This window comes from Salvelinus alpinus, chromosome 9, assembly GCF_045679555.1.
Source record: "Salvelinus alpinus chromosome 9, SLU_Salpinus.1, whole genome shotgun sequence".
Taxonomy (NCBI): Eukaryota; Metazoa; Chordata; class Actinopteri; order Salmoniformes; family Salmonidae; genus Salvelinus; species Salvelinus alpinus.
Genome location: NC_092094.1, coordinates 8,794,761 through 8,866,849, shown reverse-complemented (window position 1 = coordinate 8,866,849; position 72,089 = coordinate 8,794,761). Strand labels below are relative to the sequence as shown.

The window sequence follows — 72,089 nt, the reverse complement described above, 5'->3', positions numbered from 1 at the left end:
ACACATGGTTAGCAGATGTTAATGCGAGTGTAGCGAAATGCTTGTGCTTCTAGTTCCGACAATGCAGTAATAAAAAACAAAATACTGCATAGTTTCCTAGGAACGCGAAGCGAGGCGGCCATCTCTGTTGGCGCCGGAAGTTGTGTATAGGGTTTATCGGTTTTACATAGGGTGCATATAGACTTTATAGGGTTCATAAATGGATTATAGGGTTCATAGGGTTAAAAAGGGTTTATTGGGTTTCTATAGGGTTCATAGGGTTTAAAATGGTTTATAGGGTTTATATAGGGTTTATATAGGGTTGCTATAGGGTTGCAATTGGGTTTAAATAGGGTTTATAGGGTTGCTATAGGGTTTAAATAGGGGTTAAAAGGGTTTATATAGGGTTTATATAGGGTTTATATAAGGTTTATATAAGGTTTATATAGGGTTATATAAGGTTTATATAGGGTTATATAGGGTTTATATAGGGTTTATATAAGGTTTATATAGGGTTTATATAGGGTTTATATAAGGTTTATATAGGGTTTATATAAGGTTTATATAGGGTTATATAAGGTTTATATAGGGTTTATATAAGGTTTATATAGGGTTATATAAGGTTTATATAGGGTTATATAAGGTTTATATAGGGTTTATATAAGGTTTATATAGGGTTTATATAAGGTTTATATAGGGTTATATAAGGTTTATATAGGGTTTATATAGGGTTTATATAGGGTTTATATAGGGTTTATATAAGGTTTATATAGGGTTTATATAAGGTTTATATGGTTTATATAGGTTTATATAGGGTTTATATAGGGTTTATATAGGGTTTATATAAGGTTTATATAGGGTTATATAAGGTTTATATAGGGTTATATAAGGTTTATATGGTTTATATAGAGTTATATAAGGTTTATATAGGGTTATATAGGGTTTATATAGGTTTATATAAGGTTTATATAAGGTTTATATAAGGTTTATATGGTTTATATAGGGTTATATAGGGTTTATATAAGGTTTATATGGTTTATATAAGGTTTATATAGGTTTATATAGGGTTTATATAGGTTTATATAAGGTTTATATGGTTTATATAGGGTTATATAGGGTTTATATAAGGTTTATATGGTTTATATAAGGTTTATATAGGTTTATATAGGGTTTATATAGGTTTATATAAGGTTTATATAAGGTTTATATGGTTTATATAGGGTTATATAAGGTTTATATAAGGTTTATATAGGGTTTATATAGGGTTATATAGGGTTTATATAAGGTTTATATGGTTTATATAAGGTTTATATAGGTTTATATAAGGTTTATATAAGGTTTATATGGTTTATATAGGGTTATATAGGGTTTATATAAGGTTTATATGGTTTATATAAGGTTTATATAGGTTTATATAGGGTTTATATAGGTTTATATAGGGTTATATAAGGTTTATATAGGGTTATATAAGGTTTATATAAGGTTTATATAAGGTTTATATAGGGTTTATATAAGGTTTATATAAGGTTTATATAGGGTTATATAAGGTTTATATAGGGGTTATATAAGGGTTATATAAAGTTTATATAAGGTTTATATAGGGTTTATATAAGGTTTATATGGTTTATATAGGTTTATATAAGGTTTATATAAGGTTTATATGGTTTATATAGGTTTATATAGGGTTATATAAGGTTTATATAGGGGTTATATAGGGGTTAAGTAGGGGTATATAGGAGTTATAACATAATGGACAGCAGAGACTAGTCCTGAAACATTGATAAACGGGAAAATATTGGACAGCAGAGACGAGTCCTGAAACTTTAATAAACAGGTGAACAAATTGGACAGCAGAGACTAGTCCTGAAACTTTAATAAACAGGTGAACAAATTGGACAGCAGAGAAGAGTCCTGAAACATTGATAAACAGGGGAACATATGAACAACTCTGTTTGCCTGCAATGCTGAAATGTGAAGGACACAGAGAGCTCAGCAGAATGTAGATTTGCCTCCAATGGGTACAGCTGCTACAGCATGTCCCCTTTCCCCGCTGGGAATGTGTGTGTGTGTGTGTGTGTGTGTGTGTGTGTGTGTGTGTGTGTGTGTGTGTGTGTGTGTGTGTGTGTGTGTGTGTGTGTGTGTGTGTGTGTGTGTGTGTGTGTGTGTGTGTGTGTGTGTGTGTGTGTGTGTGTGTGTGTGTGTGTGTGTGTGTGTGTGTGTGTGTGTGTGTGTGTGTGTGTGAGAGAGAGAGAAAGACAGTGCGTGTTTGCCTTTATATACAGTACCAGTCAAAAGTTTGGACACACCTACTCAATCCAGGGTTCTTCTTTATTTGTACTACTTTCTACATTGTAGAATAATAGCGAAGACATCAAAACTACAAAATAACACATACGGAATCACGTAGTTACCAAAAAAGTTTTAAACAAATCAAAATATATTTTATTTCCCTTGATGACAGCTTTGCACACTCTTGGCATTCTCTCAACCAGCTTCATGAGGTAGTCACCTGGAATGCATTTCAATTAACAGGTGTGCCTTGTTAACAGTTATTTTGTGGAATTTCTTTCCTATTTAATGTGTTTTAGCCAGTCAGTTGTGTTGTGACAAATTAGGGGTGGTATACAGAAGTCAGCCCTATTTGGTAAAAGAACAAGTCCATATTATGGCAAGAACAGCTCAAATAAGTAAAGAGAAACGACAGTCCATCGTTACTTTAAGACATGAAGGTCAGTCAATGTGGAACATTTCAAGTACTTTTAAAGTTTCTTCAAGTGCAGTCGCAAAAACCATCAAGCGCTATGATGAAACTGGCTCTCATGAGGACCGCCACAGGAATGGAAAACCGAGAGTTATCTCTGCTGCAGAGGATAAGTTCATTAGAGTTACCAGCCTCAGAAATTGCAGCCAAATAAATGCTTCACGGAGTTCAAGTAACAGACACATCTCAACATCAACTGTTCAGAGGGGACTGTGTGAATTAGGCATTTATGGTCAAATTGCTGCAAAGAAACCACCACTAAAGGACACCAATAATAACTACTTTGAACAATCTCAAATATAAAATATATTTAGATTTGTTTAACACTTTTTTGGTTACTACATGATTCCATATGTGTTATTTCATAGTTGTGATGTCTTCACTATTATTCTACAATGTAGAACTGTCGTGGCCAATGCTGGAAGAAGGTGACCAAGGTGCAGCGTGGTGAGCGTACATATTCCTTTTTATTTTGGATGAAGCCGACAAAAACAATAATCAAGACAAAAAAGACTGTGAAGCTTAAGGGCTATAGTGCCACAAACAAAGAAAACTTCCCACACTAAAAGGAGGGAAAAGGGCTACCTAAGTATAGTTCCCAATCAGAGACAACGATAGACAGCTGTACCTGATTGAGAACCATACCCGGCCAAAACATAGAAATTCAAAATCATAGAAAACAAAAACATAGAATGCCCACCCCAAATCACACCCTGACCAAACCAAATAGAGACATAAAAAGGCTCTCTAAGGTCAGGGCGTGACAAGAACATAGTAAAAAACCCTTGAATGAGTAGCTGTGTCCAAACTTTTGACTGGTACTGTATATATTTGCGGCTGTGTGTGTGTGTAAAACTGATTGTTTTATCAGCGAGTGACAGTGTCTGCTGTGTGTGAGAGGATCAGTGTTCTCCAGCCTCTCTTAGTGCTGACTGGTGTCTGGTTACATACAAACACACACACACACACACACACACCGTCTCTCTCTCGCTCTCTCACACACACACACACCGCACACTCCCCTCTGAACGAATGGAGGGACAGGGAGTTGCTGCCTGGCTGTCTGTTGCTGCCTGGAACAGAAGAGACAGCCTGCCAACAGACTTCTGTATGTGTAATGTTTACTGTTAATTTTTATTGTTTATTTCACTTTTGTATATTATCTACCTCACTTGCTTTGGCTATGTTAACACATGTTTCCCATGCCAATAAAGCCCCTTGAATTGACAAAAAAAAGAGAGAGAGAGAGAGAGAGAGAGAGAGAGAGAGAGAGAGAGAGAGAGAGAGAGAGAGAGAGAGAGAGAGAGAGAGAGAGAGAGAGAGAGAGAGAGAGAGAGAGAGAGAGAGAGAGAGAGAGAGAGAGAGAGAGAGAGAGAGAGAGAGAGAGAGAGAGAGAGAGGAGCTGCTGCAGCCATGTTGAATTCCCTTCATGCCTCTCTCTGTCCCCTTCCTCCCCTGGTACACTTTAGCCAATACATGCACACTCATTTTCCCTCTGGCGTATGTGAATTCTCAGAGCACAGAGCTGGAATGATCAGAGTAAACAATACATTACAGACAATTGATATTACTTTCAAGAATGGAACAGACATTAAACATCTTAGCCTACCAGAATACCACCTGACCATCTGGTGATTGTAAATGTGTTTTTACAATCTGTCCGTGGCGACGAAGGGAATACAAAACACATCAAAGCACATTCAACTTGTTTTTTAGCTAAAAAAAGCAATCTCAGAGCACAGCTGAAATGGGTAAACACTCAGCCTTTCAGCTCTCTAAAGAGGTGCAGTGTAACCGTTTAGAGAAAGAGCCCAAATGAATGCAGGTGAGAGAGAGAGAGAGAGAGAGAGAGAGAGAGAGAGAGAGAGAGAGAGAGAGAGAGAGAGAGAGAGAGAGAGAGAGAGAGAAAGAGAGAGAGAGAGAGAGAGAGAGAGAGAGAGAGAGAGAGAGAGAGAGAGAGAGAGAGAGAACGAGAGAGAGAACGAGAGAGAGAGACTGAGAGAGAGAACGAGAGAGAGAGAGAAGCTGTCTACTGTACGCCAAATCAGTTTATTTCCAACTTATATCAAGGGTTGATTGAAACTCTGGTTCAGGACCTAAAAGGAAAAAACGGGAAACGAATCTAAAGGAAGAAATTGAGGAGAACCATTGTGAAAATGTTCCTACCTCCTCCTACAACCTAAGACATAAACTACTGCAATTTAAGACAGTTTATAGGAATTACTATACTCCTGCCAGAATGGATGTAATGCACAGGGAAGTATCACATCTCTGTTGGAGATGCACAAAGTATCAAATCAAATGTATTTATAAAGTCCTTCTTACATCAGCTGTTAACTCAAAGTGCTGTACAGAAACCCAGCCTAAAACCCCAAGCAATATCTCTGTAACCCTATTACATCCTGGCTGCGTCACATCCAGCAGTGGTTGGGAGTCCGTCAGGGGCGGCGCACAATTGGTCCAGTGTCGTACGGGTTTGGCCGGGGTAGGCCGTCATTGTAAATAAAAAATGTGTTCTTAACTAGTTAAATAAAGGTTTAATTGATTTGTATTTTTAAATACATATGCTGTGGTCCTGTGACGCCATGTCGGCGTACTGTATGTGCTGTCCTTTCATTGTGTCTAGGAATTTATATCCATCTATCGCCACCAGTATCTACGTCTGTTGGGAAACGTAAATATAGGTCAACAATGTCAGAGAAAGTTTAGTATTCTAATTGCTGCAAAATATTTGTATTGTCATCAATTGGAAAGCCTCATATTCACCCTCTATTACAAAATGGAGGACTGAAAAATGTAGTTACATCCCACGAAATTATATAGACTATAAAGTCAAATAAAAACCAGATTTATTTGACAGAAACAGGGAACCGTTTGTGGACCATCTCAAAGAATGTACAGTGGGGAGAACAAGTATTTGATACACTGCCGATTTTGCAGGTTTTCCTACTTACAAAGCATGTAGAGGTCTGCAATTTTTATCATAGGTACACTTCAACTGTGAGAGACGCAATCTAAAACAAAAATCCAGAAAATCACATTGTTTGATTTTTAAGTAATTAATTTGCATTTTATTGCATGACATAAGTATTTGATCACCTACCAACCAGTAAGAATTCCGGCTCTCACAGACCTGTTCGTTTTTCTTTAAGAAACCCTCCTGTTCTCCACTCAATACCTGTATTAACTGCACCTGTTTGAACTCATTAGCTGTATAAAAGACACCTGTCCACACACTCAATCAAACAGACTCCAACCTCTCCACAATGGCCAAGATCAGAGAGCTGTGTAAGGACATCAGGGATAAAATTGCAGACCTGCACAAGGCTGGGATGGGCTACAGGACAATAGGCAAGCAGCTTGGTGAGAAGGCAACAACTGTTGGCGCAATTATTAGAAAATGGAAGAAGTTCAAGATGACGGTCAATCACCCTTGGTCTGGGGCTCCATGCAAGATCTCACCTCGTGGGGCATCAATGATCATGAGGAAGGTGAGGGATCAGCCCAGAACTACACGGCAGGACCTGGTCAATGACCTGAAGAGAGCTGGGACCACAGTCTCAAAGAAAACCATTAGTAACACACTACGCCATCATGGATTAAAATCCTGCAGCGCACGCAAGGTCCCCCTGCTCAAGCCAGCGCATGTCCAGGCCCATCTGAAGTTTGCCAATGACCATCTGGATGATCCAGAGGAGGAATGGGAGAAGGTCATGTGGTCTGATGAGACAAAAATAGAGCTTTTTGGTCTAAACTCCACTCGCCGTGTTTGGAGGAAGAAGAAGGATGAGTACAACCCCAAGAACACCATCCCAACCGTGAAGCATGGAGGTGGAAACATCATTCTTTGGGGATGCTTTTCTGCAAAGGGGACAGGACAACTGCACCGTATTGAGGGGAGGATGGATGGGGCCATGTATCGCGAGATCTTGGCCAACAACCTCCTTCCCTCAGTAAGAGCATTGAAGATGGGTCGTGGCTGGGTCTTCCAGCATGACAACGACCCGAAACACACAGCCAGGGCAACTAAGGAGTGGCTCCGTAAGAAGCATCTCAAGGTCCTGGAGTGGCCTAGCCAGTCTCCAGACCTGAACCCAATAGAAAATCTTTGGAGGGAGCTGAAAGTCCGTATTGCCCAGCGACAGCCCCGAAACTTGAAGGATCTGGAGAAGGTCTGTATGGAGGAGTGGGCCAAAATCCCTGCTGCAGTGTGTGCAAACCTGGTCAAGAACTACAGGAAACGTATGATGTCTGTAATTGCAAACAAAGGTTTCTGTACCAAATATTAAGTTGTGCTTTCCTGATGTATCAAATACTTATGTCATGCAATAAAATGCAAATTAATTACTTAAAAATCATACAATATGATTTTCTGGATTTTTGTTTTAGATTCCGTCTCTCACAGTTGAAGTGTACCTATGATAAAAATTACAGACCTCTACATGCTTTGTAAGTAGGAAAACCTGCAAAATCGGCAGTGTATCAAATACTTGTTCTCCCCACTGTATATGATTGTGAACAAGTTCTATAGTATATCTTTGTGAATGTCACTTTATTTTGGATTCATTTTTTAATAATATAATAATAATAATAATAATAATAATAAAAACAAAGACATCTACAAAAAAATACAACCTCTCTCTCTCTCTCTCTCTCTCTCTCTCTCTCTCTCTCTCTCTCTCTCTCTCTCTCTCTCTCTCTCTCTCTCTCTCTCTCTCTCTCTCTCTCTCTCTCTCTCTCTCTCTCTCTCTCTCTCTCTCTCTCTCTCTCTCTCTCTCTCTCTCTCTCTCTCTCTCTCTCCAGCACTTTGAGTTAACAGCTGATGTAAGAAGGGCTTTATAAATACATTTGATTTGATACTTTGTGCATCTCCAACAGAGATGTGATACTTCCCTGTGCATTACATCCATTCTGGCAGGAGTATAGTAATTCCTATAAACTGTCTTAAATTGCAGTAGTTTATGTCTTAGGTTGTAGGAGGAGGTAGGAACATTTTCACAATGGTTCTCCTCAATTTCTTCCTTTAGATTAGTTTCCCGTTTTTTCCTTTTAGGTCCTGAACCAGAGTTTCAATCAACCCTTGATATAAGTTGGAAATAAACTGATTTGGCGTACAGTAGACAGCTTCTTTCACGATTGCTTCTATGCTAAATGCCTTTGGTTCATCCAGATTCTGTTTAAAGAGATTGAATAAGATGTCTGAGTTGTAAGAATTTAAAGAAATCAGATTATCCAACTCTTTCTCATAAATTGTATTGGATGATAGTAAAGAGCCACCTTAGTACACATGCTCAACAGGACTTAAAGGTGCTCTCATTAAACTCTGAAGTTAAGGTGGGGGAAAGTATTTCAATTTGTGATGGTAACTTTCTTTTTCACTTGACAATGAGGATTAGGATGGAGAGCTTATTTTTTTGAGATAAATATTCATATTCATATTCATCATTATCCAGTCTAAAGTTAGACTATACCATCCTCTTCTGGACAATTTACAAAATGTTTTTGCAACATGTCTCCAGTGTACAGTATATAGTATAGAGATAGGCCTAATGCATAATGTCATGTACACAGTACATTCAGAATGTATTTTTCCACATTTTGTTGCGTTATAGCCTGAATTTATGGATGGATGAAATTGAGATTTTGTGTCACTGGTCTACACACAATACCCCATAATGTCAACGGGGAATTGTGTTTTTAGAAATGTTTACATCTTAATTGAAAATGAAAAGCAGAATTGTTTTCAGTCTATAAGTATTCAATCCCTTTGTTATTGCAAGCCTAAAGAAGTTCAGGGGTAAACATGTGCTTAACAAGTCACAATAAGTTGCAAGAACTCAATAGCGTTTAACATGCTTTTTGAATGAATACCTCGTCTCTGTACTCCACTCATACAATTATCTGTAAGGTCCCTCGGTCGAGCAGTGAATGTCAAGCACAGATTCAACCACAAAGACCAGGGAGGTTTTCCAATGACTCGCAAAGAAGGGCACTTATTGGGAGAATGGTAAAAAAAAAGCATGATGAAGTTATTCATTTCACTTTGGATGGTGTATCAATACACCTTGTCACTACAAAGATACAGGTGTCCTTCCTAACTCAGTTGCCGGAGAGGAAGGAAACCCCTCAGGGATTTCACCATGAAGACAATGGTGACTTTGAAACAGTTACAGAGTTTAATGGATGTGATAGGAGATAACTGAGGATGGATCAACAACATTATATTTACTCCACAATACTAACATAAATGACAGAGTTAACATAAGGAACCCTGTACAGAATAAAAAATATTCCAAAACATTTATCCTGTTTGCAATAAGGCACTAAAGTAATACTGCATAAACTGTGGAAAACAAATACACTTTTTGTCCTGAAAACAAAATGTTATGTTTGAGGCAAATCCAAGTCTTTATATTTTCAAGCATTGTGGTGGCTGCATTATGTTATGGGTATGCTTGCCATCGACAAGGACTAGGGATTTTTTTTTAAATAAAAATAAACAGAATAGAGGTAAGCACAGGCAAAATCCTTGGTTCAGTCTGCTTTTTAACAGACATTGGGAGACAAATTCACCTTTCAGCTGGACAATAACCTAAAACACAAGGCCAAATATACACTGAAGTTGTTTACCAAGACGACATTGAATGTTCCTGAGAGTCGTAGTTACAGTTTTGACTTAAATACTTGAAAATGGCTGTCTAGCAATGATCAACAACCAACATGACAGAGCTTGTAAACATGTTTAAAGAATAATTGGCAAATATTTTACAAAGCTTTTAGTGATGTGCAAAGCTTTTAGAGAGTATTAAAATCTCACATTGGTCATCTCTGCCAAAAGTGATTCTAACACTTATTGACTCAGAGGGTTGAATACTAATCTAATCAAGATATATTATGGTTTTATTTTCCATTCAGAAACATTTCTTAACATTTTTTCTTCCACTTTGAAATTACAAAGTATTTTGTGTGGATCGTTGACAAAAAAAATGCATTTAAATCCATTTTAATCCCACTTTGTAACACAATAAAATGTGAAAAAAGTCAAGGGGTGTGAATACTTTCTGAAGGCACTGTACAATTATCATGAACAAATTGATACGGAAGGTAGGAGAAGCAATACATTAAAGTAGTTCTACATACTCAAAATACTTTCATTGACCCAGTAATTGGTGATCCCCCAAAATAGTTGAGATTAGAGGTCGACCGATTATGATTTTTCAACACCGAAACCGATACCGATTATTGGAGGACCAATAAAAGCCGATACCGTTAATCGGCCAATTTTTATATACATATATTTGTAATAATGACAATTACAACAATACTGAATGAACACGTATTTTAACTTAATATAATACATCAATAAAATCAATTTAGTCTCAAATTAATAATGAAACTGTCAGAGTCGTGTGTATAGGTGGCAGGGAAGTCAGGCGCAGGAGAGTTAAACGGAGTTTAAATGGAGACTTTTAATAAATGTCCACTTAACATGCTCCAAACACGAAAATGTACATACATAAAATAAACATGGGTACGAGGACCCGTTGCGCACCTATACACCAAGAAACAACACTTGACATAAAACAATCTCTGACAAAGACATGAGGGGAAACAGAGGGTTAAATACACAAGAGGTAATGGATGGGATTGAAAACAGGTGTGTGGGAAGACAAGACAAAACCAATGGAATATGAAAAATGGATCGATGATGGCTAGAAGACCGGTGACGTCGACCGCCGAACACCGCCCGAACAAGGAGAGGCAACGACTTCGGCAGAAGTCGTGACAGAAACAGGTTCAATTTGGTTTAAATAACGCAAAAACAAAGTGTTGGAGAAGAAAGTAAAAGTGCAATATGTGCCATGTAAGAAAGATAACGTTTAAGTTCCTTGCTCTGAACATGAGAACATATGAAAGCTGGTGGTTCCTTTTAACATGAATCTTCAAAATTCCCAGGTAAGAAGTTTTAGGTTGTAGTCATTATAGGACTATTTCTCTCTATACCATTTGTATTTCATATACCTTTGACTATTGGATGTTCTAATAGGTACTTTAGTATTGCCAGCCTAATCTTGGGAGTTGATAGGCTTGAAGTCATAAACAGCGCAATGCTTGAAGCACAGCGAAGAGCTGCTGGCAAATGCAGGAAAGTGCTGTTTGAATGAATGCTTACGAGCCTGCTGCTGCCTACCACCGCTCAGTCAGACTGCGCTATCAAATCATAGACTTAATTATAATATAATAACACACAGAAATACGAGCCTTAGGTCATTAATATGGTAGAATCCGGAAACGATCATTTCGAAAACAAGACGTTTATTCTTTCAGTGAAATACGAAACCGTTCCGTATTTTATCTAAAGGGTTGCATCCTTAAGTCTAAATATTGCTGTTACATTGCACAACCTTCAATATTATGTCATAACTATGTACAATTCTGGCAAATTAATTACGGTCTTTGTTAGGAAGAAATGGTCTTCACACTGTTCGCAACGAGCCAGGCGGCCCAAACTGCTGCATATACCGTGACTCTGCTTGCACAGAACGCAAGAGAAGTGACACAATTTCCCTAGTTAAAATAAATTAATGTTAGCAGGCAATATTAACTAAATATGCAGGTTTAAAAATATATACTTGTGTGTTGATTTTAAGAAAGGCAATGATGTTTATGGTTAGGTACACATTGGTGCAACGACAATCCTTTTTCGCTAATGCGCTTGTTAAATCACCTGTTTGGCGAAGTAGGGTGTGATTCAATGATAAATTAACAGGCACCGCATCGATTATATGCAATGCAGGACACGCTACATAAACTAGTAATATCATCAACCATGTGTAGTTAACTAGTGATTATGTTAAGATTTAATGTTTTTTATAAGATAAGTTTAAGGCTAGCTAGCACCTTACCTTGGCTCCTTGCTGCACTCGCATAACAGGTAGTCAGCCTGCCACGCAGTCTCCTCGTGAAGTGCAAGGTAATCGGCCATGATCGGTGTCCAAAAATGCAGATTACCGATTGTTATGAAAACTAATTAATCGGCCATTCCGATTAATCGGTCGACCTCTAGTTGAGATGTTACGTATCTCAAGGTTTAGTTTGAGCCAAAACATCAGCAGCTTTATTTGCAGCGAAATGGTTAATATCTCTCTAATATGGAATATTAGAGAGGCCTAGATCCTAAGTCCACAGTCTAAATGGCAATGCCTTAATACTATGAACCTTATTTATGTGTTACCTTCAACACAACGACAGGGGTTTACTTTCAGCTTAATACCGCATGGTGATGGCTTTATTTATGGGCATCTTGTTCAAGTTGCTCTCAGGTGACGTCAGGGCTTAAGAGGCTGGGCATGAACAGCTGTTGTGCAGGGCGGGGTAGTGGGGGTGGGGGGGGGGGGGGGTGTTCAGAGGAGGGGGTGGGGGTATGTTCCGTCCTGGTCTAGTTCTAATCTACCATATTTGTCGGGTAAGATTCCAACTCTATTTCTGCTTGTTTGGGTGTGTCGACGTGGTTCCCATGTACAGTATAGAAAGCAAGATAACGTACTGTTGATTTGACAAATGATCTTTAGGTGGTCAACTGTGGCGAAGTTAGAAAATAACTTGAGATATAAATAGCATTTGGCTGCACTGTATTTGTAAACGCGTGTTAACAGTATGCCACTCGCGCTGTAGAGCAGTAGGAATAGTTATAGACTATTTCTGGTGTCTCTAATGTTTTACCAAAAGCAACGTTTCGGTATTCATTGTTATGATATCTCCACAGTGCCCACACTGTTACGTAGCTAAATAACCGGTAAAGAGTTTCTCTACTGGTCAGATCAGGGAAATTCACTCAATTGATTCGATTTTTAAAGGAATTTGTAAATGTTTGCATTGTTTGCATTTGGTTCCAATTCCATTCATATTTTCAACATGGACTCAGTGATAGGAAATAACACGAAACAAAAACAAAAGTATACTATATTCAGGTAACACGTGTATAATCAATATGTTATCCCTCTGTAATAACTTGTAATCATCACGCCACTGTTACCTAGTATAGATTAATAAGAAGTGAATAGTCAGTGTATTGTTGGTCTATCGTCCCTCGCAGTCTTTTTCTGTCAGAACCATATGACACAAACACAGATTCAGGAGACTTGTGATGTTTTGTACATAATAACAAAAAAAATGTAGCTCAGTTTTGCCTGCTGGATATTGAATTGTGCATTTTATGTATGTATTTACAGTGTTGTTGTTTCTCCACAGTGGACTCCCAGCATAAGATGACTCTCCAGTGGACTGTGGTGGCTATCTTCCTTTATGTGGAGATAGCTGTCATTCTGATCCTTTGTCTGCCTTTTATATCTGCCAAGAGGTACTGTGGGGAATCATATCCTAGCATTTAACCAGGTTGAAGCGTTAAGCCTTCTTTTGTGACATTTGGCCAAAACTGTAACGTTTACAGTCCAATCCCAAACTATTGGCACCCTTGATAAAGATAAGCAAGACAAAATGTCTGTGTCTAATAAATAATACAAATACTGAGCTCTATTGTATGCTAAAAAAACATGGGACATTTATATTATTTTATACTAATACAGTTGAAGATGGAAGTTTACATACACTTAGGTTGGAGTCATTAAAACTCGTTTTTCAACCACTCCACAAATGTCTAGTTAACAAACTATATTTTTGGCAAGTCAGTTAGGACATCTATTTTGTGCATGACACAAGTCATTTTTCCAACAATTGTTTACAGACAGATTATTTCACTTGTATCACAATTCCAGTGGGTCAGAAGTTTACATACACTTAGTTGGCTGTGCCTTTAAACAACTTGGAAAATTCAGGAAAACGATGACATGGCTTTAGAAGCTTCTGATAGGCTAATTGACATCATTTGAGTCAATTGAAGGTGTACCTGTGGATGTATTTCAAGGCCTACCTTCAAACTCAGTGCCTCTTTGCTTGACATTATGGGAAAATCAAAAGAAATCAGCCAAGAACTCAGAAAAAATGTGTAGACCTCCAAGTCTGGTTCATTCTTGGGAGCAATTTCCAAACGGCTGAAGGTACCACGTTCATCTGTACAAACAATAGTATGCAAGTATAAACACCATGGGACCACGCAGCCGTCATACCGCTCAGGAAAGAGACGCATTCTGTCTTCTAGAGATGAACGTACTTTGGTGCGAAAAGTGCAAATCAATCCCAGAACAGCAGCAAAGGATCTTGTGAAGATGCTGGAGGAAACAGGTACAAAAGTATCTATATCCACAGTAAAACGAGTCCTATATCGACATAACCTGAATGGCCGCTCAGCAAGGAAGAAGCCACTGCTCCAAAACAGCCATAAAAAAGCCAGACTACGGTTTGCAACTGCACATGGGGACAAAGATCGTACTTTTTGGAGAAAAGTCCTCTGGTCTGATGAAACAAAAATAGAATTGTTTGGCCATAATCACCATCATTATGTTTGTAGGAAAAAGGGGGAGGCTTGCAAGCCGAAGAACACCATCCCAACCGGGAAGCGCAGGGGTGGCAGCATCATGTTCTGGGGGTGCTTTGCTGCAGGAGTGACTGCTGCACTTCACAAAATAGATGGCATCATGAGAGAGGAAAATTATGTGGATATATTGAAGCAAAATCTCAAGACATCAGTCAGGAAGTTAAAGCTTGGTCGCAAAGGGGTCTTCCAACTGGACAATGACTCCAAGCATACTTCCAAAGTTGTGGCAAAATGGCTTAAGGACAACAAAGTCAAGCTTTTGGAGTGGCCATCACAAAGCCCTGACCTCAATTCTTTAGAACACTTGTGGGCAGAACTGAAAAAGTGTGTGCGAACAAGGAGGCCTACAAACCTGACTCAGTTACACCAGCTCTGTCAGGAGGAATGGACCAAAACTCACCCAACTAATTGTGGGAAGCTTGTGGAAGGCTACCCGAAACGTTTGACCCAAGTTAAACAATTTAAAGGCAATGCTACCAAATACTAATTGAGTGTATGTAAACTTCTGACCCACAGGGAATGTGATGTTAGAAATAAAAGCTGAAATAAATCATTCTCTCTACTATTATTCTGACATTTCACATTCTTAAAATAAAGTGGTGATCCTAACTGACCTAAAACAACACATTTTTACTAGGATTAAATGTCAGGAATTGTGAAAAACTGAGTTTTGGCTAAGGTGTATGTAAACTTCCGACTTCAACTGTATATACAATTCAAATACTGAGCTATAATGTAGCAAACAAATTGGGTAATTATATAATTTTTTGTCTCAAAAAGTTAGGGGTCAAAATTATTGATACCCCTAAAAATTATTATAAATAATGTAGTCAAAAGTTTAGTATTTGGTCCCATATTTCCTAGCACGCAATGACCACATCAAGCTTGTGACTTTACAAACTTGTTGGATGCATTTGCAGTTTGTTTTGGTTGTGTTTCAGATTATTTCGCGCCCAATAGAAATTAATGGTAAATAATGTATTGTTTCATTTTGACGTCACTTTTATTGCGAATAGAATATGTTTCTAAACACTTCTATATTAATGTTACCATGACTACGGATAATCCTGAATGCTGAATGTTGATGAGTGAGAAAGTTACAGAGCATCAAAGATCATCCCCCCAAGACATGCTAACCTCTCACCAGGTTAGCATTTCATGGGGAGTATGATCTTTGACCCCTCTGTAACTTATTTACACAGACATATACAAGGAACCAAGTCACTTTGGTTAATCCCTTGTTGTCTGTAACTAGTCATTCTCTAAGTTTCTAACTCTTACTTTTTGCAGATGGCGATCACTGTTCAACCTGAGTGTATGGAACTGGTTTGCTCCGTATTGGAACAGGGGATTCTTTACCATGATACTCATCCTCATCATTCTCTTCTGTGGTTAGTCATCATACTTGCAGTATATTGGATGGGTCTTTGGTATGGCAACACTGAGTCTATTGTAGATAGATAGTCAGAAAGTTTCCCATAATGACACCTTTTATAGGATTTGTGGGTTAATCTCCTTGTTCTATAGTTTCATCTCATAGTCTAGTGACATATTATACACATTACAAGACATACAAAGGCATATACATGCTTATATCAACAAGTTATAAAGCATTATACCTGGCTTTACACAGTGTTACAATCAGTCCTGTAGTCCAGCGATCCCCAACTGGGGACCAGCTGGGGATTTTATTTGGCCCCAAAAGTGTTAGTTTTTATTGTTGGACATAAACTACTGTGATTATTATTATTTGACCATGCTGGTCATTTATGAACATTTGAACATCTTGGCCATGTTCTGTTATAATCTCCACCCGGCACAGCCAGAAGAGGACTGGCCACCCCTCATAGCCTGGTTCCTCTCTAGGTTTCTTCCTAGGTTTTGGCCTTTCTAGGGAGTTTTTCCTAGCCACCGTGCTTCTACACCTGCATTGCTTGCTGTTTGGGGTTTTAGGCTGGGTTTCTGTACAGCACTTTGAGATATCAGCTGATGTACGAAGGGCTATAAAAATACATTTGATTTGATTTGATAAAAGACCAGGAAACCAGCTCCAAGGGATTTTCATGTTGGAAATGTGTTCCAAAGTGTTCCCAAGCATTAAAGGGAGATATAGAGTACGTGATCTATACAAATGTAAGCAAGGTCTTAAATTATTATGTTTTAGTCTAATATTATATCTGTTTGGGCTTCATGCAGTCAATTTGCACTCTACAAATTGTTTGGAATTATTTTGCGGCCCCCTGACCATCGGCGCGCAGCTGAATCTAGTGATGATCCCTGCTGTAATGCGCTACAGTTGGTACATGTCACTGTTACACGTGTTCCCTGTTTCCACCCTAAGATGCTCTGAGAGAGGTGAGGCAGTACTCCAGTGCAGAGCCCGTGGGAAAACGGCAAACTTATTGACTCTAGCCTGTTGTTATACTAGTAATCAGTCCTCTACGCTCCATACCCTGTCTCCATGTGAGAACCCTTTAAATAACCTTTTTTTTAAGAGCGTAGCTATAGACACTAATACAACTGTTCCCTGTGTCTCCCTCCTAAGATGCTCTGAGAGAGGTGAGGAAGTACTCCAATGCAGAGCCCATGGGAGAAGCCAAGCTGAACCCCAACCTGTTTGACCACCTCCACATGAAGCTGTTCAGAGCCCAGAGGAACCTCTACATCTCTGGCTTCTCCCTCTTCCTCTGGCTGTGAGTCCTACTTTATATTATCACTCAGGAAAAGTCAGGTTGGTTTATCATAGATGACATGCAACAACTTCCTGGGGTTAGGGTTGTGGTTGAAGCTAGTTAGGGTTGAACTGGGATGTGACCATTACGTTAGTGTTGTGGATAGGGTTGTGGTTAGGGTTGTGGTTAGGGTTATGGATAGGGTTATGGATAGGGTTGTGGTTAGGGTTATGGTTAGGGCATAGGCGGAAATCCCAGGGGGGACGGGGGGGACACGACCCCCCCATCCTGGGAAAAATATGATTTGTCCCCCCCAATCTATCACTGTAAACATAACTATGTAATTTCAATAATATTAATAATACGCAATGAAAGCAGTTGTGCTGATTATAGACACTTAATAGCGCCTTTTTAAGTTTCAAAAGATTGTGACCACCCCGCCCTTTGCCTCACAATGGTTTGATCCACTGCCAGTTCTTTAGCTGGCAAGGTAATAGAGGGTTCGTATCTACTGTCCGAAAGGCACTCAATGTACGTAACTGACGTGAGGTTAATCCAGTCAATCGCGCCATAGCAATGTTTACATTTTTATGTTGGCAGGGTTCACACACTAGCTGAATTTGCAGAGCTAGCGCGCAAACTAAAGCAAACATTAACTAGCAAGCTAGCTAGTACCTATTCCATTAATGTGGCGTCGTCAAAGATGGAATCTTTGCTATCGTCAGTTTATTCCAAGATCAGCATGCAGCTGTAGTGCTTCAAAGTCCCTGTGATAAGGTTAGCGATAAACTGAAGTCCAGAACTACACTCTCTTATACCATTGTCTTAAATATATTTAATGGTCTCGTTGCAAAAGCTAAGTTGTCGCTAGTGAACTTTTTTAAATTTATTTTATTTCACCTTTTTTTTTTTAAGATTATAGCAAACACCACAGAAACGGAATTGGTGCTCGCTAGCTTTACAAATTCAGCTATTGTTGGAAGCCAGCCAATATGAAACAAACTATATTAAAATTAGAAAAGGTTGTAGCATATGTTGTGTAAATGTGTGTGTGTGCAGCTAGACCGGCCAGCCAGGTAGAAAAATGGCAGAAAAAAGTAAAAAGACGGACATCAGAGTATTTTTCAGTACACCAAAACGCAAAGTAAGAACTCTAGTAGCCTAATATCTCAAAGACGAGTTGATAAAATGTTCATAAGAAAGAAGTGAAATGCTAATGGAAATGTTTCACAATGATGTCATTAGGCAGAGCAGGCAACAGATGGCACACAGACAGCAGAGCTGGGGACAGATAGGCAGGGACAGACTGGCAGAGACAGGGAGTCTCAGGTAAGTTTGTTGAGTCTTTGTTTGGCAACATTATGAAAGGTTCTCAATTTTTTTTACTTGTAAAATAGGGACATAATTGGAAAATGCCATGGATACCCCCGCTCTCAACTTAAACTGATGACTAAACTAAGATTTGTTTATGGCAATGGTATTGCTGTTGTGATTAATTGTGTAGTTTTGGGTACCGGTAGTTAGGAGTACAGCAAACACCTTATTTCTTTTCTAGGAGACAGACTGAGTCTGTGAGGGTGGTGAAAGGGAAAGAGCCAGGGAGAGAGACTTCAGAGAACAATGTCACAGCCACGGCAGGACCAGGTGTCACCCTTGTTGCCAACAGCACCAGTATAGGGGACAGTGGCACAGCATTGTCCAGTTACCTCAGTGATGGCACAAAACCATATCAGCCACACCCACAATTTTTGAACCGCAAACTCTTGCCAACAGAGTGTTGACGTTTCAAGAGGCCGCAAAGCACAGAATGAAATTCTGAACATCATGGCCAATACAATCATTCGAGGCATTGCAGCTGAGATTAGGTCTCTTCCGATTGTACAATTTTCATTAATTGTTGATGGTACTCAAGATGTCTCTGGTGCTGAACAGGAGAGTGTCTTTTTGCATTATGTTGACCATGACCTTGTCCCTCACGACGAGTTTATTGGGCTATACAGGGTGTCGGAGACAACAGGCGAGGGCATTGCGAAAGTGGCAACTGAAGTGTTGTTGAGGCTCAATTTGCCCATGTCTGGCTTACGTGGGCAGAGTTACGATGGTGCCTCAAACATGGCAGGAAAATACACAGGTGCACAGGCAATTGTGAGAAGGCAGCAGCCATTAGCCCTCTATGTCCATTGTGGAGCACACTGTGTAAATCTGATTACACAGGCTGGCTGCTCAGCCTCCCCACTGATCCGGGATTCCCTTTCTTGGGTCCATCAGTTAGGTGTCCTCTATGGCCAGTCAGGAAAGTTTAAGAGCATGTTTGAATCAATTGCCACGTCCAAAGAAACACATCTGCCCACCCGGAAACCCCTATGTCCAACAAGGTGGACTGTGCGGAATACTGCTATTAGAGCTGTGCTAGGGCAGTATGAGCGGGTACTAAGCAGCCTAGAGGAGAGTAGTTTTTAGTACATGACAGTACACTTACAAATTATTTATTTCATGTTATTTTATTTAAAATTGCATACTTTGTGCGACATACTTGTCCATAGCTGCTGTTTGAAGAGTTGAGACACTGACTGAAGGATATTTTGTTTGATTTATTTGGGTTTTTCATTGAAGTAGTTATTTTGCTTTTAGAACTGTACTTATTTTAAGCTTTTTGTTCTTGTAAAGATATTGTAGTAGACTCAGGCCAGTGGCACATTTAATGACTATATAAATGTATCAGAAAAAGTAAAATTAAAAGGGCAATTCAAGGGGCCTCCCGGGTGGCGCAGTGGTCTAGAGCACTGCATCGCAGTGCTATGCTGCGCCACCAGAGTCTGTCACAGCCGGCCGCGACCGGGAGGTCCGTGGGGCGACGCACAATTGGCTTAGCGTCGTCCGGGTTAGGGAGGGTTTGGCCGGTAGGGATATCCTTGTCTCATCGCGCTCCAGCGACTCCTGTGGCGGGCCGGGCGCAGTGCGCGCTAACCGAGGGGGGCGGGTGCACAGTGTTTCCTCCGACACATTGGTGCGGCTGGCTTCCGGGTTGGAGGCGCGCTGTGTTAAGAAGCAGTGCGGCTTGGTTGGGTTGTGCTTCGGAGGACGCATGACTTTCGACCTTCGTCTCTCCCGAGCCCGTACTGGAGTTGTAGCGATGAGACAAGATAGTAATTACTAGCGATTGGATACCACAAAAATTGGGGAGAAAAGGGGATAAAAAAAAATAAAGAAAAAAAAAGTCAATTCAATACTTTGTGATGGTTCTCAATGGAGACTCTTTTAGATGAGATCACACCATGTTCATTGTATTTATGAAAACTACACCCATACAGTGTACAGTACCATTGCTACCTACTGGCCTTTCTTGATATTGCTAGTTGTAAGTACGAATACCTGCATACATACTGGACTGGTAAGGAGCACTGCTATAACTTTTATTAGTAGTAGTATTATAATGATTTAAACATTTGAACAAGTTGGTTAAACCCTTCAGTTAACTACTGTACCTATCAATTATTCAGTTGTAGGAATTATGGTTCCTCAATATACATTTAACATATTACAACGTAGGCTATGTGTTACAGCACTACTTTTGGTGTCCCCCTCAGGAATTGCTCTTGAGAAAATGTAATGTAATTGTCCCCTCCAAGGTTGATATCAGATTTTCGCCCCTGGGTTAGGGTTATGGATAGGGTTATGGATAGGGTTATGGATAGGGTTGTGGTTAGGGTTGTGGTTAGGGTTGTGGTTAGGGTTGTGGTTAGGGTTATGGTTAGGGTTATGGATAGGGTTATGGATAGGGTTGTGGTTAGGGTTGTGGTTAGGGTTGTGGTTAGGGTTATGGTTAGGGTTATGGATAGGGTTATGGATAGGGTTGTGGTTAGGGTTGTGGTTAGGGTTATGGTTAGGGTTATGGTTAGGGTTATGGTTAGGGTTATGGTTAGGGTTATGGTTAGGGTTATGGTTAGGGTTATGGTTAGGGTTATGGTTAGGGTTATGGTTAGGGTTGTGGTTAGGGTTATGGTTAGGGTTGTGGTTAGGGTTATGGTTAGGGTTAACGGTTAGGGTTATGGATAGGGTTATGGATAGGGTTGTGGTTAGGGTTGTGGTTAGGGTTGTGGTTAGGGTTGTGGTTAGGGTTATGGTTAGGGTTATGATAGGGTTATGGATAGGGTTGTGGTTAGGGTTGTGGTTAGGGTTGTGGTTAGGGTTGTGGTTAGGGTTATGGTTAGGGTTTAGGGTTGTGGTTATGGATAGGGTTATGGTTAGGGTTGTGGTTAGGGTTGTGGTTAGGGTTGTGGTTAGGGTTATGGTTAGGGTTTAGGGTTGTGGTTATGGATAGGGTTATGGTTAGGGTTGTGGTTAGGGTTATGGTTAGGGTTATGGTTAGGGTTGTGGTTAGGGTTATGGTTAGGGTTGTGGTTAGGGTTGTGGTTAGGGTTGTGGTTAGGGTTATGGTTAGGGTTATGGTTAGGGTTATGGATAGGGTTGTGGTTAGGGTTATGGATAGGGTTGTGGTTAGGGTTAGGGTTAGGGTTGTGGTTAGGGTTGTGGTTAGTGTTATGGTTAGGGTTGTGGTTAGGGTTAGGGTTATGGTTAGGGTTATGGTTAGGGTTGTGGATAGGGTTATGGATAGGGTTGTGGTTAGGGTTATGGATAGGGTTGTGGTTAGGGTTATGGATAGGGTTGTGGTTAGGGTTATGGATAGGGTTGTGGTTAGGGTTATGGATAGGGTTGTGGTTAGGGTTGCAGAAGGTTTTCCACAAACCCAGGTGGAGGATTCCTGAATTTTCTGCTTATTCCTTCCTGATTCCACAAATCTTCAAACAGGGATTTCTGGAAAACTAGGGACTTTTGGGAAAGTTACCAGCTAGGGTTAGGCTAGGGTTAGTCTAGGGTTAGGCTAGGGTTAGTCTAGGGTTTAGGGTAGGGTTAGGCTAGGGTTAGGGTTATGGTTAGGGTTAGGGCTAGGGTTAGTGTGTCACTCATTTATCACTTCTTGCCCCTGTAGTGTGATGCGGCGTGTGGTGACTCTGATAAACCAGGTGGCCATCGCTACGGTAACAGGGACCAGCCTACAAACCCAGGCGGAGAGCGCCAATCAGGCAGCCAAGAAGTACCAAGAGGACAACCTGCTTCTGAAACAGGTGAACACCAGAGTCAGGAAGAGGGCCTGGAGTGGGCATTATCTGACTTTATATCTACAGTAGAGAGTCGATAGTCATCTCTCGTGGAAGACTTAAAACATAGTTACAAATGTTTAACAAACTTAAGCGAGCCAAGGAGTTGTGATGGGTATTTTTGTCAGATGATGTCATTGTTGTGTTTCTTGTTTGTGTGCACTTTATTGCACCAATATGTCACCATGTGATGTACGAAATTGTTTTCCTAACTGACAAATAAACCCTTCATTCTTTCATGAGAACATTTACCTCCCAATAAAAGAACTAATATAAGAAAGTGCTGTCTGCTCAGGCTCTGCTGGATGAGGAGAAAAACACAACTGCAGGCAAACGGCTACTGAGGAAAGAGGCAGAGAAGTTGATGGAGGAGCTGAAGACTGCAGAGGATGGTGGGTAATCAGGAAGTGAATCAAGAATTGAACGGTTTAATGTTTACTTAGCATTTTTTTTTTTATTAACTGAATTTAAATGGAATTGACCTCCAAACCTGTCTTCAAATCAAGTTTTGTTTGTCACATAAACTAACAGCTTCATAAACTGAAGTGCTTACTTACGGTCAGTGGTGGAAAAAGAACCCAATTGTCAGACTTGAGTAAAAGGAAAGATACCTTAATAGAAAATTACTCAAGTAAAAGTGAGTCACCCAGTAAAATATCCTTTGAGTAAAAGTATTTGGTTCTAAATATACTGAACTATCAAAAGTAAATTTAATTGCTAAAATATACTTTAGTATCCAAAGTCAAAGTAATATAAATTCCTTATATTAAGCAAACCAGATGGCGCCAATTTCTTGTTTTTTTAATTTAAGGAAAGCCAGGGGCACACTCCAACACTCAGACATAATTTACAAAAGAAGCATGTCTGTTTAGTGAGTCCGCCTGATCAGAGGCAGTAGGGATGACCAGGGATATTCTCTTGATAAGTGTGGGAATTGGACCCTTTTCCTGTCCTGCTAAGCATTCAAAATGTAACAAGTACTTTTGGGTGTCGGGGAAAATGTATGGAGTAAAAAGTAAATTATTTTCTTGTAGTGAAGTAAAAGTAAATGTTGTCAAAAATATAAATAGTCAAGTAAAGCATAGATACCCCCCAAAAAGTAGTACTTTAAAGTATTTTTACTTCAGTACACCACTGTTTACGGGCCATTCCCAACAATGCAAAGAGAACAATATAGACAAGAGGAATAAATAAACAATGACGATAACTTGGCTATATACACAAGGTACCAGTCCTGAGTTGATGTGCAGGGGTACGAGGTAATTGAGGTAGATATGTACATATAGGTAGGGGTCTAGCATAGGGCTGTTGTGGTGACTGTATTACCACCACACCGGTGATCACGAGACATGAAGTTAAATTCCACGTGACCATTTAGCCACAGTAATTGGGTCTCTCCAAGCTCTGATGCTGCTGATCGTCATTAGTAACCTACCAAACGTGCTAACTGCCTAGTACTCAGCACTCATTTGTCCCTCTAATCACTCTGACATCAATGCAAATGTTTCAGAAATCTAATCAAACACTCAATGAGAGCCCATAAGCTCATGTTGCGCAACATTTCTATAGGCTATGAAATTGCGCGAGAAAACAGAGTGATGGCCTCTATTAAAAAGAGGAGGATCTTATCAGCTTTCTATAGGCTAGTCCTACTACATTTAATTCTCAACTTTCCTAATGCCAAGCACATTCCTTATATTTTCAATGGGAGTATAGCCTACCTGGCTGGCATGAAAATGAACCACGGGAAAAGGGTTCTCCATTCGCTATTTAAGTCCAGAGATGACATGTATTTTTCCCCGCCTCCATTTCAAGACAGGTGCATAATAATAGTCCATTCTAAAATAAAAACAAATTTCACACATTTATTATATGTAAAGACAATATTAAATCAGGAATAGTCTGATGGGTGCCAATATTAGCCTATCACTTGTGAATTATATATTGTCACTTGTGAATGATGCCGCTGACGAAAGAAACAATGCCTTTTTTGTGCAACTTTTTCTAATCATAGTCGTACATCTCATGTAGCCTAGCCTATAAGCCTATATGTTTTGATAAGGTTTGTATCACAACTAAAGTGGCCAAATAACTTAAAATTAAGCACATTAATCCGTGTTACAAAGGGTGTAGAGCCTAACTGGCATACATAAGCAGCGCGTGAGTTTCAAGTTTGGGGAAGATCATTTTTACAATAAAAATATACCTTTATAAGGTCACACGCATAATCACATTGGTGTTTTCCCGCTATTGGAACATTTGCGCTTATAGCTACTGCCGTGAGTGCATTGCTGCACTTATAATGTGAAGAAATAGCCTAATAGTTTATCACATTTTAAGCTAAACGTTCTGATCTGTTGCGTCAGTCTCATTGTGCAAAAATATTTGTTTTATGCTAGTGGTTGTATTAATTTGAGATCTATCGCATCCCACAACTGTCCCAGACTATGTTTAGAATATTTTTTTCTCACACAGAATCAACTTTTGTCCTATGGAGGATAGTAGATTGACATAGGCTAGTGCTTTTGCTGTTCGTTAGGCCTACACATCTTGTTGGCTGACAAAAAGTCAATGTGGACAGTTCTTCCAATATCTTCAATATGCACTTCGGAATTGGACACGGGCAGTTGTGTTCCCGAAGTGTCTGTCTTCACTTGTAGCCTGTGAGATAGACCCGATCAATTGATGGAGAGCCATGTGAGTGAGAGGTGCTTCGGAGCACACAGCACTCAGGGAGAAGGGAACAAACGCCAGGAAATTCAAGGCTTGTCAAATTGTGAATGAGAGACTGATGAAGTGTGTACAGCCTCTGCAAAAAACAAAGCAGAGCTCATGCCTTTCAAGCGACTTTTTTCAAATCATCAACAGAATCGCATTATGCAGCCTTACAATGTATTAAAAATCAAAACATATATCCCAACGTTTATAGAGCGACTACAGTTACATTAATAACTCTAAATTAAGCATATAGGAGTACCAATTTATTTGTTAAACGCTCAACACAGAATAGCCACACGTGCACACTACCTCAAATCGTTTGGAGAAAATATCCTTTCTATTTTATTCAGCTTTGTTCAATTGTATTCTTCAAACTATAAAATAATACCACGGAATTCTAAGCAAGTCTTGTCTGCTAAATGAACTAGTGTTGTCACGCTCTGACCTGAGATATCTCTGTTTTCTTTATATTTTGGTGAGGTCAGGGTGTGACGAGGGTGAGTATGCTAGTTTTTGTCTTGTCTAGGGTTTTTGTATGTCTAGAGGTTTTTGTAGGTCTAGGTATTTTGTATGTCTATGGTGGCCTGATATGGTTTCCCAATCAGAGGCAGCTGTTTATCGTTGTCTCTGATTGGGGATAATATTTAGGTAGCCATTTTCCCTTTTGTGTTCGTGGGTTCTTGTCTATGTGTAGTTGCCTGACAGCACTCATTTGTATAGCTTCACGTGTCGTTTTGTTATTTTGGTTAGTTTGTTCAGTGTTTCATTCTTATTATATTAAAGAATGTACGCATACCACGCTGCGCCTTGGTCCGATTCATACGACGAACGTGACAAGTGTAGCCCACAGCCGTATGGTATAGCCAGATCAGGATGTAACATAAGGACGACTAAGAGTATGCTATTCTGTTCTTCTGAAATACATTTTCTTCATATCATGTATCTTCAGACCTGTCTAAAATAAATAATATATTTATTGTGAAGGTGGAGGTGGAGGCTATATTACATGGATTTATTAGACCTTTTAGATCAGGGGTGTCAAACTCAAATACCCAGTGGGCCAAAATGTAAAACCTGAACAAAGTCGCGGGCCAACATTGAACAAATTAACCTTTTAATATGGACCCAAACAAGTTTTGCTTTAACATTGAATATGGAACAAGCATCGCTTATTACCATACAATATATCATTTAATAGTGGAGACATGCAAAATCGAATTTCAAATGAAAAAACACATCAATGGCATTCATTTATTAAATAAATAAAATGTAAATAAAAATCGTATGCCTCTTTTCTATTTGCAGCCTTCTGATTTAAATACCAAAATAAACTTTTTCCACTGGCTAATAATTTTACAAATAAAATGATAATAAATCAATCAACCATTCAAGCCCATGCCTTGTAGCAAGAAAAAGTGCACAAAGAAAACGTAAATTATTGCACACTGATCTAATCTGATGTGCCCAAGCCAGATACCTGGCATCTCTTCTTGGATGCTAGTTCATCAATGTCTGGGCTCAGGCTCTGAGCTGAAGAAATCCTCAGTATCGAGCGAATGTGTTCATCAGTCAGACGTCTCCTGTGAGTTGTTTTGGTCATCTTCATCGAGGAGAAAAGTTGCTCGCATAGATAAGTGCTGCCGAACATGGAGAGCATCTGAAATCTTTTCCCTTTTCCATCAGCTGGTCATACAGATTGGTGGCAAGATCACATGTGCGATCAGCTACTGTGTTCCTGCTCAGGCTCACGTTTGAAAATGCTTGCTTTTTCTCTGGGCATACGAGGTCACAAACTTTCATCATGCACTTTTTCACGAACTCTCCCTCATTAAAGGGCCGGGCTGATTTTGCGATCTCTGCTGCCACTATATAACTAGCCTTTACAGCAGCCTCACTTTGTGATGTGGCTTTTTTGAACATATTCTGTTGTGAAACCAAACTTCTTTTCATCTCCTCTACTTTCTGGCTCCTTTGAGTCATGTCCAGGTCCTTGTATTTGTCATGGTGTTTCGTTTCATAGTGTCGTCTAATGTTGTACTCCTTACTTACAGCCACGTTGACTCCACAAACAAGACAAACAGGTTTGTCTTTTACATATGTAAACAGATATTCTGCCTCCCACTTGTCAAGAAAGCTCCTGTTTTCTGCCTTTCTTTTCGCCATTTTTGGGAAGGGATAGCGCGCTGACAGTTGTAGCGTCTATGTTGCTATGACTACTGTCACAGAGGAGAGGGCGTTTCTGGGTCCTGTCCTGATTGGCGCGCGAAAACAACAGCAGAGCATTATGGGATTCGTAGTATTAGCGGTGAATGCGCTGTATAATACTGGCGGGCCAGCTCTAGTAGTAATTTGGTATTGTCTCGCGGGCCAAATATAATTACCCCGCGGGCCAAATTTGGCCCGCGGGCCAGAGTTTGACACCCATGTTTTAGATGTTCCAAAGGTCTGCATCAGTGGCTTGTAGGCCACTGATGTGTGGAAGCGAGGAGATGCTAAATGTTTATGTTAATTAACAGTCAATTACCGTGAGACAGACAGTTATTTGCTTGACAATCACTGGCTGACGAACTTTTGTGACCTCCACAGCCCTAGTCTAGCACATCAGAATAATAGCTTAACTTTTGCATAGTAGGCTGTTGTATCCAATTTCAAAGACCGTTGTTATGTATAACATCTACACGTCAGTATACGTGAGTGAAGTGTGTGTTGTCTGTGCAGCTGTGCGTAAGTCTAACGCTGAGGTGGAGGCCATGAAGAGGCAGGCTAACGGTCTGACAAAGGAGTATGACAGACTGTTGACAGAGCACAACGAACTACAGGTAATACACACACACGCGCGCATGCTCACACACAGTCTTATAGAACTAACCTTGTGGGGACACACAATTCAGTCCCATTAAAAACCCTATTTTCCCTTACCCCTAACCGTAACCCGTACCCTTATCCTTAACCTAACCCTAACCTTAACCTTAATCCTAACCCTAGCTCCTATCCCTAACCGTAACCCTAACCTTAACCCCAAAACCTTACCCCTAACCCTAGCTCCTATCCTAAACCTTAAACCTAATTCTAACCTTAAACCTAATTCTAACCTTAAACCTAATTCTAACCTTAAACCTAATTCTAACCTTAAACCTAATTCTAACCTTAAACCTAATTCTAACCTTAAACCTTAATTCTAACCTTAAACCTAATTCTAACCTTAAACCTAATTCTAACCTTAACCCTAACCTTAAACCTAATTCTAACCTTAAACCTAATTCTAACCTTAAACCTAATTCTAACCCTAACACTATTTCTAACCGTAACCCTAGACCTCCTTGTGGGGACCAATAAAATATCCCCAGTTGGGTAAAATGTTTGTTCATTTACCATTCCTGTGGGGACTTCTGGTTCACACAAGTATAGTTAAACATGTCCACACACACACACACACACACACACACACACACACACACACACACACACACACACACACACACACACACACACACACACACACACACACACACACACACACACACACACACACACACACACACACGTCAATGCATCATGGTAAGCATATTTGTGATTGATCCCCCCCCAATAAATTAATCACAAATAACTTTTCACCAACATTGATAGGACTGATTTCACCACTTGACTGTCTATTTTGTTCATTACTATTTTGAAATGCAGAATCTTCAGGGTGGAGCTGGACACATGAAGGAGCAATAAGGACTGGATCCAAATCGTTGATCCAGATGACTAGTGTCAAAGACAGAAGGTAGCCAGCCACAGTGACTTCCCATGGATACCAGCTATTCAGCTGAGCAACTCTTCATTCATCTCTGTCTTATCTATACTGTACTGTGCATGGGGAAAAAGGTACAGTTATTCAACACTTGTTATTCAATGTATCCACGTGCATTTGTATTTTAACTAAGATAGGGAGCTAAAATTGTGTCGTGTTTGAAGAAGGAACAGAGGATTTTGTGTCTGTAAACGTATGGTCTTAAATTCCTTCTCTGGAGCTCATGTAATGTCCTTGGTTAATTGCTTTGCCATTTTAAATCATAGTATAGTATATTAGTACTTTAAAGTGTAATACTTGTATCGTATATACTCAAAGTGCATTATGCTAATATGCAGAGCATTCAGCTTATGAAATGCAAAATCCTGTTTTACATCTGTACCAAGTGGGCAAAACTGGTTGAAATAATGTCACTGTTTACAACCAGAACTGGTTACGTGGAGGGTATACCCTCAGATCAGCTGTGAATATGTTTTTGCTGAGTACCATGAAGTGGCATGATCCTCTTGTGTTCAATGATTAAAAGACAAACATTTGAAGAAATCCAACGTTTGAGGCATTATGTACAGTATAAGGAAAGCACAAACTGAAGAGGTAATTTAGGTGAGATGTGGGAAGACAGGACAGGTAATGTAGAAAGACAGGACATGTATTGTAGATGAGATGTGGGAAGACAGGACAGGTAATGTAGGTGAGATGTGGGAAGACAGGACAGGTAATGTAGGTGAGATGTGGGAAGACAGGACAGGGAATGTAGGTGAGATGTGGGAAGACAGGACAGGTAATGTAGTGGAGATGTGGGAAGACAGGACAGGTATTGTAGTGGAGATGTGGGAAGACAGGACAGGTATTGTAGATGAGATGTGGGAAGACAGGACAGGGGATACTGTTTGTTTTGAAAAATAACTGTATTTTCATTGTTAAAATGATTAAGCACACTGACTTTTTTGTTTTTTTGAAATACCAACTTTTCAAATACTCAAGGTAGTCAAATATAGGCAATTGTTTATAAAAAAAAAACTAAAGGCAATTGTTTATTTTGATATACAAACACAGGTCTCAGAAAACGATTAATACTTGAAAGTATTTGAATATATGAAAGTTATTTGAAAACAAAAAAAAACATTTATTTGATGGCTGACAGATATTTTATGAAGAACCAAAAACTACAACAGTTAGTAGAATTAGATCATTAGCAGATGAATTGGAAAAAAATACATTTAAAGATGCTAAAACATTAACATGTATTGATCTAAATAATGGAACTAATGTAAACCAAATAGATATTTAGCTAGATCTAGGCAATTGTTTATAAGGGACATGGAGTCATCTCAACATTGGAGTAGAAACACTTTTTCATTTTCAAAATAACTTAAAATACATTTTCATAATGAGTGACATTCATTTTCAAAATAACTTAAAATACATTTTCATAATGAGTGACATAAGGTAATGTCTTGACATCAAGTTCTTATAAACATGTAGTAACTGTGTGATTATTACTACAATAGCAACATTGTTGATACATAGGATAGGACTTTAGAAATAATGGGAGTTATTACACAAGTGGAATAAGGAACAGTCACGATTGCTTTCGTGTACAGTAGTTACAAAACCACTCAGCTCATTGCTATGCAATTTAAATGTGATTACCAAAGTATTATGCATTATGCTAATGAAATGTTGCTCTAAAAATAATGACCGTGTTGTTACACAGGCTCAATAACAGTTTAATATGACTGAGAAAGCTCACAACAACTGTTCAACTATGGCTGTTAAGTGTAAGGGGACTAAATATCCCCAAACAGCCTTCTTGAATCAATGACAGACAAATAGCTGGAAAATTATGTTCATTTGTATTCTAAGTAAACTATCCCTTTAAAGATGGTATAGTGTGTGTTTTGAAAACAAGAACCTTGACATGGACATAGAGGTTGTTCAAAGGTGTTTTTTTGCTAAGCATCCAACTCCATCTGTTTGCAATGTTTACAAATGGCTTTTCATTTCTCTGCAGTATTTTCAGGTGTCATAATATGAATTGCAACATTCAACCTTTTCAGTGGTATGTTGAAAGAGCCATGCAGTAATTAATTGTCATAACCTATTCATATTTATCTGTATAAAATATCGTTGGTTGGTTTGACTTCGTTATGTACACCTGGGGTATGCTCAGGAGAATGGACATTTACAGAATGTTCAGATAGAAATGTATTGTGTAGATCAAATATGACTGTCAGATAGATTGGAATGGAATAGGAGATTGTATTTGCTCTATTCGTTCTATTTCTATCTGCAACATGCAGTTCCTGATACAGCCCTGCCTTTAGTTGAAGGCAGCCAATCAAATCGTTTCTGTTCCAGATACAACCCTCCCTTTAGTCGAAGGCAGCCAATCCAAACGTTTCTGTTGCAGATACAACCCTCCCTTTAGTCGAAGACAGCCAATCCAATAGTTTCTGTTCCAGATACAACCCTCCCTTTAGTCAAAGGCAGCCAATCCAATCGTTTCTGTTCCAGATACAACCCTCCCTTTAGTCGAAGGCAGCCAATCCAATAGTTTCTGTTCCAGATACAACCCTCCCTTTAGTCGAAGGCAGCCAATCCAATAGTTTCTGTTCCAGATACAACCCTCCCTTTGGTTGAAGGCAGCCAATCCAATAGTTTCTGTTCCAGATACAACCCTCCCTTTAGTCGAAGGCAGCCAATCCAATAGTTTCTGTTCCAGATACAACCCTCCCTTTAGTCAAAGGCAGCCAATCCAATCGTTTCTGTTCCAGATACAACCCTCCCTTTAGTCGAAGGCAGCCAATCCAATAGTTTCTGTTCCAGATACAACCCTCCCTTTAGTTGAAGGCAGCCAATCAAATCGTTTCTGTTCCAGATACAACCCTCCCTTTGGTTGAAGGCAGCCAATCCAATAATTTATGTTCCAGATACAACCCTCCCTTTGGTTGAAGGCAGCCAATCCAATACTTTTTTGAAAAGTTGTCACTTCCAGAGATCTGAATTCAAATATATTTGTTGAAGTAGTAATTTTGTGGGGATTTGTATTCAAATAGTCACCTCCAAAGTAACAATTTACCCACCCCCCCTAAAAAGAGTTACTTTCCACGAAGCATGTTAAGAACTACAGTTATCCCAGGTCTGCAATCAGGTAGATTAATAATACAGTGAGGTATTGGTGTGCTTTCTTGCCAACTCCTATGATCGTTGTCGCAAACAGATCTGGGGCAGGCTAGAATCAAGTTAAGGTATGGACTTAAAATGTAACTTTTGTGCGTGAGGTCATTGCATTTTATCTGGTCATTGTCCACCTGAAGTGATCAGTCTATGTACGGAACTAGTGTATGGAACTAATGTACGGAACTAATGTACGGAACTAATGTACGGAACTAATGTACGGAACTAATGTACGGAACTAATGTACGGAACTAATGTACGGAACTAATGTACGGAACTAATGTACGGAACTAATGTACGGAACTAATGTACGGAACTAATGTACGGAACTAATATATGGAACTAATGTACGGAACTAATGTACGGAACTAATGTACGGAACTAATGTATGGAACTAATGTACGGAACTAATGTGTGGAACTAATGTACGGAACTAATGTACGGAACTAATGTACGGAACTAATGTACGGAACTAATGTACGGAACTAATGTACGGAACTAATGTACGGAACTAATATATGGAACTAATGTACGGAACTAATGTACGGAACTAATGTATGGAACTAATGTACGGAACTAATGTACGGAACTAATGTACGGAACTAATGTACGGAACTAATGTACGGAACTAATGTACGGAACTAATGTACGGAACTAATGTGTGGAACTAATATATGGAACTAATGTACGGAACTAATGTACGGAACTAATGTATGGAACTAATGTACGGAACTAATGTACGGAACTAATGTACGGAACTAATGTACGGAACTAATGTACGGAACTACGGAACTGGAACTGTTCTCTCCAATTTTTACATTCAATAAATAAAAAATACTAGATAATATTGACACGGTCATGTTGTTCAGATTTTAAACCAAAGCCAAGAAATGAAAAACATGACCAACCTACAACCCATTTCAAATATAAAACATAAAAACAACAAATTCTACATAAACCATTAACAAACAAAAAACGACATTCCTTTCCACAAAACAAAACTGGTTCCATGTAAGTACAGTGGCTTGCGAAAGTATTCACCCCCCTTGGCATTTTTCCTATTTTGTGGCCTTACAAATGGAATTGGAATTAAAATGGATTTTATGGGGTTTGTATCATTTTATTTACACAACATGCCTACCACTTTGAAGATGCAAAATATTTTTTATTGTGAAACAAACAAGAAATAAGACAAAAAAAACTGAAAACTTGAGCGTGCGTAACTATTCACCCCCCTAAAGTCAATACTTTGTAGAGCCACCTTTTGCAGAAGTTACAGCTGCACGTCTCTTGGTGTATGTCTCTATAAGCTTGGCACATCTAGCCACTAGGATTTTTGCCCATTCTTCAAGGTAAAACTGCTCCAGCTCCTTCAAGTTGGATGGGTTCCACTGGTGTACAGCAATCTTTAAGTCATACAACAGATTCTCAATTGAATTGAGGTCTGGTCTTTGACTAGGCCATTCCAAGACATTTAAATGTTTACCCTTAAACCACACGAGTATTGCTTTAGCAGTATGCTTAGGGTCATTGGAAGGTGAACCTTCGTCCCAGTCTCAAATCTCTGGAAGACTGAAACAGGTTTCCCTCAAGAATTTCCCTGTATTTAGCGCCATCTATCATTCCTTCAATTCTGACCAGGTACCTAGTCCCTGCCGATGAAAAACATCCCCACAGCATGATGCTGCCACCACCATGCTTCACTGTGGGGATGGTGTTCTCAGGGTGATGAGAGGTGTTGGGTTTGCACTAGACATAGAATTTTCCTTGATGGCCAAAAAGCTTAATTTTAGTCTCATCTGACCAAAGTACCTTTTTCCATGTGTTTTGGGAGTTTCCCACATGCCTTTTGGCGAATACCAATCATGTTTTCTTATTTTTTTCTTTAAGCAGTGGCTTTTTTTCTGGACACTCTCCCGTAAAGCAAAGCTCTGTGGAGTGTACGGCTTAAAGTGGTCCTATGGACAGATACTCCAATCTCCGCTGTGGAGCTTTGCAGCTCCTTCAGGGTTATCTTTGGTCTCTTTGTTGCCTCTCTGATTAATGGCCTCCTTGCCTGGTCCATGAGTTTTCGTGGGCGGCCCTCTCTTGGCAGGTTTGTTGTGGTGCCATATTCTTTATATTTTTTAATAATGGATTTAATGGTGCTCCGTGGGATGTTCAAAGTTTCTGATATTTTTTTTATAACCCAACCCTGATCTGTACTTCTCCACAACTTTGTCCCTGACCTGTTTGGAGAGCTCCTTGGTCTTCATGGTGCCGCTTGCTTGGTGGTGCCACTTGATTAGTGGTGTTTCAGACTCTGGGGCCTTTCAGAACAGGTGTATATATACTGAGATCATATGACAGATCATGTGACACTTAAATAAAGTTCACCTGTGTGCAATCTAACTAACTGTGTGACTTCTGAAGGTAATTGGTTGCACCAGATCTTATTTGGGGGCTTCATAGGCAAGGGGGTGAATACATATGCACGCACCACTTTTCCATTTTTATTTTATTTTATTTTTGTGTTGAATTTCACTTCACCAATTTGGACTATTTTGTGTATGTCCATTACATGAAATCCAAATAAAAATACATGTAAATTACAGGTTGTAATGTAACAAAATAGGAAAAACTCCAAGGGGGATGAATGCTTTTGCAAGGCACTGTAAAACACATACGTTAACGTTCAAGAAATGTATTTTTGTTCCATACAGTCATGAGTATACACACCACAGGCAGTCTTCTTTTGCTTCCTTAAAATAAAAAATAAAATGGATTAAATCAGATGTTTTCCCGCTATTGATCTACACAACCTACTTCAAATTTACAAGTGAAAGAAATGTTACAAAACATTTTCCAAATTACTAAGAAATATAAATATGAGGATGTATAGATTGTGAAGAATTTTTTATAAGATTCTACCAACCTTGCAAAACTCTTAGGGCAACATATATCCATTGTTGTTGTAAAAATGGCTCAAGCACAGTAAATATTAACACTGAACAAAAATATAAACGCAACATGTAAAGTGTTTGTCCCACGATTCGTGAGCTGAAATAAAAGATCCCAGAAATGTGCCATATGCACAAAAAGCGTATTTCTCTCAAATGTTGAGCAAAAATGTGTTTACATTCCTTGTAGTGAGCATTTCTCCTTTGCCAAGATAGTCCATAAACCTGACAGGTGTGGTATATCAAGAAGCTGATTAAACAGCATGATACACAGATGCTGGGGACAATACAAGGCCACTCTAAAATAAATGTGCAGTTTTGTCACACAACAAGATGCCACAGGTGTCTCAAGTTGAGGGAGCTGCTTTCTGAAGGAATGTCCACCAGAATGTTCATTTTGAGGTGAATGAGGTGAGGTGAATATAAATTTTTCTACCATAAGCCACCTCCAAAGTTGTTTTAGAGAATTTGGCAGTATGTGCAACCAGCCTCACAACCGCAGACCACGTGTATGGCATCGTGTGGACGAGCGGTTTTCTGATGTCAACATTGTGAACAAAGTGCCCATTGGTGGAGGTGGGGTTATGGTACGGGCAGGCATAAACTACGGACAAACAACACAATTGTAGTGGCAACATCCTGAGGCCCATTGTCGTGCCATTTGTCCGCCGCCATCACCTCATGTTTCAGCATGATAATGCACGGTCCCATGTTGCAAGGATCTGTACACAATTCCTGGAAGCTGAAAATGGCCCAGTTCTTCTATGGCCTGTATACTCAGACATGTCACCCATTGAGCATGTTTGGGATGCTCTGGTTCCCGCCAATATCCAGCAACTTCGCACAGCCATTGAAGAGGAGAGGGAATGATCAACTCAATGCGAAGATGATGTGTTGAGCTGCACGAGGCAAATGGTTGTCACACCAGATACTGACTGGTTTTCTGATCCATGCCCCTACTTTTTTTTTTAAAGGTATCTGTAACCAATAGATTAATTTCTGTATTCCCAGTCATGTGAAATCCATAGATTAGGGTCTAATTAATTAATTTCAATTTCCTTATATGAACTTTAACTCAGTATAATCTTTGAAATAACTTTTACTTTTTGAAAATATGGAGTTGAGTAGATCTGAAGGAAAAATATCTAATGTAATCCATTTTTAGATAAAAAATGTAATGTAGCAAAATGTGAATACTCTGCAAGGGGTGTGTATACTTTCACTAGGTACTGTATAAACAAACAAACAAAAAAATATTCACATCATCTACAGGAGTACAGTACAAATCGACTTTATGCTCTTCTCTCCTCGCTAAATCGATTGTATTCAGGGTGGAAAAATACTTGAAAAGGAGATGTCAGGGCATGTATTGGGTCAGTGGAGCAGGTACACAATGGTATGGAGTACCAGCGCAGGGTACTGACACCTTTCACAAAAATATTTGCTGAATATTCACCCCAAAAATAATTAACACTGGTACTGTCAAAATGATTACCGTTGTAGTGAACGGCGACAGTGCAAACATGGGCCTCTCAGACTGTTGGCGAACTTGCTAAACACAGCCTACTCCAACAGGGTTAACCCACTTGGGGGAGATCACAACTAGCTTTATGTAGGCAAAGGTCAATACGCCGACGACACCTGTTTCATTCCGTCTTGGAGTCGATCTATGTTGAGCTATTGAGGTCCATCAAAGTCGTGTCTCCCTGTCAGGGTTACAGTCCAGCGCTCTTACAAACTGGTCACAGTGTAAAGAGCTGTTGCTCTCCTCTTTCCTGAGAGACTCGGCCTCCATCTCTACATTCCCATTGGTCAGTGCCATTTTCTCTTCCTGCTTGACGTGCCTCCTGAGTAGAGCGAAGCCCAGTATACACAGGAAGAAAGAGACAGTCCTCAGGCCCATAGTCAGACCCAGGTATACTACCCTAGAACAGAGCAGAGGAGAGATTAGGGTTAGGGATAAGGTCAGAGTTAGGATTAGGGTTAGGATCAGAGTTAGGATTAGGGATAGGGTCAGAGTTAGGATTAGGGATAGGGTCAGAGTTAGGATTAGGGATAGGGTCAGAGTTAGGATTAGGGTTAGGGTCAGAGTTAGGATTAGGGTTAGGATCAGAGTTAGGGATAGGATCAGAGTTAGGGATAGGGTCAGAGTTAGGGATAGGGAAAGCCAGTATACACAGGAAGCAAGAGATAGCAGATGGCAGGTAGCCTAGCGGTTAAGCGTGTTGGTAACCGAAAAGTCCCTGGTTCGAATCCCTGAGCAGTCAAGATCCCTGGGCAGAAAGATCTGCTGTTCTGCCCTTGAGCAAGGCAGTTAACCAACAAGAACTTCTCCCCGGGCGCTGATGACGTAGTTTAGGCAGCCCCCTGCGCATCTCTCGGAATCAGAGGGGGGAGTTTAACGTGGAAAAAACATGTCGGTTGAATGCATTCAGTTGTACAACTGACTACAGTCGGTATCCCCTTCCCAGGCCTTCGGACCAGAGTCAGACCCAGGTTTACTATCCTAGAACAGACCAGAGGAGAGAGTGAATCGGGGCGGCAGCTAGCGTTGGACTAGTAACCGAAAGGTTGCAAGATTGAATCCCCGAGCTGACAAGGTAAAAATTGGTCGTTCTGTTACCTGAACAAGGCAGTTAACCCACTGTTCCTAGGCCGTCATTGAAAATAAGAATTTGTTCTTAACTGACTTGCCTGGTTAACAAAAAAAAAATCCTTAGAATAAACTAAAATAGGTTACACTTTACATGAAGGCAACACTTGTAAAGTGTTTGAAGTAGACTATTCTAAAGTAACAATTCACAGGAGTGTACATTAATGTTAACTGTTGCCCTAAAATAGAGCAGAGAGCATGAACACTAAAAACATGGCACAGTAAAACAAGAAAATAAGTATTTACTAAAACCAATGTAGGCTACCCCTATCCAAATAGAGATAGCTATGGAGATAGGAGCTGTACTGTAGATGTTCACTAGGGGGGGAATTCCCACCTGAGTTAAGCATCCATATTCTGACATTGACTTAATTCCCTCCTAATTCCATCACCTTTACGTGAGAGGAAACCATGAAAAACAGTCTAGCGAACCTACAGAAATTATATGGCCTTTTAACTTGCAGCGATGGGCATTCTTGAACGTGTTAATTATAGGCTACCCTGACTTTCTCTGTTTCCTGTTTCCTGTCATGTAAAATATTAGTCACTATCAGGATCAACCGTCAGTAAGCCTAATAACCACACATATTCACTAGCCATTTTACTGTTCGTTCCCTTCAGTTGGTATAGCCTACATTATCATTCCATTTAATTCCATTGTTTCATTTACCTTCATTTGGTTCCTCTGTAAATGCAGTCACGGCTGTGTGGTTGTTGCTGACGATCATTACTAAAAGTTGATCATATATATATATATAAAAGAAAGACATGTAGGCTAATTAAATTGTTCTGGAGTGGAGAGCACACCAAGCCGTAGCGGTTTGAACCGACGCATGGCGTAATACTTGGCGCCCGTGGTTAGTGCAGGCAATAGAACAGGGTTTAGCCAACCATTGTACACTAATCTCTCTATTATAACTCTATGTACACTAATCTTCCAACATTACCATGGGCTGAAGAATTGATTGTGGCAATATTCTGAACGGATCAAACCACAGTTTTATTTATTGAATGTGTAAAAGGCTCTCCAAACCTGTTTATGATTCATAAGTACTTTCCTAACAATAAAATATCTACAAAATCAGAGTATTATTTTTTAATTGGTTCTGAAATGGAGAAGAAAATGCATATATTTAGATGGTTTTCTTTCTGAACACGTTCTCTCCATATATTTTATTGAGTCTATGGACAATAACTATAAGGTAGAGCGTATTTAAAGGGATGGCTTAAGATAAATGGACTGAAAACCCTATTGAATGAAAACCGCAAGAGATAATCTGTTGGCCAGCAAGTGGGAGGGTTGTTATCTTTTGATCGCTGGAGAAACATGTAAAACTAGTCATATGGTATCAAACTGAAGCATATCAACATCCCACTGGGCACACACTGGCTGAATCAACGATGTTTCAACGTCATTTCAATTAAATTACGTTGAACCAATGTGGAATAGACATTGAATTGACGTGTGTGCCCAGTGGTATATACATTTCTTTCCAAAGTCAAATTTATGAAATGCTGGCTTTATAACTTGCAAGAATGACATTCGGAGAGCCAAGCTATAGACTTTTGTAGCCACGCGTAAAAGACAGTATAGTGCCAAACCTACTGAGTTGATTTATGATTTTAATTATATGCATAGACTTTTAACTGAGGAGGAAGTCTGGGTATAAGCATTTCTGTGGAACCCAGAACCCGGCATCCCAAAGGCATCCCTTAGTCAGACTAAGAGAGAGTGGGAATCGTCATGTTATCAAACTTCGGGTTATTGCCATAAAGGATTATGCATAGGTTAATAACGCATTACTAACACTTGTCATCTTTTTTTGTTTTCTTGTACTTTTCAAGTCTTTTGCCGTCACTCTCTTAGGAACCTGAGGGAGGAAGAGAAAGTCAAAAGCTCCAACTGAAATGTCATTATCAGTTGTTTAATAGGACGGGTAATGGCAGATAGGAGGGGGGGGGGGGTAGAGTGTTCTTAGTGCGATTATAAATTCAGACCAGGGCCTTATGCCATGGAAGCAGATTACATAATCAGAGCCCATAAGTCTTGGAGGTGTGAACATACAAATTAATTGTGAGAATATTAATCATGTTTTCTTTTCTGTTCATTTATAAGTAATTTCAGTTTAAGTTCCTGATGAGGCAGGACAGTTGCTGCGGAATCAGTAGCATGAGGGGGGGCAGGTACTTAGCCTAGTGGTTAGAGCGTTGTGCCTGTAACCGAAAGGTTGCTAGATTGAATCCACAAGCGGACAAGGTAAAAAATCTGTCGTTCTGCCCTTGAACAAGGCTGTTAACCCACTGTTCCCTGGATGGCTGCCATTGTAAATATGAGTTTGTTCTTAACTGACTTTCCTAGATAAATAAAGGTTAAATAATAAAAAATGTCATGAGAGATGTGGAACTCAAGATAAGGTCAACAGATGAAGAGAGAAGACACTGCTTGGAGGGGGGCCACAGGGGCCCACCATCTGATTATAGTCCTATCCCATATGGACACACTGCTAGGAGGGGGGCTACAGGGGCCCACCCTGCACACCATCTGATTATAGTCCTATTCCATACAGACACACTGCTAGGAGGGGGGCCACAGGGGCCCACCATCTGATTATAGTCCTATCCCATACAGACACACTGCTAGGAGGGGGGCCACAGGGGCCCACCATCTGATTATAGTCCTATCCCATACAGACACACTGCTAGGAGGGGGGGCCACAGGGGCCCACCATCTGATTATAGTCCTATCCCATACAGACACACTGGCACACGGTTCACGACGACTGGATCATACAGAGCAGTTTAAACCTGGAGCCTGGCACACGGTTTACGACGACTGGATCATACCGAGCAGTTTAAACCTGGAGCCTGGCACACGGTTCACAATGACTGGATCATACCGAGCAGTTTAAACCTGGAGCCTGGCACACGGTTCACGACGACTGGATCATACCGAGCAGTTTAAACCTGGAGCCTGGCACACGGTTCACGACGACTAGACTGTTATAACAGTTCCATGATTAATGAGGATGAGCAGGGTAGATTTATAGGACTACTGCTCAACCCTTATTGTACACTTTTGTCAACTTCAAATTTTTCATGGATTAAACAATTCAACACGGCAACCTTCAGGAAGAATCAAACCACTATATTTTTTATTCACCAATATATTTTGTGCGTAAAGGCTCTCCAAACCTGTTTTTTATTTTATTATTTATAAATACTTTTCTAACCCTAAATAATAGACAAGATCAGAGTGTTTTTAAATCTACCAATTGGTGCTGACAAGGAGATTAATATCCATGTATTTACATGGCTTTCTTTAATTGATCTCTAATATTCTGAACTCTTCTCTCCATATGTTCTAGTGAGTCCGTCGAGGAATTTCTAATTAAAAAAGGTACACCAAATTTAAAGGGATGGATTTAGATAAATGTACTAAAAATCATATTGAATGAAAACTTGACGAGAAAAATCGGTTGGCCAGCAAGTGGGAGGGTTTTCAGCTGTCGAATTACATTCATTCAGCGCGTGCAAGATAACCACGCCTGCAAAACCATTACGCACCTGCATAAGGTAAGTCTGAATACCAACTACTGAGAAGTGCATAGTGAAAGGCATAGTTTCCTACGTCTGAATTGACCCCCAGGTGTTTTACCTGTAGGCTGTTGTGTTGTAGATTCTGCACGCTCCTCTTCCCCCGCATTGTGTGATTCCCCACTTTAAACAGGTCGTGTCTATGACGGCTCCGAAGTAGATAGGTGCAGGGAGGCCAGCTAAAATCAATCAATCAATCAATCATTGACTAACTCAATCTATCAGTCAACCGAGGACATAAGTAATACTCACCCAGGGTCCGGGTGGCCAACGTGTGGACTCCAAGAGCAAGGGATTTCAACTCAGGCTTAATGCACCTATAAAAAGATTATTAGGGAGTTAGGGGAAGTCCTTTAAAGGCCAACTAAACTTAATCCTAACTGTTGTGATTAACTTCAACTTGAGTGACATCAAAGCATGATTTTTACAAAACGGTTTCCCCAAGTTGAACATGTTAGGATACAACACATTTTGTGTCATTGAAAGCATTGTTGCATTTCTCCAGTCTATCCACTAGATGGCCTCACTGACCTGATGAGAAGCATGAAGCCTGGCGTTCCCCCCAGAGAGATGATGAAGGAAGTGATGACAGACAAGAATAGGAAGTAGGGGAACATTGTGTCACAGCTGTCTCTGATTGGACAGTGACCCAGGGAGGCAGTCAGGTTGCTGGGCTGAGAACCTGCTCCTGTCACTGCCACACACCTGCAATGGTCAAACACCTGGAGGAGAGGACATGGGGAAGGATCACTGAGTAGTAAAACACTGCAATAATATAGGGTCTAGGGAGTCTGGACTAGCGGTCTGGGGAGTCTGGACTAGCAGTCTGGGGAGTCTGGACTAGCGGTCTAGGGAGTCTGGACTAGCGGTCTGGGGAGACTGGACTAGCGGTCTGGGGAGCCTGGACTAGAAGTCTAGAGAGTCTGGATTAGCGGTCTGGAGTCTGGACTAGCGGTCTAGAGAGTCTGGACTAGCAGTCTAGAGAGTCTGGATTAGCGGTCTGGAGTCTGGACTAGCGGTCTAGAGAGTCTGGACTAGCAGTCTAGAGAGTCTGGAATAGCGGTCTGGGGAGTCTGGACTAGCGGTCTAGAGAGTCTGGACTAGCGGTCTAGAGAGTCTGGACTAGAAGTCTAGAGAGTCTGGACTAGCGGTCTGGAGTCTGGACTAGCGGTCTAGAGAGTCTGGACTAGCAGTCTAGAGAGTCTGGAATAGCGGTCTGGAGTCTGGACTAGCGGTCTAGGGAGTCTGGACTAACGGTCTAGAGAGTCTGAACTAGCGCTCTAGTGAGTCTGGAGAGTCTGGACTAGCGGTCTAGGGAGTCTGGACTAGCGGTCTAGAAAGTCTGGAGAGTTTAGACTAGCGGTCTCGGGAGTCTGGACTAGCGGTCTAGGGAGTCTGGACTAGCGGTCTGGGGAATCTGGACTAGCGGTCTAGAGAGTCTGGTCTAGCAGTCTAGAGAGTCTGGAATAGCGGTCTGGAGTCTGGACTAGCGGTCTAGGGAGTCTGGACTAGCAGTCTAGAGAGTCTGGACTAGCGGTCTAGAGAGTCTGGACTAGCGGTGAGTACTACCTACTATAGTCTACATAAGGCCCCTAGAGGCGGGAGATCGATATATTTGTCTCCACCTCATGACTTCACATACACTGAGTATACCAAACATTAATATTTCCTAATATTCCTAATATTGAGTAGCACCCCCTCCCTTTTTGCCCTCAGAGCAGACTCAATTCATTGGGGCACTGAATCTATAAAGTGTCGAAAGTGTTGCTGTCTCAAGTGTTGCTGGCCCACGTTGACTCCAAAGCTTCCCACAGTTGTGTCAAGTTGGCTGGACGTCCTTTGGGTGGTGGACCATTCTTGATACACACAGGAAACTGTTGAGCGTTGCAAAAACCCTGTAGCGTTGCAGTTCTTGACACAAACCGGTGGTCTTGTCCATTCACTCTCTGAATGGCACACGTACACAATCCATGTCTCAATTGTCTGAAGGCTTAATAGTCCATCTTTAACCCGTCTCCTCCTCTTCATCTACTCTGATTTAAAGTGGATTTAACAAGTGACATCAGTAACAGACAATAGCGTCCCACTGGATTCACCTGGTCAGTCTGTGTCATGGAAACAGCTGTTGTTAATGTTTTGTATAGTCCGTGTATCGGCCCAAGTGGAACGCTAAGATATCATCTCACCGTGTTTCTGCCTGCTCCGGTAGAGGATGTACAGCCAGCCAAACAGGGGGACACATACGTGATCCCGTTCTCTCCACAGACAGGGTCCCAGTCACTCCCGGAGCACAGGCAACCGGAGTTACACTCAGAGAACAGAGATGGCTGCTGGTACGACAACCCCTCCACCCTGGACGAAACACAGAGACGGATGGAGAAACAACTGAAAAGGTACAGTATGTATTAGATTCTAGAAAGATCTGTCAGAACATCACTGTTCACTGTTCACTCATTTACACAGACTGTTTTCTAGGTCAGTTCATAGCGACTCTGTTTTGAGTGACATGTTTTTCTCTATTCTGAGTGACTAAGAATAGCGACTCGTTCCCAATAGAGTTCAGTTGAATACATAAAAGATGATGGGGGGAGGTTTGTATCCATCGTGGAGACTTACCCTGTGTATGACATGGTTATCCCAGCCACCTTGGCGTTGTCACAGCCCATGGCGAAGAAGAAGAGGGACAGGAAGTACCCCAGCAGGGAGGTCCCGAAGGAGAACTTAGCAGCTGCCATGACGCCCAGCTTGAACTTCTTCATGACCACACCCCCTGAGAACATCCCCAGAGCCACTGCGGGGATGTTGACCGTGCCTGGAGAGCAGAACAGACGTCAGCCATGCATGCACGGCGCATAGAGGGAAGTTGAAAGAACCGTTCTAGTCGTAGTACAACTCCCCTGAAGCAGCTCCCCTGAAGCAGCTCCCCTGAAGCAGCTCCCCTGAAGCAGCTCCCCTGAAGCAGCTCCCCTGAAGCAGTTTTGACGGTTAAGTGTCTTTCGAGGGCACAACGTCAGGAAACGGCATCTACGATACTGATACCATTAACCCTCCGGTTGCCAGCTCGTTCCCAAACAGATTTCCCCATGGGATCTCTACAGACGTCATACGAACAACAAGTTTATACTACAGGGAGGGGAAGTGTGGAATTAGGGGTATAGCCAGGCCTGGCCCTTGCCATAAGCGACATAGGAGACGGGGGCCCCCGACCCCAAAAATAAATAAATACTTTTTTAGCAGCAAGGTCAGGGTGTCAACTTCCTGTTGAGAGTTAAAGACAAAAAGACAACAAAAAAAAATCACCTTTATTTAACCTCATTTACAACTGCGACCTGGCCATGATAAAGCAAAACAGTGCGACACAAACAACAACAGAGTTACAGATGGGATAAACAAACATACAGTCAATAACACAATAGAAGAATCTGTATACAGTGTGTGCAAATGAAGTAAGGAGGTAAGGCAATATATAGGCCAATAGTGGCGAAGTAATTACAATTTAGCAATTAACACTGGAGTGGTATATGTGCATCAATGATCCGGGGAATGTGGTCGAAGGCTCCGTGTGGATGTTGTGACGCAATTACGAAGGCACGCGGAGACCAAATCGAGCTCCGTACTGCATCGCCGTGCGCCTCCCAAATGTTGTAACAATGCGTAGGGCTCCGTTTAGCTCTACAACGACATGATTGGTTGACGGTAGAGGGAGGGGCGAGAGGTCCCGAAAAATACACAAACTCACTTCCTTGACAACTTCCTTGACAACAGCTCTGCGCTGCTCCGCGAAGGCGAAAGAAGTATGAATGACCTGACTTCTGCTGAGGCCGTATCACCGTAAAGGCTGCACGGCAGGGCTGAGGCCGTATCACCGTAAACGCTGCACGGCAGGGCTGAGGCCGTATCACCGTAAACGCTGCACGGCAGGGCTGAGGCCGTATCACCGTAAACGCTGCACGGCAGGGCTGAGGCCGTATCACCGTAAACGCTGCACGGCAGGGCTGAGGCCATATCACCGTAAACGCTGCACGGCAGGGCTGAGGCAGTATCACCGTAAACGCTGCACGGCAGGGCTGAGGCCGTATCACCGTAAACGCTGCACGGCAGGGCTGAGGCCGTATCACCGTAAACGCTGCACGGCAGGGCTGAGGCCGTATCACCGTAAACGCTGCACGGCAGGGCTGAGGCCGTATCACCGTAAACGCTGCACGGCAGGGCTGAGGCCGTATCACCGTAAACGCTGCACGGCAGGGCTGAGGCAGTATCACCGTAAACGCTGCACGGCAGGGCTGAGGCCGTATCACCGTAAACGCTGCACGGCAGGGCTGAGGCCGTATCACCGTAAACGCTGCACGGCAGGGCTGAGGCCGTATCACCGTAAACGCTGTACGGCAGGGCTGAGGCAGTATCACCGTAAACGCTGTACGGTAGGGCTGAGGCCGTATCACCGCCTGCCGTGCAGGCCTCAGCCTACACAAGGTGCATCAGCAGTTGTTATCTTATGTCAGTCACTGACAGTCACTGACAGTCACTCAATTAGCCCATGCCAGCTAACATTTTTTAGATTGGTAAGTTCGTCTAGCCAGAGACGGAGTGGGTGTGGTGTGCCTGTGGCTCCACCCTGTGGCTCCACCCTGTGGCTCCACCCCCACTTCTTTCCCTGCCTCCCCGTTCTCTCACCTCTCTCTCTCCTTCCTCTCTCCCACAGACAGACAGACAGGCAGGCAGGCAAACAGACAGACAGATAGGCAGGCAGGCAAACAGACAGACAGATAGGCAGGCAGGCAGGCAAACAGACAGACAGATAGGCAGGCAGGCAAACAGACAGACAGATAGGCAGGCAGGCAAACAGACAGACAGATAGGCAGGCAGGCAAACAGACAGACAGGAAGGCAGGCAGGCAAACAGACAGACAGATAGGCAGGCAGGCAAACAGACAGACAGATAGGCAGGCAGGCAAACAGACAGACAGATAGGCAGGCAGGCAAACAGACAGACAGGAAGGCAGGCAGGCAAACAGACAGACAGATAGGCAGGCAGGCAAACAGACAGACAGATAGGCAGGCAGGCAAACAGACAGACAGGAAGGCAGGCAGGCAAACAGACAGACAGATAGGCAGGCAGGCAAACAGACAGACAGATAGGCAGGCAGGCAAACAGACCGACAGATAGGCAGGCAGGCAAACAGACAGACAGGATAGGCAGGCAGGCAAACAGACAGACAGATAGGCAGGCAGGCAAACAGACAGACAGATAGGCAGGCAGGCAAACAGACAGACAGGAAGGCAGGCAGGCAGGCAAACAGACAGACAGATAGGCAGGCAGGCAAACAGACAGACAGATAGGCAGGCAGGCAAACAGACAGACAGATAGGCAGGCAGGCAAACAGACAGACAGATAGGCAGGCAGGCAAACAGACAGACAGATAGGCAGGCAGGCAAACAGACAGACAGATAGGCAGGCAGGCAGGCAAACAGACAGACAGATAGGCAGGCAGGCAGGCAAACAGACAGACAGATAGGCAGGCAGGCAAACAGACAGACAGATAGGCAGGCAGGCAAACAGACAGACAGGAAGGCAGGCAGGCAAACAGACAGACAGATAGGCAGGCAGGCAAACAGACAGACAGATAGGCAGGCAGGCAAACAGACAGACAGATAGGCAGGCAGGCAAACAGACAGACAGGAAGGCAGGCAGGCAAACAGACAGACAGATAGGCAGGCAGGCAAACAGACAGACAGATAGGCAGGCAGGCAAACAGACAGACAGGAAGGCAGGCAGGCAAACAGACAGACAGGAAGGCAGGCAGGCAAACAGACAGACAGGAAGGCAGGCAGGCAAACAGACAGACAGATAGGCAGGCAGGCAAACAGACAGACAGGAAGGCAGACACATACAGTTTTAAAGTTTAAAGTCAATCTAACTTTTTTTTTTTTTTTTACAATATCCTTTTCAGAATTAATTCAATAATTCATAATAAGGCTCTTAGTTTCTAGAACTGCAAGACCATTGTGTCCAACGGAGGTAAAAAATTATTTTGGGTCTATTGACTTTAAATTTCATATGTCGGGTTCCCTCCTGGGAACACTCTTTAATAATGCTCTCAAGTTTTTACATTAAGAAATGACGTTCTACAGAGGATGGAAGACATTGTTTGTGTGTAACTGCAGGGAGAGAATTAAGGACCATGTTGAGGGTAAATTAAGACCCTTAATTGTCACAGGAAGTTGAACCTCAACACAGGGCATCCCTATAAGGTCACGATTGGTTGTGTGCAAGGACGGTTAACTAGTTCAAACGCAGTCAACGGGAGTGTCATGGTTATGTGAGGACTGTAAAATATGCTTTTCTGTGAAAGAAATGCCTTGTTCTCTGAGAGACCAAGTTTTCACGGTGAAGAGTTCATTTCACATGGTCAGATGTAGGCTTGCGTTCACCGGGGAACGTCTGTGGAACGGTCCCCATGTGTGAATTTTGTTCTGCCGATGTCACTCAAAAGTACATTAAGTCTAGATCAGGTGAGGCCTACCCTTTTTTAAATGTTTTTATGTCACCTTTATTTAACTAGGCAAGTCAGTTAAGAACAAATTCTTATTTACAATGACGGCCTACCCCGGCCTAACCCGGACAACAACGGGCCAATTGTGCGCCGCCTTATGGGACACACAATCACGGTCGGATGTGATACAGCCTGGAATCGAACCAGGGACTGTAGTGATGCCTCTTGCACTGAGATGCAGGGCCTTAGACCGCGGTGCCACTTGGGAGCCATGTAGAGGGGGAGGGGCAAATTAATGGATTGTTAAATTGGATTAAGGCTAGGGTTATGTCTAGGGTTGAGGCACTAACTTCATGTCCACTCAAAGCTCAACCCTAACCATAACCCTGACTCTAACCCTAACCCTAGCTTCATGTCCACTCAAAGTTCAACCCTGCTCAACCCTAAAGCTAACCTCATTCCTAACCCTCGCTTCATCTCAACATCCTGGCTCAACCCAATTGGTTGTCTCTTATCTTTTCCCATTGCCTGCTACTGTGTGTATTGACATAAGCATCAATCTTGTGACACCCATCTTCTCCCATTAAATGTATTGACATACTGTAAACGTCAACACTGTGACATCTTTTCCCATTGACTACAATGTATTGACATACTGTAAACGTCAACACTGTGACATCTTTTCCCATTGACTACAATGTATTGACATACTGTAAACGTCAACACTGTGACATCTTTTCCCATTGACTACAATGTATTGAGAAAAAAATATCAGCTACTGTGACATTTGACCTTTTTTTGCAAAAACGTGCCAGTATGACGTTTCCAGGCTCATAATGGGCTGGGCAAAATGTGTAGAATTGCAGGAAATTAGCTGTAAAAACGGCAACAACAAAAAAATGCCCCTAAAACGGCCCCATGGCAAAATGTGTGGAATTGCTGCAAACTTGTTTAAAAAAACGGCAGCATTTTCTCTATGCCCCATGGCAAAGTGTAGAATTGCAGGAAATTAACTAAAACAAAACCAAAAATCTCTCCACCATCAAGAGGGGGGCCACTAAAATGTTTTGCCAGCATGGTGGTGAGGGGTCCCCCAACTAAATTTTGCTTAGGGCCCCCAAAAGGCTAGATCCGGCCTTGTCTATAGCCATTTTACAGGGAAAGATCAAGCACATTCCTCTCTTCCTAGCTGGGATGGTGATTATGCCTGCAATACAATACTAAAATTCATCATCGATTGGATCATCTCTAACCAATCAGAGTATCAAAGCCAATGACGAACTTTCAAACCGATGCTTTGCCCACATGTGTTCGTTCTGGTTCTGGACCAATCAGACAGCCCCAAAAATGTGTTCGCATTCGTTGAAGGATCGGGGAGGTACTCAGATCCAGACTCATTGCAGACAAGAAACTAACGTCCGTGGAAGTGGTGTAGCATTTGGCAGAAGCAAGGAGTCTGGATAGCCAGGCACGTACAATACAGACATCACAAGACAAAAGGGATCTTTCTCAATTATCATCTTTGTCTCATCGCCTCCTCCTCATAAGGATCTTCTCCTCCAATAGGGTTGAGAAGCGGGCAAGGAGATAGGATGTGATGAATCACAGAAATACGAATTGAGAAAGGGCCCAGGTTCTTACAGAGGGGAAGGGAACTGTATTGGGAATCACTCACTGGGTTTTACAGGGAGGCAGAGATGCGACTGTATCTAGTGCAATCCTTCTTCCCAGAAGAGATCAAAGGAAGGAATAGCCTCATTCATATCAAAGTCGTTCATCCATATTTCATGTGAAGTGGTCATGTGAGATGAAACTGTCTTTGATGGTTGAAAGGACAGGAGGAATGCTGAATGTATTTCTGGCTGAGCCCCCAACCTCCTCTCCTCTCCCTACTAAACCACTCTTCTCTAATTGAGTACAGAATAAAAGCATATTATTATTATTATTATTATTATGTGGTCATCAACAGCACTTTAAATATAATTTAACTTTAATATCATTTTAAATCAAGACTGGCTATTTATTAATGACATTATTCAATATTATTTTCTAGTAATTTCAAGTCTATCTCGCTTCTATCTTGTCCGTCTCCTCATGACAGTGTTTATTACAGAGAAGTCAGAGTCCGTCTCCTCGTGTCAGTGTTTATTACAGAGAAGTCAGAGTCCGTCTCCTCATGTCAGTGTTTAATTACAGAGAAGTCAGAGTCCGTCTCCTCTTGTCAGTGTTTAATTACAGAGAAGTCAGAGTCCGTCTCCTCGTGTCAGTGTTTATTACAGAGAAGTCAGAGTCCGTCTCCTCATGTCAGTGTTTAATTACAGAGAAGTCAGAGTCCGTCTCCTCGTGTCAGTGTTTATTATAGAGAAGTCAGAGTCCGTCTCCTCATGTCAGTGTTTATTACAGAGAAGTCAGAGTCCGTCTCCTCGTGTCAGTGTTTAATTACAGAGAAGTCAGAGCTATCTTTCGAGGAGCTGTCTGTTTTTTTGTATGAAAGAACCATACTGCCATGGAAATGTAACATAAAAAACATAAGAACATGAAACTGTTCAGACAAAACCAGCTACCTGAACTATATGTTTTATTACACCATTACACAATATTAGCAATGTTACTTTTGATGATGTAGGATTTTTAAAGACACATTAAACACATGATCATAAAACGATGGATGCACTCACCCATTAGGAAGTTGGCTTTTGATGCTGACTGTCCGTAATGTTGCTCAATGTATTTGGGCTTGTAGGTTACCATGCCGATGAGAGAGTTGAATTGAATAATGGTCACGCATAGGTAGGTTATATAGACTGGACTTCCCAGTAAGCTCTTCAATGTTGGAACAAATTCTGTGAAAATACAACAACAAACAACAGTGATTATTGTTATATGTTTCTGTACGTTTTAATTTCTTACTTGTCTCTTGGCTCCCGAGTGGCGCAGCGGACTAAGGCACTGCAGCTCAGTGCAAGAGGCGTTACTACAGTCCTTGGTTCGAATCCAGCCTGTATCACATCCGGCCGTGATTGGGAGTCCCATAGGGCGGCGCACAATTGGCCCAGCGTTGTCCGGGTTTGACCGGGGTAGGCCGTCATTGTAAAAACATAATTTGTTCTTAACTGACTTGCCTAGTTAAATAAAGGTTAAAAATATATATAATGTACCATTCACATCCATATAAAACTGCATTGACATACAGATGGAAAGAGAATGAATAATGCTATTGGAGACGACCATATCTACTTCTTCAGAGGGCTCAGACAGTCCAGAGTGTACTCTCTGAGTGTACACTCTTAGAAAAACAATTTTTCTCTAGAACCTAGAAGGTTTCTTCGGACGTCCCCATAGGAGAGCCCTTTGAAGAACCCTTTTTGGATTCCAGGTAGAACCCGTTCCACTTTTGGGTTCTACACGGAACCCAAAAGGGTTCTACCTAGAACATAAAATGGTTCTTCAGAGGGTTCTCCTATGGGGACAGCCAAAGAAACCTTTCGGAACACGTTTTAATGTTTAAGAGTGTAGTAGATATGGTCCTCTCCAATACGTTACTGTATCCCTAACCTAATTTTACCCTGCCTGAAGTATACACTCATCTGATCATTAGGCCTGTACTGTATGTTGTTATGGGTCTTCTCAAAAGCCAGGCCAGGGGATATTAAGGTACCTTTAGCCATTTGATGGAAGTTGGCCGGTTCCTCTGGTCTAAACTTATGTTCCATGGCTGAGGGAGAGTCCTTGATGAACCGGGTCTGTTCTGGGGTGCAGTTGGCATTAAGTTGCTTATCCACGGGCATGGGCAGCGACTTGGGCAGGAACCAGAAGGGTACGGCAGACATGAGGGTGATAGCTCCGGCTATGAGGTACCCTAGCCACCACGCCCCGACCCAGCGGGCATCGCCTGGGGTGATGGTGATAGTCTCTGGAGAAGAAGGACAGGTGTAGCAGGGTCATATAACCAACAGGGTTGGGCTCAAAGCCATTTAGGATTCAGTTAAATCAGTAAGTGAATTGAGAACAACCCAGGGTTTCCCGTTCTCAGTCCTGGGTTGGTTATTTGAATTAGCTGTGTAGTGCTAGGGCAAAAACAAAAACGTGCACCCAGGGGGGGCCCAGGACCGAGTTTGGGAAAACCTGCGATAGAGCATGGTGCTTGCAACACCAAGGGTTGTGGGTTCGATTCCCGCTGGGGCTACCAATATATAAAATGTATAGACGCATGACTGTAAGTTGCTCGGGATAAAAGCGCTATAACAGCACCATGAGTATATAGGAACCGGACTGGATTATGTCATTACGCAACGGCACCACCGTGGCAAGCTGTATGTACGACGCCAGTAATATGGTAGTTGTCGGAATCGACTCACCCATGTTCACGTATCCTACGTCAACGTATATCTTGGCACACAAGGATCCTAGTAAGTAGCCAAAGACAGGACCTATGATTGATATGGTCTGGACACAGCCTGAAACATTCAAACATAGAAAAGATTGGAACTTGATTTAGCTACATGACAGATGACCTATCCTACTTTAAACAAATTATTCTAAAAGTTATAATAAATATTTAAAAAATGGTGAGACAGAAAAAACATGTCTTACTAATGTAAAGGGCTGCATTCTCAGACCTGGCGTAGTCGTCTATATAGGAGATTCCCAGCGGATGTACAGGAGTCTCTCCTATCCCTCTTAACACATTACCCAGGAACACATAGATCCACATAGACACACTGGACTCTTGCTCACAGCCTGTCATTTAGAAGAAAGAAAAAAACATGCTTAAATACAGCATTAGATCCCACAATAGCAGAGTATCATTTAATGGATGAACAACAACCGGTCGCAATTCCCTCCTTACCCCTTCTGTTGGCCTTAACCTATCAATGTTCTAGTATCCTGGACATCAGCCAGTCCGAATTCCCTCCTTTCCCATTGGCCCTAACCCTTCAATGTTTTTTTATTCATTTCACCTTTATTTAACCAGGCAGGCCAGTGGAGAACAAGTTCTCATTTACAACTGCGACCTGGCCAAGATAAAGCAGAGCAGTGCAACACAAACAACAACACAGAGTTACACATGGAATAAACAAACGTACAGTCAATAACACAATAGAAAAGAAATCTATATACAGTGTGTGTAAATGGCGTGAGGATGTAAGGCAATAAATAGGCCATAGTTGCGAAGTAATTACAATTGAGCAAATTCACACTGGAGTGACAGATGTGCAGATGATGATGTGGAAGTAGAAATACTGGAGTGCAAAAGAGCAGAAAAGTTTTTTTTTAACAATATGGGGATGATATAGGTAGATTGGGTGGGCTATTTACAGATGGGCTATGTACAGCTGCAGCGATTGGTTAGCTGCTCAGATAGCTGATGTTTAAAGTTAGTGAGGGAAATATAAGTCTCCAACTTCAGCAATTTTTGCAATTCGTTCCAGTCATTGGCAACAGAGAACTGGAAGGAAAGGAGGCCAAAGGTGGTGTTGGCTTTGGGGATGACCAGTGAGATATACCTGCTGGAGCGCGTGCTGCGGGTGGGTGTTGTTATCGTGACCAGTGAGCTGAGATAAGGCGGAGCTTTACCTAGCAAAGACTTATAGATGACCTGGAGACAGTATTTGTCTGGCAACGAATATGTAGCGAGGGCCAGCCGACGAGAGTATACAAGTCACAGTGGTGGGTGGTATATGGGGCTTTGGTGACAAAACGGATGGCACTGTGATAGACTGCATCCAGTTTGCTGAGTAGAGTGTTGGAGGCTATTTTGTAAATGACTTCGCTGAAGTCGAGGATCGGTAGGATAGACAGTTTTACGAGGGTATGTTTGGCGGCGTGAGTGAAGGATGCTTTGTTGCGAAATAGTAAGCCGATTCTAGATTTAATTTTGGTTTGGAGATGTTTAATATGAGTCTGGAAGGAGAATTTACAGTCTACCCAGACACCTAGGCATTTGTAGTTGTCCACATATTCTAAGTCAGAACCGTCCAGAGTAATGATGCTAGTCAGGCGGGCAGGTGTGGGCAGCAAACGGTTAAAAAGCATGCATTTAGTTTTACTAGCATTTAATAGCAGTTGGAGGCCACAGAAGGAGTGTTGTATGGCTTTGAAGCTCATTTGGAGGTTAGTTAACACAGTGTCCAAAGAAGGGCCAGATGTATACAGAATGGTGTCGTCTGCGTAGAGGTGGATCAGGGAATCACCCGCAGCAAGAGCGACATCATTGATATATACAGAGAAAAGAGTCGGCCCGAGAATTGAACCTGTGGTACCCGCATAGAGACTGACGGAGGTCCGAACAACAGGCCCTCCGATTTTACACACTGAACTCTATCTGAGAAGTAGTTGGTGAACCAGGTGATGCAGTCATTTGAGAAACAAAGGCTGTTGAGTCTGCCGATAAGAATACGGTGATTGACAAAGTCAAAAGCCTTGGCCAGGTCGATGAAGACGGCTGCACAGTACTGTCTTTTATCGATGGCGGTTATGATATCGTTTAGTACCTTGAGCGTGGCTGAGGTGCACCCGTGACCAGCTCGGAAACCGGATTGCACAGCGGAGAAGGTACGGTGGGATTTGAAATGGTCAGTGATCTGTTTATTAACTAGAGTATAAGCAGTGTAGTGTTGGAGCTCCCACTATATTGTTATATTGCTTCCATTACAGATCTACACACATTGAAGAGTTAGGGTCAAGGGGAGATGGTAGGGATTGAATTTGTACTGCATGTCTGTGTTACCATGTCTTACCTACAGATGGCAGTATAAAGGCCTTGTCACCTGCCTGTGTGGACTCAGCTGAGCTTGCTGGACATGGACCGAAGGTAGTGGTTGAATTCATGGACGCTCTAACTGACGATTGGAACTTATAGCTGGGTACAAAATACCAATGTGACTGTTAACAAGTGGAGGGATAAAGCATCCATCAGGGGTCATTAGATTTAAACATGTAATTCACAACAAATTAAAATAATGTAAACATTCATAAAAAAAAGAAAGCAGTATATTGGCCATTCAATTGCTACCCTTGATTTGTTATCCAACCCACGTAATGATAATGTTACTGTCACGTCTACTTACGTCTACTCGACTCCCAGCGTCTACGTTACAGTTACTTTGTCAGTGACAATAAATCTTCATGCAACATGTTAACCAAAACTTAAGATCAAACTACTATCTCACTGTGAAAACACACCTTAATGTGAGCCACCTACAAACACAGGGAGGTCAATACATGTTCTCATGTTCTGACGACAAGTTGTGTTCTCGTCTTACTTACCGTCCTAAAATAAAATGAGGCATGGCGATGAGGAACGTCCCAAACGACATCAGGACACATCCGATCGCTATGATCTTAGGTCGGTGAAGCTTGGCACCAAAATAACTCACAAAGGCTATCACCAATAGGTTACCTACAATACAGGGATGAGGGGAAGGGATGAGGGGAAGGGGTGAGGGGAAGGGAAGGGATGAGGGGAAGGGATGAGGGGAAGGGAAGGGGGAAGGGAAGGGATGAGGGGAAGGGAAGGGGTGAGGGGCAGGGATGAGGGGAAGGGGTGAGGGGCAGGGATGAGGGGAAGGGATGAGGGGAAGGGAAGGGGTGAGGGGAAGGGAAGGGATGAGGGGAAGGGGTGAGGGGGAGGGATGAGGGGAAGGGATGGTGAGGGGAAGGGAAGGGATGAGGCGAAGGGGTGAGGGGAAGGGATGAGGGAAAGGGGTGGGGGGAAGGGAAGGGGTGAGGGGAAGGGGTGAGGGAAAGGGGTGAGGGAAAGGGAAGGGGTGAGGGGAAGGGGTGAGGGAAAGGGGTGAGGGGAAGGGGTGAGGGGAAGGGATGAGGGGAAGGGGTGAGGGGAAGGGATGAGGGGAAGGGATGAGGGGAAGGGGTGAGGGGCAGGGGTGAGGGGAAGGGGTGAGGGGAAGGGATGAGGGGCAGGGGTGAGGGGAAGGGAAGGGGTGAGGGGAAGGGGTGAGGGGCAGGGGTGAGGGTCAGGGAAGGGGTGAGGGGAAGGGATGAGGGGAAGGGGTGAGGGGAAGGGGTGAGGGGAAGGGATGAGGAGCAGAGATGAGGGGCAGAGATGAGGGGCAGGGATGAGGGGAAGGGATGAGGGGAAGGTGTGAGGGGAAGGGGTGAGGGGAAGGGATGAGGAGCAGAGATGAGGGGCAGGGATGAGGGGAAGGTATGAGGGGAAGGTATGAGGGGAAGGTATGAGGGGAAGGTATGAGGGGAAGGTATGAGGGGAAGGTATGAGGGGAAGGGATGAGGGGAAGGTATGAGGGGAAGGTATGAGGGGAAGGTATGAGGGGAAGGGGTGAGGGGAAGGGGTGGGGAAGGAGATATGGTTGGGTACATTTGACAGTTACAGGGGTCACACTTTCAGAACGACAACACTATTGGTCAAGAGATGTTTACATCTGAACCACAAATGTGATTCTGTTTTTATACCAGAGAAAATGTAGCGTCAGGATGTTATTCTGATATGACTTTATTATGGTCAGTTAGCAGACACTTTTATCCAAAAGTGCTTACGGAACTATAAACATGGACAATGGCAAATATAGTGTACCAAAACCCTGAAAGAACACTTGAAAAAGATAAGGAGAGCTTCACACTCTAGGAGCTCAGATGCCATAATTGAATAACCTACAGACAGACAGTCTTCATCAGGTTATAATACAACTCTGATGTTGATCAATCCCCTATATGCTCTAACACAGTGAGCCATAGGATCCAGCATGTGGACATAATATTATGATCTCTGCTTTAACAAGAAGCCCTGCTTTTGATGCAATTGCCTACGGAAACGTACATCGCCATAGAAACCCCAGTGACTGGCGCTACGGACCAGGGTCATATGCTGACAATAAGAGCACTAGTATAGCAGCATTCAACACCACTGATGTCTTATAGAACTACAGGGCTAGAATGAACATAGGATAGGTATTGCACCATTAGCTATTGAGGTTGTATTACACAACCCACCATAACAAAAAGCCACATTCGTTCAAAGGGAAGCTCATGAATTGGCAAATAGTGTGTTGATCCTACGATGACACGCTCGGGAAGACGTAATCTTGGCCCACTCATCCACCTGATGCACCCGTAACATTTTAGCGAAACATACAGTATGAATAGCTAAGTCAGTAGAAGAAAAAGAAGAAGAGGAGGGCGAAGAAGAAGAGGAATAAGAAACACGAACGCATAGCTAGGTAGAGAAGCAAACAAAACATGTACTGTAGGTATGCAGGTACAGTATTTACCTATTTCAAAGCTCCCGTCGATAACACCTATCAAATAACTTGGGATATCAAATCTCCTCTCCAGCTGGGTTATCGTACTTTTCATGTAACTCCCAGACAAGGCTTTAGAGAAGTAGGCAAATGACAGGGCAGCCAGGAACATCTAAAGAGAGGGAGAGAAGAGAGAGAGAAAAAGAGGTCAAGAAAATAAAATAAAATATATTTTACAACAAAATCAGACTAATAAATGCCTGGTCTAAGAATGCTGAGCACCGAGTCCTCGCTCGTTGTTGATCTCCGTAGGCAGTCTTCACAAAAACAGGATTAAAAGAGGTCTTCAATCTCATGAGTCATAATCTCATGACTGACATATTCAGCTGCATGGCAATAACTCTGGACAGTTAATTGGAAACAGGTGAGTATCAGCATCAGTGTCCGGACTACATTGTTAGGGATGAAAATTGATCGGGATGAAAATAGCCCTGCAGTGATCGGGGGGTTGTCATCGGTGAGATCCTTTCTTTGAAAGGCAGAGTTGAACATAAAGACTTCACCTCAGACAGACCAGGACATCTCTATTTCTGTCCATCAGAGAGGAAGCACAAAGACACTCATCTGAGTTATCAGTGGTTTCAGTATGTCATACATCATTCATATTTCTATTCAAATATTTTCAACAGTAGCAACTTGAGCTCAGATGTACTGTGTTTCTCTGAACGCTGACGACATGACTGATACTGGCCTCATGGTGCAGAGATTCTACTTCTTCAGAAATGTTTCCGGCAAAGTCGTAACTGAGACATCACTTAAAATGATTTCCATGTCATTAACATACAGTATGTTGTCATCAACTTATGTTGATTCCTTAGCTTTTTTTTTTTTTACAACAAGACCTTTCTAATTTTGGCCTGAGACGAATTACATTTCAGCAACAGTCTTCCTGGGAACGAGGCCAGTTCATTCATGAATTTATTTATTAAATCATTCACATAGATAATGGAGAAGCTGCTTACAGATCTGAAGGGTCTACATTGGTTAAATTAATGTATTAATTTCAAATCCAACACATACAACCTATCATTTAAAATGTTCCTCACACTAGTCCATCTCAAGTCATAGCCTAAATTATAATGATGCGGGTGGATTTTAGAGTACAGTCGTTACATCACTGAGTAATTCGGCTTGGTGGGTTGTGCAGGAGGGCACTTCAGTAGAATAGAATGGCCCCTTTGTTTCTGTAAAACGTTCAGCACCAAACTAGGTCACAGTTCAGAACAACACGATAGCTCATCGTCGCCTCGCCCCGTTGTTTTCCATTGTGGCTGTGTTTACACAGAAAGCCCAATTCGGATACCCCCCCCCCCCCCCCCGCTAATTGGTCTTTTGACTAATCAGATCAGCTCTGAAAAATATCTGATGCAGCTTTAAGCTGCATACACTTAGGAGCTGCAGCATAGGGTACTGGCTTCTGCTGTCAAGGTATAGGGGTCACCCACATTATGTCCCCAAGGCTGTGTTAACACAGGAAGCCCAATTATTATATTTTTTACCAATAATTGGGTCTTTTGATCGATCCCAGAAATTGTCACCGATCTTTTTCAGAGCTGATCTGATTGGTCAAAATACCAATTAGTGAATAAATTATCAGAATTGGGCAGACTGTAAATGCAGTTTTAGGCCAGAATATAGGCCAGACCTGGATTCAAATATGATTGGAAATCTTGAAAATAATTTTGAGAGTTTGCTTTAGCCTGTCTGGTAGTGCCAGATGGGCAGGATTTTCTCATACATTTATTCTATTAATTCCAGTGCACCAGGCAAGCTCAATCAAGCCTCAATCGAGTATTTGAAATGATTACGAATAGTATTTGAACCAAGGTGTGACAGAGGCCATGGGGAGACTTCCTGAGAAAGATTTGACCGAGTATAAAAAGTCCAGATTCCCCGAATCCCACAAACTGAATTCCTAGGAGCTGTGATTTAGCTCATGTTATATGTCTGTGTCGCAAAGCCTGTGACTGGCTAGAATACTTGCACATGACCCTTGATCTGGGGTCAAAGTAATAAACCTAGGAACACTTAGCTTCCAGAACACAGCAGGCCTCAGCATCATAAATTAACATTTCACTTACATACATCTTGAAATGAATTGTTTGTACTTTTAATAATATACATTAAAAAATAAAATAAAATCCATCATCCTCCGAGAGTTTCTGAATATCTTTTCTACTCCATGAAATCTTGCCATTCTTAATGGAACACCGATTTGACCGGTGTAAGTGTTTAAATGTAAAATACTGAAAATGAGGATAAAAGTACATGCACATTTTCTGCACTTTTATAAAATAAATTAAATGGATACAATATACACTGAGTGGACAAAACATTAGGAACACCTGCTCTTTCCATGACATAGACTGACCAGGTGAATCCAGGTGAAAGCTATGATCCAGGTTAAAGGAGGATTTTTAACACCAATTCTGTTTTCTCCTTAAGTAATATTACCGTTTGTCAAGATAACCAAGCTAGAAGCCTCCAGAAGAAGTTGCCTTACATCCACATTTAACACACATACTGTAATGTAATATGCTGAATCCTCAAACAACGTGTGTTTACTCCCTAAGTCTGTCTGCGTAAAGAAATATCTAGAAACAACAGCAACGGACTGCATTGTGGATTGGAAAACGGCAACGTGAAGAGAAACCGTGACCACGAGTCTACAAGCTCAATCAAAGTACATCCAAAATAAATCCTGTTAGAAACAGTTGTCAAAAAAACAGAAACCAGACTTGATAATCAGCTTCTCCTGATTTACATATTGATAAATACAGTCGTGAAAAAGTAAGTACATCTCCTGGATTTTTATTTTATTTTAATAATTTTATTATTTTAATAACATTCAACGAAATGAGTCCCTTTTTCGTCCCTTTGATATTCTAAGTAGAAATCCAACAATATTGTACTTAAAAGCATGCTATATTAAATGAAGTGCCCTTTAATATATACCACGTGGAAAATTCTATAAATCTGATTTTCTATATGAATTAAGACTTGCTAATGTGCCAAAATTCTACCTTTTAAAATTCTACCTCTTAACATTTAACACCCTCCCCACTGGGCACACCAAGTGGATAATTGGGTAATATTTGGTTGAGATGTTGATCAATGAGATTTCAACCTATAATAACCCACTCACAAAGACAGCCACAAACAAGTTAGTCGAATGTTTTTATGTGTTTTCACTATGCTTTCAAACATCTAAAAGCACAACCAAATTCCAATAGAAAAACAATGTCAGATTTTTGGTTTCATTGAATTCTGGGTTGAATTGAAACTATAGCTGTTGTATGCTCACATTTCATTTGCCCCGTTAATAAACCGACCCGTTGGAATTACTTTGATAGTAACAGTGAATCTATTTCTATTTTCAAGTGGAGATCTCTCAATAAGCATTCTCATGACAGTGCATTGGTTATAGACAGTGACAAATATCATAGCTAAGGCTAGGGCTGGACTTTTATAGCTAGGGCTGGACTTTTATAGCTAGGGCTGGACTTTTATAGCTAGGGCTGGACTTTTATAGCTAGGGCTGGACTTTTATAGCTAGGGCTGGACTTTTATAGCTAGGGCTGGACTTTTATAGCTAGGGCTGGACTTTTATAGCTAGGGCTGGACTTTTATAGCTAGGGCTGGACTTTTATAGCTAGGGCTGGACTTTTATAGCTAGGGCTGGACTTTTATAGCTAGGGCTGGACTTTTATAGCTAGGGCTGGACTTTTATAGCTAGGGCTGGACTTTTGTCTGATAGAGGATATAATTTCAACATATTTTATACACGTTTTGTTTATGTCATTTTTTTTAAACATAATGACATCATCTTGTGTTTGAAATTTTAACATCAAACCAACAGTTTACGTTGATTCCCTTTTTTTTTTTAAACCAATGTATTTTCCACGTAGATTCTACGTCAACATACGTTGACAAATTACGTTGTAACAACGTTAACTCAACCAGTTTTTTCCCGTGCTATCCTCAACCAGTAAAAAATCTCTCCAAGTTTTCACCATCATTGTAACGTTTTCACCATCATAAAAAAATAGTTATTTTGTTGCTTTGACAAAGTAATTTCTCAAGATTATTATTGTGATTAGTGATTCATTTTAAGGTAAAAAGTAAGCTGAGCTGGTCGAGGACGTCAACCTTGTTACCCACAGACCGGCTAGGCATTTTTTTTTTTACAATATAATTTTTGGGGGTGATGCTTGCGTTCAATTGCACCTCCCTGTTGCCGTTCCCCCTACAAGGAGATGTATGGCTGATTTAAGAAGAAATCATCAACCCTGTTACTTTATCTGGTACTTAATAGGCACTTACTATAGTCATTTACTATAGTCATTTACTATAGTCATTTACTATAGTCATTTACTAAAGTCATTTAACCTCTTGAGATGGGAAAGCATTTTTTTAAATTAAGTTGTGCTCTTCATGAAAGAAGGAAAAATTATTTAATTCATGAATTTTTCCAATAAATTACAATATCCAAAAGAGAATAATTTTATGGAATGACCCTGTAGCTGATGTGGCACTGGTAAGTAGTTAGCTGTGTGTGCCGTGCAGTAGTAGGGTCCATCGCACAAGACCTAGAAGTACTGTAGCCCAAGACATAGAAACGACTGGGCTTTTCTGGGTCACTGGTGTTGACGGTGCTGCTTGCCATTTAGCAGAAGCTTTTATCCTAAGCAACTTTTTTTTAAATCGTATGGGTGGTCATGGCGGACATTGGGAGGGGGGGGGGAGGGGAGGGAGGGAGGGAGGGAGGGGGGGGGGGGGAGGGATGGAGGGAGGGAGGGATGGATGGATGGAGGGAGGGAGGGAGGGAGGGAGGGAGGGAGGGAGGGAGGGAGGGAGGGAGGGAGGGAGGGAGGGAGGGAGGGAGTGAGTGAGGGAGTGAGGGAGGGAGGGAGGGAGTGAGGGAGTGAGTGAGGGAGGGAGGGGGGAGGGAGGGAGGGAGGGAGTGAGGGAGGGAGGGAGGGAGGGAGTGAGGGAGGGAGGGAGGGAGGGAGGGAGGGAGGGAGGGAGGGAGGGAGGGAGGGAGGGAGGGAGTGAGGGAGGGAGGGAGGGAGGGAGGGAGGGAGGGAGGGAGGGAGGGAGGGAGGGAGGGAGGGAGGGAGGGGGGGAGGGAGGGAGGGAGGGAGGTTGCAGTCCAAAGGGCACTAAGTGCTAAGTGTTGAGGGCTCATAGTGAGTATTTCTCCTTTGCTAAAATAATCCATCCACCTGACAGGTGTAGCATTTCAAGAAGCTGATTAAACAGCATAATCATTACACAGGTGCACCTTGTGCTGGGTAAAATAAAAGGCCACCCTAAAATGTGCAGTTTTGTGACACAACACAATGCCACAGATGTCTCAATTGGCATGCTGACTGCAGGGATGTCCACCAGAGCTGTTGCCAGAGAATTTAATGTTAATTTCTCTACCATAAGCTGCCTCCAAAGTCGTTTTAGAGAATTTTGCAGTACGTCCAACCGGCCTCACAACCGCAGACCATGTGTATGACGTGTGGGAGAGTGGTTTGCAACGTTGTGGCGTGGGGTTATGGTGTGGGCAGGCATAAGCTATGGACAAAGAACACAATTGCATTTTATCGATGGCAATTTGAATGCACAGAGATACCATGACGACATCCTGAGGCCCACAGTCGTGCCATTCATCCGCCGCCATCACCTCTTTTATAAACATGATAATGCACGGCCACATGTTGCAAGGATCTGTACAAAATTCCTGGAAGCTCCCATTTCTTCCATGGCCTGCATACTCACCAGACATGACACCCATTGAGCATGTTTGGCATGCTCTGGATCGACGTGTACGACAGAGTGTTCCAGTTCCCGCAAATCCAGCAACTTCGCACGGCCATTGAAGAGGAGTGGGACAACATTCCACAGGCCACAAATAACAGCCTGATCAACTTGAGGGAGATGTGTCGCGCTGGCAAATTGTGGTCATACCAGATACCTTTCTGATCCACGCCCCTACCTTTAAAAAAGAAAGATATCTGTGACCAGCAGATGCATATCTGTATTCCCAGTCATGTGAAATACATAGATTAGGGCCTAATACATGTATTTCCTTATATGAACTGCAACTCAGTAAAATCTTTGAAATTGTTGCATGTTGCATTTATATATTTGTTCAGTTTGGAAGCTTCATATTAATTTTGTTCAGTGTAACATCTTGCGTGATCATTCTTAGGCTGAGATAATATTCACTACGTTCCATTGCAGTCAAGTTCACTCAAGCTTCTGTTTTGAAATAATCAATTAGGGAAACCAAAGATTGTACTGTATATCATGCTTTACACACTACACGGCCTTACAACAATGATATACAGTACACACACACACTGTCTTACAGCACACACACACACACACACACTGTCTTACAGCACACACACACACACACTGTCTTACAGCACACACAGTCTTACAGCATGATCTACACACACCCACACACACACACTGTCTTACAACAATGATATACAGTACACACACACTGTCTTACAGCACACACACACACACACACACACACTGTCTTACAGCACACACACACACACACACTGTCTTACAGCATGATGTAGAGTACACACACGCAGGTGCTTAAGCCTAGCTCAGTGCTTTCTGTGGTGGTGTGGCAGCCAGCGGAAAATACGGAGCGTAGGTGTTGGTAATGTTCTCTAGTTGCACTGTGATTGGCTCAGTGTTCTGTCACTCATGGGGACACTACTTCCCCGCCAAGTCTAAGGGTAGAGATCAAAAATTCAAGCTCCTTGGGTGCTGCTATATAGTTATATTAGAAGTGCCCATCCAAGAAGGCTCAAGATCATTGGCCACAGATACAATTATGTTAAATCACGTTATATCTACAGTGGCCTTGATTGGACTGATCATGTCAACAACATACTTTCAAATCTTAGCTAGCAATCATCATCATGAATCAAGTCGACAATCTACTGGCAAATCCTTTTTAATCCTTGTCATTTGAAGAGAAATAATGAAGAGAAATTATAGATAAAACGTATCGTTGCTTATCGGCCATTGTCCAATTGTCCAACATTACAAAACAAGTTGATCTTCGCAAATTCAAAAATGAATGGTTTGGAAGGAATCAATGGCTAACTTCAAGCATTGGAAAGTAATCATTAGCTTGCTATTGAGTGGAGTGGCTGTGTGGAACAAAGTCTAAGATTAAGGGTATCTTTTCCTAGTTTAAAATGATAAACATTCAACATTGGCCATGCTGTCAATGAAGCATGATTTGTTCCACGCTCAAAACAACTGTTAACTTGGAAACTGTGAAATCTGACTTCAGTGAGTTCAAGACAACTGGGAACTCGGGAAAAACAAGCTCCGGCTGGGAAAATACGTTTTGAACGGTCATCCAAGTCGGGAACTCGGGCCTCTTTCTAGAGCTACGACCCGAAGATCACTGACGTCATTATGATTCAACCTTGTTTTTTACCGAGTTCCCATGTTATCTTGAAAGCACCATAAATCCATAGAATGCTAGACTTTGATGACATCATTTGCCCAGGAAGAACCGCCGGGCCACCTTCCTGTTCAAGTGAGCACAGCACAACAAGGTGAATCCAAAAATGTCTTATATGCTGCTGCATAAATTATGTAATATGCCAGGGAGATATGTATACTGTAGCTAAGAAAATAATACTAAGTGTATGTTGTGTGGTAAGCTGTTAGTAGCTCATGTGCCTCACCCTAATAATTAGGTCCCTTTTCCCCTCTTAATTTCGACTACTGTTCTGACTTGGTGGTGCACATGAAGCCTACAGTATAATCTGTTTTAGAGAAATGTCATGAATGAATATTGTAAGAGCTTCATTGTCTGCTTATAGGCACCCTTTATTTATCCTGCGGTTCTGACTCGGTGTACAGAGAGGATACTGTAAGAATGGCCCATGTTCTGAATTCTGTCACTGTACATTTCAAAAGTGCTGAACAAATAGTTATATTGACTACTGTACGGCCGTCCTAGCTCGCTCATTAATGTCTTAATCTAAGTGATGGATTGCCTCTTATCCACTCGTCGTTCACTTTTGCCATAGTTTGTACATCTCAATTGTCAGAAGAAACCAAATTTGTTTAACCAAGTCAGCCACATCAGCCATGTTTTTTTTAAAGGCAGTAAATGAGGCTGAATGAACTGTTTCCCTGCCAGACAAGGCTCTGCTGATAACCAGGAGCAGCAGTGGTAAGGTGTTGGGACTGATATGTTTGGACTCTGCTGTTGGGACAGCTTTATGTAGGTCCTAACAGTTTGTGGGCACCGTTTGTCACCGTTATAGTGGAATTAATGTATTGTTTAGTGTTGTGTTGTGGCTTGGCTGGCATGCATCCCACATTACACTTGTTTTGCCCACCAAGATTTACATGCTAAAATCACCACTGTGTGGTTACACTCTTAGAAAAAAAGGTGCTACCTAAGACCTGCCATAACGAGTTATTTGGATGAATGACTGTCCTGATAAGAGAATCCCTTTGGGTTACAGGTAGAACCTTTTCACCAAAAGGTTCCTAATTGGGGTGTTTTCGTGGGTGAAAGGGTTCTACCTGGAAGGGAGAAGACAAAAAAGTGTTTTACCTGGAAACTAAACAGTGTTTTACCTGGAAACTAAACAGTGTTCTACCTGGAAACTAAACAGTGTTTTACCTGGAAACTAAACAGTGTTTTACCAGGAAACTAAACAGTGTTTTACCTGGAAACTAAACAGTGTTCTACCTGGAAACTAAACAGTGTTTTACCTGGAAACTAAACAGTGTTCTACCTGGAAACTAAACAGTGTTCTCCTACAGCCGAGGAACCCTTTACAAACCCTTTTTGAAGAGTGTTTATGCGACAGAATAATTATTCCTAGAACTCTACAGTACGGACAGGACAGGACAGGACAGGACAGGACAGGACAGGACAGGACAGGACAGGACAGGACAGGACAGGACAGGACAGGACAGGACAGGACAGACAGACAGACAGACAGACAGACAGACAGACAGACAGACAGACAGACAGACAGACAGACAGACAGACAGACAGACAGACAGACAGACAGACAGACAGACAGACAGACAGACAGACAGACAGACAGACAGACAGACAGACAGACAGACAGACAGACAGACAGACAGACAGACAGACAGACAGACAGACAGACAGACAGACAGACAGACAGACAGACAGACAGACAGACAGACAGACAGACAGACAGACAGACAGACAGACAGACAGACAGACAGACAGACAGACAGACAGACAGACAGACAGACAGGACAGGACAGGACAGGACAGGACAGGACAGGACAGACAGACAGACAGACAGACAGACAGACAGAGAGACAGACAGACAGACAGACAGACAGACAGACAGACAGACAGACAGACAGGACAGGACAGACAGGACAGACAGACAGACAGACAGAGAGACAGACAGACAGAGTAGGATCAGTTCTGCCTTTTAGATCTTAAAGAATATGTTTATATGAATAACGGGGACCTGATCCTAGATCAGTACAGGGTTTTAATTTCCCATGAGGTGATCTGAGAAGAGACAAGTACTGTACCTTCAGACTGGAGCAACTGGACCTCTGCATCCCTGAAGATGATGGGGTAGAGGAGACGTCGTCTGGGGTCCACCTCCCTTTAGATGGAACCTCCATCTTTCTAAGGAAGATAATGGTGTCTTCAGGGGAAGGAGTTTCTCTGTTGTAATCTTTCATAATTGGTTCAACTCACACCTGTTGGAAGTTATTATTTTCCAAAGAAAGTAAATTACTGACTGCAGGCCTCATCTAAAAATATGGAATTATATGGTGCCTTTCTTTTCCATTTGTTTAGATGGAGGCTGGAAAAATGAAATGAGACTCACACTTCATCAGCCAATTTACAGGGTGTGGACATACTTTTGGGTCACGGAGCAGAGAGGATGGAGGACGGAGGACAGACTTTTGCCCAAATGAGAAAAGCCTCAAGGTGTAGGCCTATGTCCTTTTTCTCTCTGCCGGAAACACCATCTCCAGTCAAGGGTACAGTAGCACAACTTCCACCAAAATGGCGCTGCGTTTGTTTACGAGGTCGCTAACATATTACTTTAGCTTTCAAAGGGTTGACCAAACCAATGTAATATCAAAGACGGTGGCCACCTCGTGGTAACATATTTTGGGGGGGTATTTTCTGAACGACTTATTGAACAACTAAATCAGGTAGCCTACAGAAAGAGATGAGGAAACATCATGTGTGCGGAAGCCACAAGCCATTTCTCATGGTAAACAACGCACCCTTTGTTTTCTAACTGGAGCAAACAGAGAGAAAGTACAGATAGCCACATGCACTATAAGGGCCTATAGCCTACTGTTTACCGTCTATTTGAATTCATAACCCCTTGTTATGGCTTCATCTGATTATCCAGTGATGTATCATTGTTTGATAGGCTAATTGTTCATTCATAATAACATTGGGCGTCCACATGTTAAACATGATCTATTCTACGAGGGGGCGGACAGAAAGCAAAAGTGACGGTTTCCTCGATAAATCAAGATGTAGGATCAATAATAATCACATATATATGTGTATCTGACTGTTTCTTTATGTTATTTAACTAGGCAAGCCAGTTAAGAACAAAATCACATTTTCAATGACCCCCTAGGAATAGTAGGTAAACTGCTTTGTTCATGGGAAGAACGACAGATTTTTACCTTGTCAGCTCGGAGGATTCGATCTAGCAACCGTTCAGTTACTAGTCCAACACTCTAACCACTAGGCTACCTGCTGCCCAAAGTTTTGATAATTGGATTTGATAATTGGATGGATTATCTTGACAAAAGAATTACACAAACAGCCTCGTGAAACCAATATGTTCAAAGTTGAATAGTTGGACAACTCTTTAACAGAATGGGTCAACGTAGTTTTTTTTATTTTTAATGTCACATTGTGTGAATAAAATGACATTTTCATCACTTGGTTTCATGAATGAATCTCAATCAAGATGTAAAACAGACCATCCGTCTCTGATCCCTGTCCAGACCACGTGCACACTTCAACTAACTATGTACACTATGACTGAATCACACAATGCACACAGAAAACAGAGAGCTCTCTCTCTCTCTCTCTCTCTCTCTCTCTCTCTCTCTCTCTCTCTCTCTCTCTCTCTCTCTCTCTCTCTCTCTCTCTCTCTCTCTCTCTCTCTCTCTCTCTCTCTCTCGCTCTCTCTCTCTCTCTCTCTCTCTCTCTCTCTCTCTCTCTCTCTCTCTCTCTCTCTCTCTCTCTCTCTCTCTCTCTCTCTCTCTCTCTCTCTCTCTCTCTCTCTCTCTCTCTCTCTCATTTCAATTTAAGGGGCTTTATTGGCATGGGAAACATATGTTTACATTACCAAAGCAAGTGCAATAAATAATAAACTAAAGTAAAAATAAACAGTAAACATGACACATACAAAAGTTCCAAAAGAATAAAGACATTTTAAATGTCATATTATGTCTATGTACAGTGTTGTAACGATGTACAAATGGTTAAAGTACAAAAGTGTTTACAATGGTGCTTGTTCTTCACTGGTTGCCCTTTTCTTGTGGCAACAGATCACAAATCTTGCTGCTGTCATTGCACACTGTGATATTTCACCCAATAAATATGGGAGTATAATACTAATTCTTTGTGGATCTGTGTAATCTGAGGAAAATATGTGTCTCTAATATGGTCATACATTTCGCAGGAGGTTAGGAAGTGCAGCTCAGTTTGGGTCAGTCACGGTGGTCAGGTATTCTGCCACTGTGTACTCTCTGTTTAGGGCCAAATCGCATTCTAGTTTGCTCTGTTTTTTTGTTAATTCTTTCCAATGTGTCAAATAATTATCTTTTTGTTTTCTCATTCTCTCATTCTCTCTCTCCCCCATATCTCTCTCTTTCCTCATCTCTCTCTCTGTCTCCGCCTCTCTCTCTCTCTCTCTCTCCCCCATCTCTCTCTCTCTCTCTCTCCCCATCTCTCGCTTTCTCTCTCGCTCTCTCTCAGCAACCCAAGTGGCTAATTAATAGGTAATTTATTCAGTAGGTCGGCTAAAGGTAAGGTCTCTGATTATAGACAACCTGATAGGTCACATCATAGCTAATAACATTATAGACTGTTTGCCTAATAACCTTTACAAGAAAATACCAAATAGTGAAGCCTACAAGTGATCTTAAACTAATCTGTGGATGCAACAGTACTTGTGTCCAATAATGTCCAATAGGCTACACGTTTCTCCTTATGCGCCAGTGTCCGCATTTAATCATTGTAAATATTGAATATAATGTCGTTTTTTTCTTCAGATTGTTCGTTGTAAGAGAAACTCTTTGTGTCAGGATAAACACATAGTATGTATGGCGCTCATAAAGGGCGACCAACAAAACAAAGCAAATTACATTTTCACATGCAACTGTTGCCACAGCAATGCTGCACTTCCTACAATGTCTGTGATCTGTATTTCTCAAGCAGTGACATTTGACGAGAGCATCATTATTTTTTAAGGATCTAAAGATAATTGGATAACAGTCCACCATGATAAAATATAATATAGCCTAATATGTTATTCGTTTTTTTTTTTTTTTTTATGTTTTCATTCACTGGAAATTTCAGAGACTGTGACTTTAGGCTAAATATGTTGCCATAGTCAATAAATATATTTAATTGATTCCTACTTACCCAAGTACTTTTTTTCTGAACTGAAAGAGCCTCTGAGGCTGCAGAGCTTTGACGTGTCGATGTTACATCCACTCTGAAACTTCTTCGTAGCAGAACCCCTGGTTCCAGTTTGCAGTTTTCCATATGCTTTCTTGTCCAATCGAAATATCGCTATCTTCAATAATCACCTCAATCAATTTCTCAGACTTTTCATTTTTTGGTTGTTGGATTTCAGTCCGGCTTTGACAAGCGACCACATACCCGGAGAACTGGAGCAATCTGAGCATTGACGCCTATAGTTCAGTTCATGGAAACCGCTGGCTGAGAATTGAACCGAAACACGTGATGCGCGTCTGAGTAGAACTATAGAAAAGCACATTTAATTCATGCCATTATTTTAGTCGTTAATTAAATCTAGGCTATAGAGCATCACGGCAAACGCCAGGGAAAGTATGGCAGGTGTGGTAAATCGGAATAGCCTAAACATCGAAAGAAAGAAAAAATAGATAAACCTTAGATGTCTTAGATGGCAGATGATGAGTGTGGAACGTGATGATGAGAGGTTGATGACGTGATGATCAGCAAAAATCTTAAGTACTGTGAATGAATCATTCATTTAGCTGCAGGTGATCACGTCTCATTAACACTTTTTTTTGCGACATAACAAGCCATAACATATTTTCTTTCTCAGGTTCACATGTTGATGTGAAACATGTTATAATTCAAAACAGTATAGTTCTGCCTAATATGTAACCTAATATGTACCATATGAGTTTGTAACAGTTTTACAGCACTTCTACCTGCAGGGATATACAGTGGCAATAACTATTCAAACTCGCACCTGTTTGGCCAACAATATCTCATTGTATGACTGCAGTATTCGACGTTTGTCCACAAACATCGATTTTTTAAAGGTTAAGTTCAGGCAAAAAATGCCCACCACTGGGATCGAACAGGCGATCCTCTGAGCCTGAGCTCGTGGTCTAGCAAGCCGTAGCACGCCGTAGGAAGCCGCGCGCCTACTTGATGGGAATAGTGCTCACTGTTTTCCCTAGTGGCCGGTATTAAAGGCATCTCCCGAAGTTCTAGGGACCTGGAATTGTTTTTTGGGCAGCAGGTGGCTCAGTGGTTAGAGCATTAGGCCAGTAACCAAAAGGTTGCTGGATTGAATCCCTGAGCTGAAAATCTGTAATTCTACCCCTGAACAAGGCAGTTAACCCACTGTTCTCTGCTAGGTCTTCATTGTAAATAAGAATTTGTTCTTAACTGACTTGCCTAGTTAAATAAAAAAAATATTGGATCTGGTGTTACCTGGTTGGTTAACCCTGAAAAGGTCCAATGCCACATCTTGATAATAAGCCTAATTGGAACTAATTGGGCACATCCATGGTAATTCCAATGGCTTTTAAATTATGTTTCTATCATGGTGTGAATATTCCACACACTGGCAGCATAGCTTAATTTTTATTTAATTTATTTCACCTTTATTTAACCAGGCAGGCCAGTTGAGAACAAGTTCTCATTTACAACTGCGACCTGGCCAAGATAAAGCAAAGCAGTTCGACACATACAACAACACAGAGTTACACATGGAATAAAAACTTACAGTCAATAACAGAATAGAAAAAAAATCTATATACAGTGTGTGAAAATGGCGTGAGGATGTAAGGCAATAAATAGGCCATAGTTGCGAAGTAATTACAATTTAGCAAATTAAAACTGGAATGATGGTGTGCAAGTAGAAATACTGGTGTGCAAAATAGCAAAATAAAGTAAATAAAAACAATATGGGGATGAGGTAGGTAGTTGGATGGGCTATTTACAGATGGGCTGTGTACAGCTGCAGCGATCGGTAAGCTGCTCAGATAGCTGATGCTTAAAGTTAGTGAGGGAGATATAAGTCTCCAGCTTCAGCGATTTTTGCAATTCGTTCCAGTCATTGGCAGCAGAGAACTGTAAGGAAAGGCGGCCAAAGGAGGTGTTGGCTTTGGGGATGACCAGTGAGATATACCTGCTGGAGCGCGTGCTACGGGTGGGTGTTGTTATGGTGACCAGTGAGCTGTGATAAGGCGGAGCTTTAACTAGCAAATAGTTATAGATGACCTGGAGCCAGTGGGTCTGGCGACGAATATGTAGCGAGGGCCAGCCAACGAGAGCATACAGGTTGCAGTGGTGGGTGGTATATGGGGCTTTGGTGACAAAACGGATGGCACTGTGATAGACTGCATCCAGTTTGCTGAGTAGAGTGTTGGAGGCTATTTAGTAAATGCCATTGCCGGAGTCGAGGATCGGTAGGATAGTCAGTTTTACGAGGGTATGTTTGGCAGCGTGAGTGAAGGAGGCTTTGTTGCGAAATAGGAAGCCGATTCTAGATTTACCTTTGGATTGGCGATGCTTAATATGAGCCTGGAAGGAGAGTTTGCAGTCTACCCAGATACCTAGGTATTTGTAGTTGTCCACATATTCTAAGTCAGAACTGTCCAGAGAAGTGATGCTAGTCGGGCGGGCGTGGGCAGCGATCGGTTGAAAAGCATGCATTTAGTTTTACTAGCGTTTAAGAGCAGTTGGAGGCCACAGAAGGAGTGTTGTATGGCATTGAAGCTCATTTGGAGGTTTGTTAACACGGTGTCCAAAGAATTGCCAGATGTATACAGAATGGTGTCGTCTGCGGATGGATCAAGGAATCACCCGCAGCAAGAGCAACATTGT

General features: G+C 41.7%; 2 protein-coding genes across 3 annotated transcripts; one reads left to right on the top strand and one right to left on the bottom strand.

Annotated features, from left to right (window-relative positions):
* The first annotated feature begins 12,140 nt into the window (after positions 1–12,140).
* Positions 12,141–29,122, top strand: LOC139584238 (B-cell receptor-associated protein 29-like). Its single transcript, XM_071415852.1, has 8 exons — positions 12,141–12,206; positions 12,992–13,100; positions 15,525–15,625; positions 16,780–16,927; positions 21,897–22,032; positions 22,361–22,457; positions 27,502–27,602; positions 28,465–29,122. Exons 2-8 carry the CDS (start codon positions 13,009–13,011, stop codon positions 28,501–28,503), a joined length of 714 nt encoding a protein of 237 aa, XP_071271953.1. The 5' UTR covers positions 12,141–12,206; positions 12,992–13,008; the 3' UTR covers positions 28,504–29,122.
* A 5,119-nt stretch (positions 29,123–34,241) lies between these two features.
* On the bottom strand, positions 34,242–69,775 carry LOC139584237 (solute carrier organic anion transporter family member 1C1-like). Of its 2 annotated transcripts, XM_071415850.1 has the most exons (15): positions 69,402–69,775; positions 66,296–66,395; positions 56,687–56,828; positions 54,708–54,840; positions 54,179–54,300; positions 52,032–52,178; positions 51,797–51,895; positions 51,097–51,351; positions 50,117–50,281; positions 43,562–43,757; positions 43,132–43,297; positions 41,477–41,667; positions 41,198–41,262; positions 41,007–41,124; positions 34,242–36,623 (listed from the first exon to the last, which is right to left on the bottom strand). In XM_071415850.1, the coding sequence occupies exons 2-15, from the start codon at positions 66,389–66,391 to the stop codon at positions 36,389–36,391; spliced, it is 2,130 nt and encodes a 709-aa protein (XP_071271951.1). In that variant the 5' UTR covers positions 66,392–66,395; positions 69,402–69,775; the 3' UTR covers positions 34,242–36,388. The 2 variants fall into 2 exon arrangements, with proteins under 2 accessions (XP_071271951.1, XP_071271950.1); XM_071415849.1 differs by lacking the exon at positions 69,402–69,775 and having other exon boundaries at positions 66,296–66,461.
* Positions 69,776–72,089: the final 2,314 nt, after the last annotated feature.

Coding starts and splice junctions, on each gene's coding strand:
- LOC139584237 (XM_071415849.1), bottom strand. CDS start 66,451: ATGAAAGATTACAACAGAGAAACTCCTTCCCCTGAAGACACCATTATC. Junction 50,282..51,096: donor CTTCCATCAAATGGCTAAAG/GTACCTTAATAT, acceptor GTATTTTCACAG/AATTTGTTCCAACATTGAAG. Junction 43,758..50,116: donor AAAAGCCAACTTCCTAATGG/GTGAGTGCATCC, acceptor TCTGCTCTCCAG/GCACGGTCAACATCCCCGCA.
- LOC139584238 (XM_071415852.1), top strand. CDS start 13,009: ATGACTCTCCAGTGGACTGTGGTGGCTATCTTCCTTTATGTGGAGATA. Junction 22,033..22,360: donor ACAACCTGCTTCTGAAACAG/GTGAACACCAGA, acceptor CTGTCTGCTCAG/GCTCTGCTGGATGAGGAGAA. Junction 27,603..28,464: donor CAGAGCACAACGAACTACAG/GTAATACACACA, acceptor TTTGAAATGCAG/AATCTTCAGGGTGGAGCTGG.